This window comes from Aedes albopictus, chromosome 1 (assembly GCF_035046485.1).
Source record: "Aedes albopictus strain Foshan chromosome 1, AalbF5, whole genome shotgun sequence".
NCBI lineage: Eukaryota > Metazoa > Arthropoda > Insecta > Diptera > Culicidae > Aedes > Aedes albopictus.
Window position 1 is genome coordinate 95774034 of NC_085136.1, and position 72089 is coordinate 95846122.

General features: G+C 41.9%; 3 protein-coding genes across 3 annotated transcripts; 2 read left to right on the forward strand and 1 right to left on the reverse strand.

Moving 5' to 3' along the window:
- The first annotated feature begins 5062 nt into the window (after window positions 1-5062).
- On the forward strand, window positions 5063-7474 carry LOC109405071 (probable 4-coumarate--CoA ligase 1). The gene is made up of 3 exons (XM_019678063.4): window positions 5063-5712; window positions 5823-5948; window positions 6010-7474. The coding sequence occupies exons 1-3, from the start codon at window positions 5063-5065 to the stop codon at window positions 6989-6991; spliced, it is 1758 nt and encodes a 585-aa protein (XP_019533608.3). The 3' UTR covers window positions 6992-7474.
- A 1641-nt stretch (window positions 7475-9115) lies between these two features.
- Window positions 9116-10110, reverse strand: LOC109405086 (nuclear nucleic acid-binding protein C1D). The gene is made up of 3 exons (XM_019678084.4): window positions 9980-10110; window positions 9635-9907; window positions 9116-9576 (listed from the first exon to the last, which is right to left on the reverse strand). The coding sequence occupies exons 2-3, from the start codon at window positions 9884-9886 to the stop codon at window positions 9370-9372; spliced, it is 459 nt and encodes a 152-aa protein (XP_019533629.2). The 5' UTR covers window positions 9887-9907; window positions 9980-10110; the 3' UTR covers window positions 9116-9369.
- Window positions 10111-10140: 30 nt separating this feature from the next.
- On the forward strand, window positions 10141-30604 carry LOC109405085 (nucleic acid dioxygenase ALKBH1). Its single transcript, XM_019678083.3, has 3 exons — window positions 10141-10387; window positions 29461-30017; window positions 30085-30604. The coding sequence occupies exons 1-3, from the start codon at window positions 10277-10279 to the stop codon at window positions 30476-30478; spliced, it is 1062 nt and encodes a 353-aa protein (XP_019533628.2). The 5' UTR covers window positions 10141-10276; the 3' UTR covers window positions 30479-30604.
- Window positions 30605-72089: the final 41485 nt, after the last annotated feature.

Sequence of the window (72089 nt, forward strand, 5' to 3'; positions counted from 1 at the left end):
AACAGGTAAGCAAGGAAAAATCATATTTTTATTCAGTTTTAAACGATTTACACAACAGACGATGTCGTGGAGAAGATGTTCTTAGGGATATGAAAATTGTCAAGTCAAGGTTAATGGAGATAGAAAACGAGAGAATGAAATATTTTTGCAGTACAGTTCCAGACTACTCAATGGCTCAAAAGGAAAACATAAGCATTTTCCAAGTTTCTTCCCAAATACAGAGATACTCTAAAGCAGGAAATATAAGGCTTGTGGATAGGAATGTGATCACAGGTGATGTAGTTAGATTAAAACAGATTATTTTTGATTATTTTTCAACGCAGTTCGAAACAGAAAACATTGTCAATACACCCCTTAACTTAGAAGATGACCCCTTAAACCATGTTAGGAAAAGTTTAACAGCTGAGCAGCAAAGGCTTTTGATTCGACCCATAACAGAAGAGGAAATATTCAATACACTAAAATCATGTAAGAAAAAGAAAAGTCCAGGACCAGACGGGTTGAACTATGAATTTTATATAAAAAATTTCGAAATCGTTAAAGAAGAATTGATTAAAATATTCAATGATTATCTTGTTGGAGCTGAACGCCCTCCCAGAGAGTTTTCAGCCGGTGTAATCACTCTTATTCACAAAAGAGGCAGTAAACATCATTTAGAAAACTACAGGCCTATTAGTCTTTTGAATTGTGACTATAAATTGTTTACCAAGATCATAGCTAATCGCATATCACCCTTCTTGGAGGATTTATTAAGTGCAGGTCAGACAGCGTGCTTACCACAGAAATCATGTACAGACAATCTTAAAGATATTCGTAGGATTCTGCTTCGCTCAAATGACACATTAAGGTTTAAAGGTGCCTTGGTTAGCGTAGATTTACAGAAAGCTTTTGACAAAGTTGATCATAATTATCTTTGGAAAGTGTTGAGAAAATTTAATTTACCGGAAATGTTGATCGAGTGTATTCAAAATTTGTACAGAAATGCATATTCAAAAATTCAATTTAATGGGTTTTTAACTAACGACATTAAAATTAATTGCTCAGTCAGGCAAGGATGCCCGCTAAGCATGTTATTATTTGTATTATACGTTGAACCACTTCTTTGTAAAATTAACAATAGCATTTCAGGTGTCCTTATCTACGATAAGTTCATCAAAACAATTGCTTATGCAGATGACATAAATATTTTTATCAAAAACGATGAAGAGTTCGATTTGCTTATACAAATTTTACACTCCTTCGAATCGTTTGGGAAAATTAAAGTAAATGTTGATAAATCCGCGTACATGAGATTTAACAGATGCGTTTTAGGCCCACAACAGATTCCAGAGGTAAATTGCCTTATAATATTAGGAGTTCAGTTTTCATCTAAAGTAGCCAGCGTTATCAATAATAATTATGATAGGATAATACAAAATGTGAAGCGAATATTGCAGGTACACAGTATTCGAAACCTAAATTTATGGGAAAAAAGTTGGTTTATCAATGCCTTTGTGTTGTCTAAATTTTGGTACTTAGCGCAGGTGTTTCCGCCCACAAAAAGGCACATTGCAGAAATTAAGTCCTGTATCGGAAAATTTTTCTGGTCAGGTTTTATATTTAAAACCAACAGAGAACAACTTTACTTAGACTATGACCAGGGTGGACTACGGCTAGTAGATCCAGAATTAAAAACAAGAGCTCTGTTTATTAAAAATGCATTAGACTGGGGAATTCCCAATTCATCCGAAGAATACATAATTAAAAACTTGAAAACACAAAATTTACCACTCGCGTTTAAAGAATTGATCGTTGAAACAAAAAAGATAAAAGAAATGTCTGATATAAGTACTACAGCTTCAATTTACAGATACTACCTTTCACAGAAAAACATTATTCCAGCAGTAAGATTAGATTACCCTACCATTCAATGGGGCATTGTTTGGAAAAACCTTAACTATAATTTCATTTGCTCTGAAGACAAATCTACATGCTTTGCATTTTGGAATAATATAATATCCAACAAGGAGAAACTCGTGGCATACAATATTGGAAGGATTGATAATAGCGTCTGTGACCAGTGTTCTCTTTCTGATAGTAATCAACATAGATTAGAACTATGCGCTTCAGCTCAGATTATCTCAAACTGGACAAAAACCATCATATTAAAACAGTATAAAATTAAATTGAGTAACCTAGAAGATATTCTACATTACGAGATAGACGATTCTAAAGAAAATGAAAAAGCGGCTTTATGGTTAGCAGTTCGGACAATTTCTTTCAATTTAAAACGGTATCCATTACCAAGTTTGTATGTATTTAAAAAAGAAATCCGTGAAATGAGGTGGGAAAATAGAAGTTTTTTCAACCATTATTTTGGTAGTTACCTTAATATTTGCTAAGAAGTAGGCTAAACATTTGAACTGTAATTGTAAAAATGTAAAACTGTTTTTGTTTTGTTAATAAATATATAAAAAAAAAAAAAAAAAAAAAAAAAAAAAAAAAAAAAAAAAAAAAATGGACTTCTGCGCATCAGTCGACATTTGAGGAAATTAAAGAAGCAGTGTCGAATATTGGCTATCTGGGGTTTTTCAATCCAAAAGATAAAACAATCTTGGTGGCCGATGCAAGTCCCGGTGGATTAGGAGCCGTATTGATGCAGGAGAATAGCAGTAAACAGGGACGGATCATTGCGTACGCCAGTAAGGCGCTAACAGAGCTTGAACGCAAATACTTCCAAACGGAAAGAGAAGCACTAGCGTTGGTGTGGGCGGTGGATCGTTTTAAGCTGTATTTGCAGGGCACTACGTTTGTGTTGATCACGGATTGCAAACCGCTACAGTTCCTGTTCAGTCCAAGGTCGAAACCGTGTGCCAGGTTGGAACGCTGGGTATTGCGTTTGCAATCCTATAGCTATCGAATTGTTTATCAGCCTGGACCAACAAATTTGGCAGATGCGCTATCACGGCTATCAGTTTCGGATGAGGCTAGGGAAAGTTTCGATCCTGAAAATGAGAAGTACGTTCAAATTTTGACTACGCTGTCAGCACCTGTGGCAATTACGGTAGCGGAAATCCAAAAAGAGTCGACCAGCGATGAAGAAATACGAGGCGTCATTGAGGCTCTTGGTCATGGAGACTGGACAGGAAAGGCCAAACCGTACAAGCCGTATGAGACAGAACTTTGTGTTTCTTCTGAAATACTGTTGCGTGGAGAGAGGATCATCATCCCCATAAGGCTGCGTCGTCGAACATTGGAACTGGCACATGAAGGGCATCCAGGGATGGTCGTCATGAAACGACGACTCCGCCAGAAAGTTTGGTGGCCGGGTTTGGACGTGGAGGTCGAGAAATTCGTCAAATCTTGCAGGGATTGTACGCTGGTGTCGAACGCTACTGCTCCGGAACCCTTGATTCGCTCTGAAATGCCCGACAGACCATGGGTTCACGTTGCGGTAGACTTTATGGGTCCACTGCCGTCAGGTCACAATCTGTTGGTTATAGTGGACTACTACAGCCGTTTTGTAGAAGTGGTTGTGATGAAGGAAATATCCGCAAAAAGTACAATCCAAGCGTTACATGAAACGTTTTGCCGTTATGGAATTCCGGAGAGTATGAAGTCCGACAATGGACCTCAATTTGTGAGCGATGCTTTACAAGAATTCTGTAAGGAATATGGAATCCAACTGCGAAAAGTCACACCCTATTGGCCACAGGCCAATGGGGAGGTGGAAAGGGCAAACAGGGCGCTCAAGAAACGGTTGCAGATCAGCCAGACGACAAAATCTGATTGGAAATGGGACCTACGTATGTACTTGTTGATGTACAATTCAACGCCGCATTCGACGACTGGAGTAGCTCCGTCCGCGCTCATGTTTGGAAGAGTGCTTCGAGATAAGCTACCTGGGTTTCCATCGGCTGGAATGAAAACAGTTGAAGAAGTTCGAGATAAAGATCGGGAGAAGAAACTTAAAGAAAAGGAGTACGCGGACAACAAACGCAAGGCCAAGCTAAACCCGTTGAAGGAAGGAGACATAGTAGTGGCAAAGCGAATGACGAAGGAGAATAAGTTGGCGTCGAACTTCAGTCCAGAAGAACTGATTATACTTAGTCGAGGGGGATCAGATGTCACGCTAAAATCTATGGAATCTGGAAAAATATTTCATAGAAACGTGGCACATTTGAAGCTAGTCGTTCCAAGAACTCAAGTGGATGTGGAGAACAGAGAAGGCATGCATTTGGACGTACATGATTCCGGAGATCCAGAAGCACAACAAAGCATCGTACCAACACGTAACCCGGAGATTGTTCCAGAGTCGATCAACAAGGAACGACCGCGACGAGAAACAAAAAGACCGGAATATCTGGGGGACTATCTTTTGCGGGCAGAACAACACTATTGAGAAAAGGGGGAGTGTAGTGTCGGTGTAATGACCAGGGGTTTAAAGTAGGGCGATGCTACGAACATATCACACATACATTCAAGATTGTAAAAGAGGTACAGATAATAAAGAAGCCAAGAGGGCAGTTGAGTACAGACTATCAATCGAGTCGGACGTGGTTCTGTGTGTATCCGAGTTCTTATACGTTTAGTTGTCCGGGGGCCGATATCACACATTCCAAGTTCCAATTCTTGTCCGTCGTTTCGCGCTAAAAGTCGTTGCCGTTGAATCAGTTCGTGATCTTTCATTTTCAGTTTCTCTAATTGTTTTTGAGTTTCGAGAACAGTAGGTTGTTTGCCTAAGGTCCCCTATCCACCGTGAAGGGGCTGCCACCTTAGGTATAGCTTCCGGTGGAGGAGTATGTCATACTCAACCGCTGGATGCCAGAACAGACGCTCGACAGTGAAGAAATTGTTCCCTTATGCATCAAATGAGTACATTCCTATAGCTATTCGCATAAACTTATAGTGGTGATGTTTATGATAATGTACGGTGCCAATCAAGACTTATACCAATTAGTACAATTGGCAAGTATTCAGATAGGACTTGCACTAGTCTGAAATGGCAATTGAATCTTTGAAACATATCAGTTTCGAATATGAGTATAATCTAGGCCCTAAATGCGTGATAAGATAAATTCAAATGCGTAACTTCCACTATAGACAATGCGTGTGGGTAGTGTCCCCTCAACTAGTCGCAATCGTCTCAGTTTCCGCGAACAGAACGCATCTCATCCAGAGCACAGCCATCATGTTCACCACCTACGACTCCAGGACAAAGATATGGTCGGGCGTCAAAATGCCAGGTCCATTCAATCCGCAAGCAAACCTAGGACATCTGATCCTCAACGTGCTGGAACGGAACCCGTCCATGGTGGCACAGGTCAGCGTGGAGTCCGGAGTGGAGCTAACCTGTGAAGAGTTACGCCTCCGCTCGATACGAGCCGCTCAGAACTTGACCAAGCTGGGCTACCAGCAGGGTGACATGATTGGTTTTGCCGTGAGGAATCGGGAAAACGTGGCACCGTTGGTGTACGGGTGCTTTCTGATTGGGGCGCCGGTTAACTGTGTAGATCCGGATTTCACGGTCGATGACATGGCGCACATGTTTCGCATCAGCAAACCGACGCTGGTGATGGCCGATGGAGACAATGTGGAAACCGTGAAAAGGGCTTGCCGTGATGCTGAGATAAACGCTAAGATCGTTGTAGTAGCGGATGATGCGGATTGTGATGGTGGAGATATATCTGTGAAAGATGTGCTCCAAAAAACGGAGAACGAGCAGTTTTTCTTGTAAGTAGATTTTGGATCGGATTGTCATGTCTTCCGTCAAGGTTGGCATGATATGCCTGTCACCGTACCATTCGAAGGAGATGATTGATAAGATTGGCATATCATTTTAGCCCACCCTATCTCGGTGACTCGGAAAAGCTTATCGCTGCAGTTGTTTGCTCATCTGGAACTACCGGTATGCCAAAGGGGATATGCTTATCGCATGCACATATCATACACCAAAGCGCTTTGATATGGTAAGTGTTACCTTTACGAGTACGATTCACCAGCAGGGACAAACCTTTCCCGTCTTTCCAGCAATATCCACATGTACAGGACGCCGTTCGCGTTCAGCTCGCTCTACTGGGTATCGGGATTCTACCAGTTGATTCAAAGCCCGTTCAATAACTGCCCGCGCTACATCTCGACTCGCCGTTTCAGTCCAGAGGCACTGTTCGAAATCGTTGAAAAGTACTCGATCACCCACGTGTTCTGCCCACCTGCTCAAATAGCGATGATCCTTCAAAGCCCCCAATTGGGCGAAGCCAACCTTTCCAGTATCAAAACTTTCTATTCTGCCGGTGGACCTGTTTCGCCTGGACTTCGTCAGTCACTGGAGAAGCAGATACCCTCATGTCGAACTGCAGTCGGATACGGGACTTCGGAGATCGGTTATATTGCTACGGATGCTTTTGGATTCATGCGGGAAGGATCCGTGGGGATGCTAGCTACGAATATAGAAGCGAAGTTGTTGGATGACGACGGAAACCAGGTGGACATGAAAGAACATGGCGTTCTCTGGTTTAGATACCCTATCAAACCACTGGGCTACCTGCATAACGAGGCTGCAACTGATGAACTATTGACTGACGATGGTTGGGTTAGCACCGGAGACGTGGGATATTTTGACGACGATAGTTTTCTGTTTCTGGTGGACAGGAAAAAGGAAATCATCAAATACAAAAGCTACCAAATATCACCGGCGGAGATCGAAGCCGTAATTGAGCAACTTCCGGAAGTGGCTCAAGCCTGCGTCGTAGGACTGTTTGATCCGGTGATGCACGTAGACTTGCCCACTGCAGTGGTGCAAATCCGGCCACATTGTACGCTTGTTGAGGAACGTGTGGTCGAGCATGTGGCCAACAAACTAGCTGAATTCAAACATCTTCGTGGTGGAGTGTTCTTCATGGATGAACTGCCCACGACAAAATCTGGGAAACTTCAAAGATATGAAATTAGGAAGTACGCGGAGATGAGGGTCGGCAAAAACGCCAGCAAAATACATCCAACTGGAGGTTAAATATACAATACATTTCAATAACTTTGTCTGCATGTACCACCCTGAATGCAAAATGAAAAATGTATAACCAGGAAATATTTGATTTGTTTTATTTGATTTACTATATTGGCATTCGGTCAGCATACGCGAAAGTGGGGTTTTCCGGTTTGGGAGGTTATGTTATCTTACTGCGATCGCTACGCTGACAGGTTATGGGCCCAGGGAAGTTTGTTTAGGGTTGAGTTCGAGAAGCGAGGAGACTAAAATGTGAAACAATGAGTAGGCCGATATCCGATGAGCTGTTAACAGGCGATTTGACTGGGTGTCAGCAGTTGTTGTGGCCTCTCGAATCTCGAAACCTCCAACACTCGTTGGAAATCGAGGATCGTGAGTGAGCTGCCACTAGAATCAAGTGATCGAGGCGGTATGGTGCTGGTTGACTAACTGACGGTAGAAGCTTGATGGTAAGTGTGGCTATACTGATTAAAGACGATGTGCTGAGCCTGTAGCGATTGATGTCAGTGTCTGCGGAATGGAAAACAAGTTCCAAAGCTCAACGCTAGAACTTGGCATCACCACGTGTTACAGGATAGAGTGTTACCGAGGGTCGAAAGCAGAACGTTTCCTAGGATGGAAAAAAATCACTTCTAACGATAAATCTGTGGATAAATGATACACCATACGAACAATCAAAGATAGCCGTTGCTCTTACGGTAGCATGATACGACACCCTCGTGCTGTGCTCGTATCACAGAGCAATCAAACATCTGATGCACGCTTTATCGCGGGATCTACCGTTATCGGATCATGTTACAAGTCGCGATAAACTTTATTCATAACGATTATGGCCACTTTTGCACCCGAAACCAAAATTCATGATCTAGAATATTACATTCATATGCAGATCGTGAAGCTTTAGCAATAAGAATGCACAAAAAGTGATCGAAAATCGAAATTTATCATTTCGACTTCTTGATAACGATCGCATCGCGGTCGCACATGCCGAGCGATTCATTATTCGCGGAGCATGGTTTGTTATGAATGCTTGACGACAAAATTCTATCGTTGTTGCTATGATCGCGCGATGCCTTCTAACCGCGACACATTTGGGATCCTATCATGATCACTAGATTTCCATCCTTGGGAAAGATATTATCTTCGCACCATCAAATCGAAGTCGCGACTTGCTTGAGAGTTGCGAAGTTATCTCAAGCGAAGCTAATGTCAAAGCTAAAACAATAGACTGACGGCGGCGTCGTCATAGCGACGTCCTTAAACCGTAAACAAACAGATCAACGGGACGCCTTACACACAAATCTAAAAAGGGCAATTTTCACGAAAATATTGTTCAACAAGGAATTTAGACATTTAATTTGCACAATTTGCAATCTATACTGGTTCAATTTTGTTTATTATGAACATTACTGCTTTAAATTAAAAAGAAAAGTATCTCAACAATGTATATGCGCTTAAAGTTCCTTGTTTTCTGGTGTAAAACATTTCGACATTCTTTTACTTAGATTTGGGTGCTTTATCGTCAAAGTGCATATAAGTTCGCAGCTTCCAAAGTGAGCTGCGATCCTACTTTGATTTTTATCAAAATTGATAATCGAGTTTAAAGTAACAGTACTCCCTTACTATTCTCAATGTGCACAATTTAAGAACTCCCATTATCAAAAGGGACAATGGCGTCGGCTACGTCCTTACAGGAATGGGTGGAGCAAGGGAATATTCGTCAACCGTTGTTATGGAAATCGATAATCTGTGTATCTCCACAGCTGTCTCGGATAGAAGTTTTTTGTACTTGCGTAAAAGTGCGGTAGTGAGAGCCACTTTTGCGGTACAAAAGCGCATTTTACCGCCTCTTTGTTAGCATTCAGCCCACTCGCAACGAAAGAGCACCATCCAACTCGTTTCTTTGATGTCGTGGTTTGCACAGTGTGTTCGAGTTGAGCAGAATATGTGTTTTTATGTTATTAGTTTCTCAAAGCGTCCTAAAGCGTGATGTGCTGCACAGGCCACGTCCAAGCTACTGGTGCGGATGGGAAGCATAATCGACATTGAGACAACAATTAATAAACCTCATAGGTAGAATAATTTCCGGCCATCTCAGACTTATCCCCTCCAAGAAACAAAAACATGTAATTGAGTTTTAAGATTATATATTTACCATAAAGATCTCTTTATAGGAGTCAATTCTCAGTAAATCTCGCGTAACACGCGGAATCGTTTCCATTTTTTTTGGCGCAAAGTAGACGAATTACATCTAAACAGCCTACTGTATGGATAGGCGTTACAAGAAATTACATTTACAAAAAAAAATAATAGAATATTTGTACCCCCCAGGAAGCGTGTTTTCTAAGCAAAAGAAGTGTTTAGTGGCCCCTCTCTCTCTCCATCTAGTCTTCGAAGCGGATCTTCTTGTTTGGCGGTGTGTCTGCCGTGTCCATTGGTTTAGGACGATTCTTATGATCGAACAGCCCGGCCCGGACGAACCGCTTGGCGGCTCCCTGGTCCAGCGTTGGCCGGTTGTACCGGTGGTCGTAGATTTCCTTCTCCCGCATCATGGCCGCCTTGATTCGCGTCAGTTCATCTTTGATGCCGTGCTGCAATGGAAGGTAAAACTTAACAATCCTCCCCATCCAAGAGCAATATAACACCCACCTTGTTCGGATCCAATCCGATGATTTTGTAGTACATCCAGTACAGCGAGTTGATGCTGTACGACAGATGCAGATCGTACTTGACCTTCTCCTCCAGCGTGAACGCCTCGTAGTTTTTGTAGTCCTCCCGTGCAATGGCCAGATTCTGTCGGATCCGCTCGATACACTGCGACAGGGTTTCGTTCTTGTTGATGAAAGCCGTGTCGTTCTTCAGCTCGCCGTAGTCGAAATCCTCCACCTCCAGGGTGTCCATTTTTGTGTGATGTCGCGAACGCTGATTTAGCATGTTTCGATGTTAATAAAACCGGTTATTTTAACAAAATTAATGTAAAAGCACACTACTTACCCGTGAATTTTCGCAAAATCACAACAAAAGTTTGACAGTTGTTTGTTTTGGTTCGGCTTTCGTGCCTTTGCATGTTCTAGTACTTCTCTCGGATTGGTGCTCTGCTGCGCGTGCTCGTGGACGAAAGCACCGATGGGACGGTAAGTGAAGTACTAGAAGTAAACAAAACATAAATGTGCAAAGTTATTCGGTTTTGATTTTTGGAAGATTTTCCTGAAATAATGTTTGCAAAATTATTAAAATCTATTCATTCAGTGTTGAAGTGATCAGTTTTAAATGTCATAAATAAGATAAAATATGTTCCAAGAAGCATTCAAGTATTATAAGGCGAGAAACCCGCCGCCGAGTTTTGAGAACGTAATAGATGTGTGCAAGAGCTCGCCGGCTGGACTAGATCAGCGATTGAAGGTAATAGAATAATAAAAGTCATCTTCTGAGGGGTCGCCCACAGATTATGTAACACTGTAGCACGTACAAATTTGACGATTAAATTGTTTTTATTTCACCATTTTGGTCGGCAGGGTACCCCAGGGACGCCAGGTGAAATTTTCGAACGTCTTCGCAAGGCACGCTGAAAATTTGTCTTCACACACCATATTGTGGCTTTGGTATAAAACTAATGTTAAAAATCAAAATTTATGATAAGTTCTCACTGCGCTCTATACTAAGTAATAATGCGTGATGACCTTAATGATGACATCTTATATCAAGAAAGGCGTTGTAATTCCTCCAAGAGTCTGAAATCCCTTCAATAGTTTCTTCTGGAATTCCTCCAGTTTTTTTGTGATTCCTGGCAAAGCTTCCTAAAAATTTATTAAGTTCACCGGGAAGTCTCTTCAGATTTTCCTACAGAAGTACCTTGGGAATAACTTTCCAAGTTTCCAGATAAACTTCTCCAGGAGTCTTCGAGAAATTCTCCAGGAGTTTCTCGGGAATTCGTCCATGGCTTCCCTAAGGATACTATGCAATTTCCTTAACAAGCTTTCGAAGAATTTTTGCAGCATTAAAGGTAGATTTCCTCCAGGATTACTCAAGGAATTTCTCCATGATTTTAATGAAAATAATAACATAAATTATTCGAAATTTACTTCAAATTCCTCAAGAAGTTCTCCAGCAATGATGCATGGTTTTCTCAGGATTTCCCTCGAATATTTCACAGTTTTTCCCAAAATTCCTCAAGAAGTTCCTCGGAATAATATCCACAAAAAAACTTTCAGAAGATCCTCGCAAATTCATCCAGGAATCCCTTGGAAATTTCTCCAAGAGTTCTTTAAAAATTCCTGCCAAAAATTCCAGGCAATTTCTACTAAAGTCCCAGAGAGTGTAGTGTACCTTGGAGCTCCAAGGAAATTTCTTTATGAGTTTCAATTTCTCCACTAGTCCCAGAGAATTTCTCCGGGAATTTCTCGGGAATGCCTCCATGGATTCTACAAGAATATCACGGGAATCCCCTTAGAAGCAACCGAAGTATTGCTGCAGTAATTGTGGTAGAATCCCTCCAGGATTTCCCAGGGAATTTCCCAACGATTTTTTTAATTAACTACATAAATTATCTGGGAATGTCATCTACAATTTCCACGAAATTTACTTCAGAAGTCTTCCGAAAACTCCTCCAGCAATAATGCATGGTTCCTCGGACTTATTTCCAAGAGTTTCCCAAAAAATTTGAAAATTTTTCCAGAAGATCCTCGGGAATTCATCCTTGGGCTCATAAGGAAATCCTCAAAGAGTTTTTCGGGAATTCCTCCAAAAGATAACTGGGAATTTCTACAGTAGGTTCTCGGAAATTCCTTTAGAAGTTCCTCGGGAATTCCTTCAGAAGTATCTCGGAAAATCTTCAGAAAATTTTCGGGAATTATTTCATAAGTTCTTCTTGAATTCTCCCAGGAGTTTTACGGGAACTCTTCCAGAAGTATCTCGGGAATTTCTCCAGGAGATCCGCGGGAATTCTTAGTAGAGATCATCGGGTATACCTCCAGCAGTTCTTCGGGAATTCCTCCAGAAGTTCCTCGGACTTTCCTCCTGGAGTTCTTCGGGAATTCCGCCATGAGTTCTTCGGAAAATATATCCAGGAAATCCACGGGAATTCCTTCTGGAGATCATCGGAAATTCCTCCAGGAGATCCATGGGATTTCCTCGAAGATCCTAAGAAATTCCTTCATCAGTTCTTCATGAATTCCTACAGGAGTTTCCATGCAATTTCTATAGAAGTTCTCGAGAGTAAATATTGAAGCTACCATGAAATTTCTTCAGGAGTTTCATGGAAATTTCTCTAAGAGTGCCCGAGAATTTCTCCAGGAATTTCCCGGGAAATTCCCTCCAGACTTTCCATAAAACTGACTTCAGAAGTTCACAAAGAACTCCCCCAGCAATAATGCATGGCTCTCTCCAGGTGTTCCCTATAGTACTTTTCATGGTTTTTCTCTCGAAAATTCCTAAAGAAGTTCCTCGTATTTATTTCCACGAATTCCACAAAGAAATCCGAAAAGTCATCCAGGAGTTCCACGGGTATTCCTCCCGGAATGTCTCGGAAATTCCTCCAGTATATCCTCGGAAATACCTCCAGAAAATCCTCGGGAATTTGTCCTGGAGTTCATCGGGAATTCCTCCAGGAGTTATTCAAGAATTCCTCCAGGAGGTCCTCGGGAATCCCTTCAGGGGTTCCTCGAGAATTATTCAAGAAGATCTTCTTCATTAAGATGTTCGGCTAATTCTCCAGAAGATCTTTAGGGATTCCTCCTGGAAATCGTCAGGAGTTCCTTCAGGAGTTCCTCAGAAATTCCTCCAGGAATTCCTCGGGAACTCCACCAGGAGTTCCTCGGAATTCCTCCATAAGTTTCCAAAAATTGCTCCCGGAATTCCTCAGAAATTTCGTCAGGAGTTCCTGGAGGTATCCGTAGGAACATCCAGTTGAACTTCTGATAAACTCCTGAAAATCCTCCTCCATGGAAGTTTTCCCGAAAAAATGCTAGAGGGATTCTCGAGGATCTCCTGGACAAATTCCCAAGGTGCTCCTGAAGAAATTCCCAATGAGCTCTTGGAAAAATTCTCAAGGATCTTCTTTAGGAATTATCGAGAAACTCCTGGAGGTCTACCCGTGAATCCCCTGGAGAGATTCCTGAGGAACTCCTGGTAGAAATCGCGAGGAACTCGTGGAGGATTTTCTGTAAAACTCTTGGAAGAATTTCCTAGGTACTCCTGGAGGAATTCCCGAGTATCTCGTAAAGGAGATCTTAGTGGAATTCCCAGGTAATCTCTGAAGGAATTCCCGAAGAACTTCGGAAGAAATTCTCGGCAAACTCCTGAAGCAATTCCTGAGTAACTTCTGGAGGATTTTTTGGGAAATTTATGGAGGAATTCCCGAGGAATTCCTGAAAGAATTCCTGAGGAACTCCTAGAAGAATTTCGATGAATCCCTAGAGGAATTCCTGAGGAACTCCTAAAGGAATTTTCGATGGCATTCTGAAGGGGTTGCTGTGGATCTCCTTGAGGAATTCCTGAAGAACTCCTAGAGGAATTCTCGAGGAACTCCTGGAGGAATTCCCGAGGGACTTCTAGAGGTATAGCCGAGAATCGCTTGAAGAGGCTATCGAGGAACTCCTGGAATAATATCCATGGAACTAGTGGAGAAATTCCCGAGGAACTCCTGGAGGAATACCTGAGGAACTCCTGGATGAATTCTTGAGAAACTCCTGGAGGAATTCCACGGAATACATGGAACAATTTCCGAGGAACTCCTGAAGAAGTTGTCGGTAAACTCCTGAATGAAATCCCGAAGAATTCTTGGAGGAATTTTCGAGGAGCTCCTAGAGGTACAGTAATGTTCCGATTTTATCACGCCCTCCACGCGTCAGTCATTTATTTTTCATTAATTTGCTGTTACATTTGAGAATAAGTGTTTCCCCTCTTCTTCAAGATGAATGTTGAAGGCGTGTTTTGCAACGTTAAAAATATTGAAAATGCGTATAGATTTTGTAGAATATTTAAAAACATTTTTGAAAAAGGGCGTGATAAAATCGGAACAATACTGTATTCGCGAGAAGTTCATGAAGGGATTTACAAGGAACTCCTGAGGTACTTCTCCTCCTCCTTCCGAGGAATACATGAAGGAATTTCCTAGGAACTAATAAAGGAGTTCCCAAGGCACTTGTGAAGAAATTCTCGGCAAACTCCTGGAGGAATGGATCATTGAATGGCGCTACATACGGTTTCGACTACGGTGGCGCCATCTGTTCATTTCATAGCGGCCGTTTTAGTTATTTTAGTAATCCATTCCCGAGAAACTGTTAAAACGCATTTCAACTGAAATTGTTCCAAGATTTGAATTATTGGGTTGGATCAAAAATATATACAGTCGACTCTCTACATGTCGATGTTCTACATCTCGATATCTCTCCCTATCTCGATGGTTTGATCGGTCCCTTCAATCTGCATACATCTTACCTCTCTGTATGTCGATATCTTCTGATCTCGATATCTCCCTATCTCGATGCGATCTCATTCGTTTTTGTTCTAGATTTTCTCTCCATATGTCGATATGCCCATATTCGCAGGTTGCTAGATTTCGTTTCGTGTGTGCAAACATTTCGGGGAATGCGAAGTGACATCTGTTTGTTGACGGTTTTTCCTAGTTACGGAGGGTTTTTCAATCTAGTGTGCATTACAAATTGGTTCTGCATTTCAATCTCTCCCTATCTCGATGGTCCCTTCAATATCGAGATGTAGAAAGTCGACTGTATACTATTTTTAAGCTTCCAAAAGCCTTCAAATGTCTTCACATTGAAGACATGTCTTCACATCTGGCATCCCTGCCACCCGAGTACCTTTTTCGATTTTAACCTCAGTAAGGTCTTGGGGTCTTTTTTTACCTTTTCCGAATTTCAATTCGCTATAGCTTTTGTTTCGAAAGGCCTAGAAATCTGAAATTTTCAGACAATTATTTTTTTGTGGAAAACTATCATTTCCATTCATCCAAAACATTGGACGACCCCTAGGGGAGCTTACATAAAAAAAGTTACAAATAAGACCCTGGGGTCATTTTTGGCCCCAAACTTTGAACGGCTCTCAAAAATCAGTGGCTGGGCCGATTTTGATTTTCTTTGGCCCAAATGAAAGTCACACATGTCTAGTTTTCAAAACCCCCAGAGAGTTCCGGATTTGGTCACTGTGGCCATCGTTGGGAAGGTATCCACGTGGACTTTGATTAAAGACATTAATATTGACTAATTCTTAAGAACCGGTTCCGGAAATCCGGAACATCCGGAAAGTAATGTTTTTCACGATAATGTGCTAGAAAGCACATTCATATTATTTACAGGATAGAAGTTTTTGCATCAAACTTCTTTAGGTGATAATACAATCTGTCGAGAACTATTTCTGTATGTTTCTGGTTACGTCCCGTCCTTCTGGAACCGGTTCCAGGGATCCCACAAGATGGCCAACGAGTTGACTGTAACGAAATTGAACGGTTTTCCGCGTTAAACACATCTGCGTTGGTTAACTCATGATGAAATCTCAAAAATTTTACATGCTCCATATTATTGTGATATGTAAAAATATTGTTGGACATTGGGGTCTTATGTGGCCACCGGAGTGACCACCGGAGAAACCCGTGTTGAGGGACTTCCATGTTTTTGCAACAAAGATAGGCATTCGACGGCTCTAACTTCATGATTTTTCATGGCCATGTGGCTTCTGGCATTAAATAGAAGAATTGACCATTCTGGTCTGTTTTGGCCACCGGAATGACCACCGGAGAAATCCGTATTGAGGGAGTTTCATGTTTTTGCAACAAAGATAGGCATTCGACGGTTCTAACTTCATGATTTTTCATGGCCATGTGGGTTCTGGCATTGAAAAGAAGAATTAACCATTCTGGTCTGTTTTGACCACCGGAGTGACCACCGGAGAAACCCGTATTGAGGGAGTTTCATGTTTTTGCAACAAAGGTAGGCATTCGACGGCTCTAACTTCATGATTTTTCATAGCCATGTGGCTTCTGGTATTGAAAAGAAGAATTGACCACAATGGCCTATTTTGGCCACCGGAGTGACCACCGGAGAAACTCGTATTGAGGGAGTTTCATGTTTTTGCAACAAAGATAGGCATTCGAAGGCTCTAACTTCATGGTTTTTCATGGACATGTTGCTTCTGGTATTAAAAAAACAATTGATATTCTGGTTCGCTTTGGCCACCGGAGTGACCATGTTTTTGCAACAAATATAGGCATTCGACGGCTCTAACTTCATGATTTTTCATGGTCATGTGGCTTCTGGCATTAAAAAGAAGAATTGACCATTCTGGTCCGTTTTGGCCACCGGAGTGACCACCGGAAAAAAATCGCATTGAGGGACTTCCATGTTTTTGCAACAAAGATGGGCATTCGACGGCTATAACTTCATGATTGTGTACTATTTTGACTATTCTGGTCTGCTTTGGCCATCGGAGTGACCACCTGGAGAAACACATACTAGGGAACTCCTATGTTTATTTTTAAACGCTCATATTATCTAGATTTATCAGCAGAAGCAGTCTTTCGACGGCTCAATTTTCATGCTTCGACACGCGACATATCTGGAGCTCGATTTGAATAGGTCGTATGTGCTTTTGTCGATTAAAAATTCGATCAGTTGGATGCGCTTATTATAGCGAAAACCATTGAAATTGAACAAAGTTGATACATACAGCAGTATCCTCACAACACAGACTTTCTGTTCCATCATTAAAAGTTTACAAAATATCTTCCATATTGCTATAATGACTAAAATAAACTGATCGAATTTTATATCGACAAAAGCACATACGACCTATTCAAATCGAGCTCCAGATATTATCTTTATGCTCAGTTGTTATTCTTATTGTTCAACAAGGTTATTCTGTAGTAGAGGCAATTCATGTTAAAATATACTGCGATTCTTGTAGTCTGATACTGCACTGTCAATGGTAATATGGTTAGTTCGAGAATTGGGGATAGTTTTACTTTGGTTCACAAACAAACCTTTCATCGTATATTTTGGTTAACACCACTTAACGTTTTGGTCGTCTATGTTCACTGTTCTTGAAAATCACATCGTTTCTTTTCATTATCTTTTTAGATATGTCCACATTATTTGTTAGTACTTGATATGCTTTCTCCTTTCTTGCTGGCTCTATTTTCTTATACTTACGTGAAGTCAGCTTTTTCAGAATGAAAAGTTGTCTTAGTTGGTAGGATAAGGGCTTTCTTGAGGAAGACAAACAATGTTTCACTTGAATTAGGGAATTATCAAGTTCTGCAATCGAGGAATTCAGTCACAAATATTTAGTGAGTTTTATGAACACTTCGCAATTCTTTAATTTTTTTAATAAAATTAATTCGTCTAGTAGTTTCAACTGGCATACTCTTAAAGTTCCACGGAGGATTCCTTTCGAGTCCGACTGACATCAAGGTATACAATTAATAAAATGTGCATGCTGCCCAGGGGCAGAATTTCAAACCAATTGATGAGATAATGAAGAATACAGTCTCTCCAAGATTGCAGAATTCTGAGCTATGAGATTTTTAAAATTTGCGTGTTTACTGGTGCCACCTAGAGGCAGAATTCTGTCACAAGTGTCCCATTTTGTGCAAGTCTATGTCATACTGATCAACTTTGCCGAAGACACCATCTTTCTAAGTTATCAGGATTCTGAGCTATGAGTTTTCTAAAATTTGCATGTTCACTAGCGCCGCCTAGTGGCAGAATTGCGAAACAAGTGTTTATTTTTATGTAAGTTTATGTCATACTGATCAACTTTGCCGAAGACACCAACTTTCTAAGTTATCAGGATTCTGAGCTATGAGTTTTCTAAAATTTGCATGTTCACTAGCGCCGCCTAGTGGCAGAATTGTGAAACAAGTGTTTATTGTTATGAAAGTTTACGTCATTCTGATTAACTTTACCAAAGACACCAACTTAATAATTTATCGGGGGGAGCGACACTAGTTTTTCCAAGCCAAAAAATTACAAAAAAGTCGGAAAAAGACGAAAAAACCGGTAAACGCCACCTAGTGTCAGAATTTTGAAACATGTGTTTTTGTTGTAAGTTTATGTCATACTGCTCAACTTTGCCGAAGACATCAACTTTCTAAGTTATCAGGATTCTGAGCTATAAGTTTTCTAAAATTTGCATGTTCACTAGCGCCGCCTAGTTGCAGAATTGCGAAACAAGTGTTAATTTTTATGTAAGTTTATGTCATACTGATCAACTTTGCCGAAGACACCAACTTCGTAAGTTATCAGGATTCTGAGCTATGAAATTTCTAAAATTTGCATATTCACTAGCGCCGCCCAGTGGAGGAATTTTGAACTCGCAACTCATCGTCAGTAAGTTATTGGCGTACCCAACAACTTTTCCGAAGACACTATCCTTCCAAATTATCAAGGTCTTGAGCTGTCGCATATCGTAACGTTTGCTTGACAATTTGATATGGTTTCTGTAGTGCAATTTAGCATCAAACTGTTGATGGTCCCTCTAGCGGCCAAGTTGCCAACTAATCCTATGAACCAAAGTTCTAAATGGTAGATCTTATCAAGCCCTAAAACTTTGCCGAAGAAAGTATTGCGCTAACTCTTAACACACCCGATATAATAGGCCATACCCCCAAAAGGACGAAAACCCATAAGCTCTTAGTCTCCTATTAAGCGGATTCCTATTGCGCCCCCCCGACCAGTGATCTTATAAGTGTCTCGACTGTATATACAAAGTTATAAAATATGTTGAAAGAGACTGGCCAGGGTCAGGGATAAAACCCAGTGCCCAGGAGTAATCAGGAACATTAAACATCAAACCACAAAATCCGTCAAATGAATCAGAGCCTTAATTCAATAAAGCTTTCAACAACAGTATAGTAAAATTTCCACAACTGTCGTATACACAATATTTGCGCCGATAAATAAATAACGTATGATGAACATCCAGCTACGCCTCTGACAACATCACGATTGGTAACCCCTAAAAAATTTCTTGCCCCCCGTTGTTGATCCTCATCATCATATGCTCAATCATTATCCTCGTTTCGTTCCAACTACTTTGCGTGGTCTCCCAAAAACCAAACTGTCGTTAATTTATTCTTCATCATCACTTCGTCGTCGTCGTCGTCGCCGTCGCCGTGGACCGAGCCAGTGCCAAAACGGACCAGAATGATCAATCCTTCTTTTTAATGCCAGAAGCCACATGGCCATGAAAAATCATGAAGTTAGAGCCGTCGAATGCCTATATTTGTTGCAAAAACATGAAACTCCCTCAATACGGATTTCACCGGTGGTCATTCCGGTGGCCAAAGCGAACCAACCAGAATATTCAATTGTTCTTTTCAATACCAGAAGCAACATGTCCATGAAAAATCATGAAGTTAGAGCCTTCGAATGCCTATCTTTGTTGCAAAAACATGAAACTCCCTCAATACGAGTTTCTCCGGTGGTCACTCCGGTGGCCAAAATAAGCCATTGTGGTCAATTCTTCTTTTCAATGCCAGAAGCCACATAACCATGACAAATCATGAAGTTAAAGCCGTCGAATGCCTATCTTTGTTGCAAAAACATGAAACTCCCTCAATACGGATTTCTCCTGTGGTCACTCCGGTAGCCAAAACAGACAAGAATGGTAAATTCTTCTATTTAATGCCAGAAGCCACATGGCCATGAAAAAACATGAAGTTAGAGCCGTCGAATGCCTATCTTTGTTGCAAAAACATGGAAGTCCCTCAATACGGGTTTCTCCGGTGGTCAATCCGGTGGCCAAAACAGACTATTGTGGTCAATTATTCTTTTCAATGCCAGAACCCGCATGGCCATGAAAAATCATGAAGTTAGAACCGTCGAATGCCTATCTTTGTTGCAAAAACATGAAACTCCCTCAATACGGATTTCTCCGGTGGTCACTCCGGTGGTCAAAACAGACAAGAATGGTCAATTCTTCTATTTAATGCCAGAAGCCACATGGCCATGAAAAATCATGAAGTTAGAGCCGTCGAATGCCTATCTTTGTTGCAAAAACATGGAAGTCCCTCAACACGGGTTTCTCCGGTGGTCACTCCGGTGGCCACATAAGACCACAATGTCCAACAATATTTTTACATATCACAACAATATGGAGCATGTAAAATTTTTGAGATTTCATCATGAGTTAACCAACGCAGATGTGTTTAGCGCGGAAAACCGTTCAATTTCGTTACAGTCAACTCGTTGGCCAGCTTGTGGGATCCCTGGAACCGGTTCCAGAAGGACGGGACATAACCAGAAACATACAAAAATAGTTCTCGACAGATTGTATTATGGCCTAAAGAAGTTTGATGCAAAACTTCTATCCTGTAAATAATATGAATGTGCTTTCTAGCACATTATCGTGAAAAACATTACTTTCCGGATGTTCCGGATTTCCGGAACCGGTTCCTAAGAATTAGTCAATATTAATGTCTTTAATCAAAGTCCACGTGAATACCTTTCCAACGATTCTTGAACGGTCCTGATTACTTGTTTGGTTGCAAAGTTATAGCTTGCCAAAGTTAGGGTCTCTAAAGCGGCATTTTTCAGTTGAAGCAGGTTCCCGGTGGCCACAGTGACCAAATCCGGAACTCTCTGGGGGTTTTGAAAACTAGACATATGTGACTTTCATTTGGGCCAAAGAAAATCAAAATCGGCCCAGCCACTGATTTTTGAGAGCCGTTCAAAGTTTGGGGTCAAAAATGACCCCAGGGTCTTATTTGTAACTTTTTTTTAGGGTCTAAGGAAGGTTAAATCACGATAATTGATTTATTATCGAGAGTAGGAATTTGAAACTCTGCTAGATCTAAGGACTCGTGAATATATATCTAGTTGGGGTTGACCGAATTTTGAAGTGAGAAGGGGCAGGGGGAGCCAAGGGGAATGACATCCTTTTCTAACAGGAAAATCCGCATTTATTCGTTCCTAACCGTCGCTAACCGCTGCTAATTGAGCAGCAGTTAGACCAGGAGTTAGACGCAATTAACGACGGTTAGCAACAGATAAATGTTGATTTTTTTCCGGTTAGCGAAAGTGTCATTCCCCCTAAGTTCTTCAACGTCGGTCACGCTCAACGCTCGTCAGATCACGCTTCACCTGGTCCGCCCATCGTGCTCTCTGCACTCCACGCCTTCTTGTACCAACCGGATGGTTAGCAAACACAGTTGTTGTCCGGCATTCTTGCAACATGCCCTGCCCACCGTATCCGTCCAGCTTTAGCCACCTTCAGGATGTTGGGTTCACCGTAGAGTGCAACGAGCTCGTGGTTCATCCTTCGCCGCCATACACCGTTTTCCTGCACGCCGCCAGAGATCGTCCCTTGGACGTGTCACTCGAAAATTCTGAGTGCTTGCAGGTCTTCCTTAAGCATGTCTCGTGTCCGTAGAGGACCACCGGTCTTATTAGCGTCTTGTACATGGCGAGGTACATGCAAGGGCGTAGCCAGAGGGGGGCAGGGGGGGGCCGTGCCCCCCCCCCCTGACCGAGCAACTATATTTTAACTTAACCGAAAAACTTTGATGATCAGAGCTGTTTTTGACTAGTAAAAATAAAATCCTCCTGCATCCTCGTATTTTTTTTATGTATGCAGGAATTCCTTCGGAAATTCTTGAAGGAATATCTTCGAAAACTCCTGAGGGTATTCCTTCGGTCGGGAGGAATTCCTTTGGAAATTCCTGAAGGAATTCCATCCAAAATTCCTGGAGGAATCCCTTCGCAAATTCCTGGAAGAATTGCATCGGAAATTCCTGAAGGAATTCCTTCGGAAATTCTTGAAGAAATTCCTTCGGAAATTCCTGAAGGATTCCTTCGGAAATTCCTGAAGCAATTCCTGCGGAAATTCCTTGGGCAGTTCCTTGAAAAAATCTTGGATGAATACCTTCGGAGATTCCTGCAGGAATTCTTTCAGAAATCCGTAGAGAAATTCTTGAGGAAATCCTTAGGTGAATTCCTGGACAAAATAATTCCAAACTTCCTGGAGGAATGCTTTTGGAAATTCCTGGAGAAATTCCTTCGGAAATTGCTGGACGAATGTCATTGAAAATTCCTGGAGGAATTCCTTCGGAATGTCCTGAAGGATTCCTTCGGAAATTCCTGGAGGAATTCCTTCGGAAATTCCAGGAGGAATTCCTTCGGAAATTTCAAGAGGAATTCCTTCGGAAATTTCTGGAGGAATTCTTATGGAAACTCCGGGAGGAACTCCTTCGGAAATTGCTGGACGAATTTCATTGGAAATTCCAGGAGGAATTCCTTCGGAAATTCCTGCAATAATTTCTTCGGCAATTACTGGAGGAATTCCTTCGGAAATTGCTGGACGAATTTCATTGGAAATTCCAGGAGGAATTCCAACGGAAATTCCTGCAATAATTTCTTCGGCAATTACTGGAGGAATTCCTTCGGAAATTGCTGGACGAATTCCTTTGGAGCTTCCCGGAGGAATTCATTCGGAAATTCCAGGAGAAATTCCTTTAGGAATTCCTGGAGGAATTCTTTCGGAAATTCCTGAAGGAATTCCATCGGAAATTGCTGGATGAATTCCATTGGAAATTCCTGGAGGAATTCCTTCTAAAATTCTTGGAGGTATCCCTTCGCAAAATCCTAGAAGAATTCCTTCGGAAATTTCTAGAGAAATTCCATCGCAAATTCCTGAAGGACTTCGTTCGGAAATTACTGGAGGAATTCCATCGAAAATTCCTTGGCGAGGTCCTTCGAAAAATCTTGGATGAATACTTTCGGAAATTTCTGGAGGAATCCTTCCAGAAATTCCGGGAGGAATTCCTTCGGAAATTGCTGGACGAATTCTTTTGGAGATTCCTGGAGGAATTCATTCGGAAATTCCAGAAGGAATTTCTTTAAGAATTCCTGGAGGAACTCTTTCGGAAATTCCGGGAGGAATTGCTTCGGAAATTCCTTCAAAAAATCCTGGAGGAATTCCTTAAAAAAATCCAGAAGGAATTGCTTCCAAACTTCTTGGAGGAATCCCTTCGCAAATTCATGGAAGAATTCCTCGGAAATTCCTGAAGGAATTCGTTCGGAAATTCCTGAAGGAATTCCTCCGGAAATTTCTGGAGGAATTCCTTCGGAAATTTCTGGAGGAATTCCTTCGGAAATTCCTTGGGGAGTTCCCTCGAAAAATCTTGGATGAATACTTCCCAAAAATTTCTGGAAGCATTCTTTCAGAAATCTATAGAGAAATTCCTGAGAAAATCCTTGGATGAATTGCTTAGGACATTCCTGGAAAAAAACATCATTCTAAACTTCTTAGAGGAATGCTTTTTATGATTCCTGGAATAATTTCTTCGGAAATTACTGGAAGAATTCCTTTGGAAATTCCTGGAGGTATTCTTTCGGAAATTCCTGGAGGAATTTCTTCAGAAATTCCTGGAGGTATTCCTTCGGAAATTCCTGGAGATTTTTTTCGGAAAGTCTTTTTGGATTTTATTTTTGGAAATTCCAAGAGGAATTCCCTCGAAAATTCATGGAGGAATTCCTTTACAAATTCCGTTAGGAATTCCTTCAGAAATTCCTGGAGGATTTCTTTCGGAAATTCCAGGAGGAATTCCTGGAGGATTTCTTTCGGAAATTCCAGGAGGAATTCCTTCGGAAATTGCTGGACGAATTCGTTTAAAGATTCATGGTGGAATTCCTTTGGAAATTCCAGCAGGAATTCTTTCGGAAATTCTTAGCGGAATTTCTTCGGAAATTCCTGGAGAAATCCGTCCGGAATCTCTTGGATGCATTCCTTCTGAAATTCGTGGAGCAATTATTTCGGAAATTCCTGGAGGAATTCGTTCAGAAATTTTTGGATGAATTTCTTTAAAAAATCCCGGAGGAATTCCATTGGAAATTCCTGGAGGAATTCCTTTGGAAATTCCTTCGGAAATTCCTGGAAAAACTCTTTTGGAAATTCCTGAAGGATTTTTTTTTGAAATTCCAGGAAGAATTCCTTCAGAAATCCCAGGAGAAATTCTGTCCGAAATTTCTGAAGAAATACCTTTCGAAATTTCCAAAGGAATTTCTCCATGAATTTCCGATGTAATTCCACCAAGAATTTTGCGAAGGAATTCCTCCAGGATTTTCCGAATGAATTCCTCAATGTTTTTCCGAGCGAATTCCTCCAGGAATTTCCGTGGCAATTTCCCCAGAAATTTCCGAGGGAAATCCTCCAGGAACTTCCGGAGAAATTCCTCCAGGAAGTTTCGGAAAAAATCCTCACACAAATTTCTGGAGGAATTACTCTAGGAATTTCCGGAGGAATTCCTCCAGGAATTTCCGAAGGAATTCTTCCAGGAATTTTCAAGGGAATTCCTCTTGGAATTTGCAAAGGATTTCCTTCTGGAATTTCCGAAGGAATTCCTTCATGAATGTCGAAGAAATCCCTCCATGAATTTTTGAAGGAATTCCTCCATGAATTGCCTTACAAGTTACTCCAGGAATTTTGCCAAGGAATTTCTAAAGGATTTTCCGAAAGAATGCCTCCATGAATTTCCGAAGAAATTCCTCGAGAAATTTCCGGAGGAATTCCTCCAAGAATTTCCGAAGAAATTCTTCTAGGAATTTTCAAAGGAATTCCTCCTGGATTTTTTAAAGGATGTCCTCCTGGAATTTCCGAAGGAATTCCTCCATGAATGTCCGGAGGAATTCCTCCATGAATTTCCGAATGAATTCCTCCAGGAGTTTTGCGAAGGAATTTCTAAAGAATTTTCCGAAGGAATTCCTACATGAATTTCCAAAGGAATCCCTCCAGAAATTTTCCGACGGAATCCCTCCACGAATTTTCGAAGAAATTCCTCGAGGAATTTTCGGAGGAATTCCTCCAGGAAATACCGAAGAAATTCCTCGAGGAATTTCCGGAGGAATTCCTCCAGGAAATACTGAAGAAATTCCTCCATGAATTTCCGAAGGAATTTCTCCAGGAATTTTGCGAAGGAAATCCTAAAGCATTTTCCGAAGGAGTTCCTCCATGAATTTCCGAAGGAATTGCTCCAGAAATTTTCCGAAAGAATTCATTCATGAATTTCTGAAGAAATTCCTCCTTCAAAGGAATTCCTCAAGGAATTTCCTGAGAAATTCCTCCATGAATTTCCAGATGAATTTCTTCAGAAATTTCCGGAGAAAATCCTCCAGGAACTTTTTCAAAGAAATTCCTTCTGCAATTTCCGAAAGCATTCCTCCTGGAATTATCGAAAGAATTCCTTTATAAATTTCCGAAGGAATTCCTTCAGGAATTTTCGAAGGAAATCATCCAGCAATTTCAGAAGGAATTCCTCCTGAAATTTACTAGGGAATTCCTGCAGTAATTTCCGGTGGAATTTTTCCAGGGATTTTCAAAGGAATTTCACCTGGAATTTTCAAAGGATTTCCTGCCGGAATTTCCGAAGGAATTCTTTCATGAATGTCCGAAGGAATTCTACCACGAATTTCCGAAAGAATTTCTTCAGGAATACCTTCACGAATTTCCATAAATTTCAGAAGGAATTCCTCCAGGACTTTTGCGAAGGAATCGCTCAACGATTTTCTGTAGGAATTCCTCCATAAATTTCCGAAGGAATTCCTCCAGAAATTTCAGAAAGGAATTTCTCCAGGAATTCCCGAAGGAAATCCTCCACGAATTCTCGAAGGAATTCCTCCAAGAATTTCGGAGGGAATTCCTCCAGGATTTACCCGAAGAATTCCTCCATGAGTTTCCGGAGAAGTTTGTCCAGAAATTTCCGTAGGAATTCCTCCAGGAATTTTCAAAGGAATTTATCCTGGGATTTTCAAAGGATTTTCTCTTGAATTTCCAAAGGAATTCCTCTTCGAATTTCCAAAGAAATCCCTTCCGGAATTTCCAAAGAAATTTCTGATGGATTTGCCTTGTAATACCTCCAAAAATTTCCGAATGAATTCCTCCAAAAATTTTTGACGGTTGTCCTCAAAAAATTTCCTTAGGATTTTCTCACATAATCCCCAAACGTGTTTCAGAAGGAATGTTTGAAGAAGTTTGTCAAGTTTTCGTAGGAGTTCCGCAATACATTTTTGAAGGAATTTCCGAAGAAACTTCTCAAGGATCTTTCGCTGGAATTCCTTGAGGAATTTCGTAAAGATTTATAAAAAAATCGAAAAAATTCCTCAACGAACTTATCAAACAATTTCTCACGAAATTTCCGAAAGTATTCCATAAGACATTTCAGACATATGTCAAAAAAATTTCCAAACGAACTCCTTTAACAATTTCCGAACTTTCCTTATCAAGGCATTTTTAAAGGAATTCTTCAAAGAATTTCCGAATGAGTTCCCCTAGGAAATAAAAAAAATCACAAAAAGCATTTCTTCAGGAATTTCCGAAATATTTTTCAAGGAAGTTTGAAAGATTTTTAAAGAAATTCCTTATGGAATTTCAGAAGGGATATCTCATGAGATTTTTAGTGGATCTTTTTTCAATATTTTCGAAAGAATTGCTTCAGGAATTTGGGAAGGAATTCTCACAGAAATTTCCGGATGAATTCCTCCAAGAATTTTTGAAGGTATTCCTCAAGGAATTTTCGGAATCTATTTCAAAGAAATTCCTCAAGGAATTCCCGAAGAATCTTCTAAAGGAAATCGTAGAAGAACTTTCGATGGAATGTCTTATGGAATTTCTCAAGGAGCTTTAGAAATGAAGGAATTCCTCAAGACATTTCTGAAGAATTGGTCAAAGAATTTCCTGTGGAATTCCTTAAGGATTTTCGAAATAAATTCCTGACATTATTTTTTAATTGATTCCTTTAAAAATTTCCGAATGCATTCCTCTTGCAACTTCCAAAGATATTCCTCCAGGAATTTCCGAAGAAATTCCTTTAGAAATTTTCAAAGATTTTTTTCCGGTCATTCCGAAGGAATTCATCAAAGGATTTTTCGAAGAAATTTCTCCAAAAATTTCTTAGGGTATTCCTCAAGGAAAGGAATCTTAGTTTGATTGGAATTTTTGAAAGAATTCCCGGAGAAATTCTTAAAGTATTTTCTGGAGCTTCTCGAACGGATTTCTGGTGGAATTAAGAATGATATTTGTAAAGAATAACTGAGGAAATTCTCAAAAGAATGCATGGTGAAATTCGTAAAAAAAGGTATTCCCAACGGAATTACTGCAAGTTTTCCGAAGGTAATTTCTTCTGGAATATCTACATTAAAAAACCTGGAAAAATATTAAAGAAATTTCTGGAGAAACTGCTGGATAAATTCATATTCATAATGGCATTTGTTAAGAAATTCCTGAAGCAATATCTTGAGGAATTCCTCAGGATTGTAATCATATATAATTCTTCCATTGCTGTAATCACCCATATTTCATACTTCACTTTTATTTTTTTTTTAAATGATGAAGTATTTGAACTCCTTGTTACTGCAAAGCGGTTTTCAGTGTAAGGGTGCTCGCCCCCCCCTGATCGAAAAGCTGGCTACGCCCTTGGGTACATGGTACATTTGTTGCGGGGGTGAATCTTTTTTGACCACAGTTTCTTCTGGAGCCCGTAGTAGGCACGACTTCCACTGATGATGCGCCTTCGTATTTCACGGCTCATGTTATTGTCCGCCATTCGCAAGGAACCAAGGTAGATGATTTTTTCTACCACCTCGAAAGTATCATCGTCTATCGTAACATAGCTGCCAAGACTTGTTCTGTCTCGCTCAGTCCCACATACCAACATGTACTTTGTCTTAGCCGCATCCACCGCCAGTCCGACCTTTGCTGTTTCACGTTTTAGGCGGGTGTACAGTTCTGCCTGGAACGGTGGCATATTCTAGCAATGATATCCATATTATTCGCCAAACAGACAAATTGGCCGGATTTCGTGAAGATCTTACCCCGGCTCGTCACATAACAGGTTTTAGGGCGATGTTCAATAGAAGACAGGAGAGCCCATCACCTAGTCGCAGTCCCCGTCGAGATTCGAATGAACCGCATAGTTCGCCCGAATTCCTTACGCTGTTTTGCATACCGTCCATCGTTGCTCTTATCAGTCTGGTAAGCTTCCCGGGAAAGCTCTTTTCGCCCATGATTTTCCGTAGCTCTGTGCGGTCGATACTGTCGTATGCCACCTTGCAGTCGATGAACAGGTGGTGCATTAGGACCTGGCTGGTAGTCACGGCATTTCTGGAGGATTTGCCGTATGGTGAAGATCTGGTCCGTTGTCGACCGGCCGTCGATGAAACCGGCTTGGTAACTTCCCACGAACTCATTTACGTTGTGAAAGACGACGGAAGATGATCTGGTATAGACTTTGTAGGCGGCATTCAAAAGTTCTCACACATTAACTTTTCGCCTTTCTGGTGAATGGAACAGATTATCCCTTACTCCCACTCTTCCGGTAGCTGTTCGGTTTCCCAGATCTTGCCTACTACGCGGTGCAGATAGGTGGCCAACTTTTCTGGGCCCATGTTGGTGAGTTCGGCTGCGATACCATCCTTACCAGCTGCTTTGTTGGTTTTAGGCTGGTGAATGGCATCCTTAACTTCCCTCAGCGTGGGAGTTGGTTCATTTCCGTCCTCCGCTGCACTGGCGTCGACGTTTCCTCCGTTGCCGTGGGCTCCCGTGCCTACGTTCTCCACGCCTTTCAGATGCTGATTAAAGTGCTGCTTCCACCTTTCGATCACCTCACGTCCGTCCGTCAAGAGGCCTCCGTCTCTATCCCGGCATATTTCGGCTCGCGGCACGAAGCCGTTGCGGGATGCGTTGAGCTTCTGATAGAACTTCCGTGTTTCTTGGGAACGCAACAGCAGTTCCATTTCTTCGCACTCTGCTTCTTCCAGGCGGCGCTTTTTCTCCCGAAAGACGCGGGTCTGGTGTTTGCGGTTCTGTTTGCAACGTTCCACGTTCTGTCGGGTTCCATGCTGCAGCATTACCGCCCGCGCTGAGTCCCTCTCCCCCAAAACCGTACTGCACTCTTCGTTGAACCATTCGTTCCGTCGATTCGTCGATTCCGTGCCACGTACCCGATGGTGCTCTCGGCTGCGTCGTTGATGGCTGCTTTAATTGTACTCCAGCAGTCCTCTAGAGAAGCCTCATCGAGCTCGCCCTCGTCTGGCAACGCGGCCTCGAGATTCTGCGCGTATGCTGAGTCGACATCCGGTTGCTTCAGTCGCTCTAGGTTGTACCGTGGCGGTCGCCGGTACTGAACATTGTTGATGACGGAGAGTTTTGGGCGCAGTTTTACCATCACCGGTAGTAGTCGGAGTCGATGTAGGCACCACGATAGGCCCTGACGTCGATAATGTCGGAGAAGTGCCGTCCGTCAATCAGAACGTGGTCGATTTGAGATTCCGTCTGCTGTGGTGATCTCCAGGTGTAACGATAAGAGAGGCTGTGTTGGAAGAAGGTGCTACGAATTGCCATGTTCTTGGAGGCGGCGAAATCGATGAGGCGTAGGCCATTAAGGTTAAATGATTAAGAATAAAAAAGCTGCTGTTCATGATCAATGTGGAAGGTAATAATTTACTATTGCAAAATGCTTTTATCACTTTCAGACAATAGCTTCTGCTATTACTAAAGACGCCCATCATCCTGGCCTTATACCCGCCCAGGAATGGAAAATTTACGAAATACTTGACCGGCCAGGTCTTATCCTGATCGCAAATCCTTTCACCAAACCTGCTCAACGTTACTGGATGACACGTTGTCTTCTAGACTATCCGAAACATCCGAATCGAACCAACCTCCCGGAAACTGTTATCGACCAATTTGGAGCATATTCCGGTACGGATGATCCACGTGAACATTTCGATTGGTGGTTCATAGCACACTCGATCGAAGATCCTCAACAACGCACCAAGTTGTGGAAAGCCCTCCGGTGGACCACCCTGGGCTACCATTACGATTGGACCAATAAAGTTTACGACGAAGCAGCAAGGAACGACTTTCCTGCGGATTTGGGAGAACTTTGCAGGCATTTTGCTGAAACTTTAGGATTTCACGGCTTCCGACCGGAAGCGGCTATCGTCAATTACTATCCCACGGGAAGCACACTCGCCGGTCACACGGACCACTCGGAGAAAAACCTAGAGGCACCTTTGTTTTCCTTTAGGTGGGAGCCCGCCTATATGGTCTTGCTTTATCGAAAACTTTACTTACATTTACTTTTCTCTCATTAGCTTCGGTCAACCGGCGGTTTTCCTGATTGGCGGTCCCACACGGGACGAGAAACCGGATGCCCTGTTGCTGCGGAGTGGAGACGTTATCGTTATGACCCGGGCCAGTCGGCTGTGCTATCATGCGGTGCCGAAAGTTTTCCCTTGCGCGGAATCTGGCCGGCAACGATGGGCGGAACCGGAAGCCGAGGAATCCGAAACGATGGCGACGACGGCGGAAGAGGCTCCGGTTGCTCCGGCTGCTTACGCTGCCAACGTTTGGAACGATAGTCATCGTAACAGGGGCTGGCAGCAGCAGAGCACCAGCAACGGTAACGGCTTCGCTGATTACATTAGTAATAGTCGAATCAACATCAATATTAGACAAGTTCTAAATGAGGGGGAAAATCATTTGTAAATGGGTGAGATGGTGCGATGCGCCCATCGGAAGCGCAGTTGAGATGGTACTTTTTCGAGCTTTTGTACGGTGGCATTAAATTTTAAGGTTTCCGCTTGCAGTCGGGATGAAAGTTCGGCAGTGTACTCGTTAGTGGTCCGAAATGTTCCCTGAATTATGCAGAGAGCGCAGGAGTTTGCAGAATCTAATCTGATAAGGATGACCGTTATTTGCCTTGCGATAATTTTGAATGGCAGTTAATGAGGTGGCATCGAGCAAGCTATAGACATTTTCCACTCATACTTGCAGTCAATTAGAGCGATCCATATTCAGAAGTTGCTGTATTTGCAACATACAATATGTTGCAACTTAAGGCGCAACAGATATGGTTTTCAATCGACCAAGAAAACCAGTACCACCAGAATCAACACCAGATGACCAGAAAAACAGAAGACTAGAAAACCAAACCAAAAACCAAAAACCAAAAGACACAAGATCAGAAAACCAAAAGACCAGAAAAACAAATGACCAGAAGACCAGAAGACCAAAAGACCAGCAGACAAGAAGAGCAGAAGCCCAGAAAAACTAAAGACGGGAAAATCAGAAGACCAGAAGACTAGAAGACTAGAAGACTAAAAGACTAGAAGACCAGAAGACCAGCAGAATAGAAGATCAGAAGACCAGAAGACTAAAAGACTAGAAGACCAGAAGACTAGAAGACTAGAAGATCAGAAGACCAGAAGACCAGAAGATCAGAAGACCAGAAGACCAGAAGATCAAAAGACCAAAAGACCAAAAGACCAAAAGACCAAAAGACCAAAAGACCAAAAAACCAAAAGACCAAAAGACCAAAAGACCAAAAGACCAAAAGACCAAAAGACCAAAAGACCAAAAGACCAAAAGACCAAAAGACCAAAAGACCAAAAGACCAAAAGACCAAAAGACCAAAAGACCAAAAGACCAAAAGACCAAAAGACCAAAAGACCAAAAGACCAAAAGACCAAAAGACCAAAAGACCAAAAGACCAAAAGACCAGAAGACCAGAAGACCAGAAGACCAGAAGACCAGAAGACCAGAAGATCAGAAGACCAGAAGACCTGAAGACCAGAAGACCAGAAGACCAGAAGACCAGAAGACCAGAAGACCAGAAGATCAAAAGACCAAAAGACCAAAAGACCAAGAGGCCAAAAGACCAGAAGACCAGAAGACCAAAAGACCAGAAGACCAGAAGACTAGAAGACCAGAAGACCAGAAAAACAAAAGACCTGAAGACCAGAAGACCAGAAGACCAGAAGACCAGAAGACCAGAAGACCAGAAGACTAGAAGACTAGAAGACTAGAAGACTAGAAAACTAGAAGACCAGAAGACCAAAAGACTAGAAGACTAGAAGACCAAAAGATCAGAAGACCAGAAAACAAAAGGCCAGAAGACCAGAAGACCAAAAGACCAGAAGACCAGAAGACCAGAAGACCAGAAGACCAGAAGACTAGAAGACTAGAAGACTAGAAGACCAGAAGACCAGATGACTAGAAGACCAGAAGACCAAAAGACCAAAAGATCAGAAAAACAAAATACCAGAAGACCAGAAGACCAAAAGACCAGAAAACCCAAAGACCATAAGACCACAAAAACAAAAGACCAGAAGACCAGAAGACCAAAAGAACAGAAGACCAGAAGAACAGAAGAACAGAAGACCAGAAGACCAGAAGACTAGAAGACCAGAAGACTAGAAGGCCAGAAGACCAGAAGGCCAGAAGACCAGAAGACTAGAAGACCAGAAAACCAGAAGACTAGAAGACCAGAAGACCAGAAGACTAGAAGGCCCGAAGACCAGAAGACCAGAAGACTAGAAGACCAAAAGACCAGAAGACCAGAAGATCAGAAGACCAGAAGACTAGAAGATCAGAAGACCAGAAGACGCAAGACCAGAAAACCCAAAGACCAGAAGACCAGAAAAACAAAAGACCTGAAGACCAGAAGACCAAAAGAACAGAAGACCTGAAGACCAGAAGACCAGAAGACTAGAAGACCATTAGACCAGAAGACCAGAAGACTAGAAGACCAAAAGACCAGAAGACCGAAAGACCAGAAGACCAGAATACCAGAAGACCAGAAGACTAGAAGATCAGAAGACCAGAAGACCAGAAGGCCAGAAGACCAGCAAACACAGAAATGGAAGACAGAAGACTAGAAGACCAGAAGACCAACTAACACAGAAATGGAAGACAGAAGACCAGAATACCAAAAGACCAGGAGACCACTAGATCAGAAGACTAGAAGACTAGAAAACTAGAAGATCAGAAAACCAGACGACCAGAGGATCAGCAGACCAGAAGACCAACAAACATAGAAATGGACGACAGAAAACCAAATGACCAGAAAAGCAGACGACCAGAAGATCAGCAGACCAGAAGAATAGAAGACTAGATGAACAAGAGATCAGAAGAAAAGGAGATTAGAAGACTCTATAATCACGAGATCAGAATACAAGAAGCCTAGAAGACCACAAGACCAGAAGACAAGAAGACCAGAAGACCAGAAGACTAGATGACCAAGTGATCAAAAGCCAAAAAGACCAGAAGACCAGAAACCAGAGAAACAGTCTAGAACTAGACTAGAAGTTTAGAAGACCAGAAGATTAGAAAACCAGAAGATTATAAAACCAGAAGTCCAGAAGACCAAAAGAACAGAAGACCAGAGGACCAGAGGATCGGAAGACCAGAAGACCAGAATTCTCGCCTTCTGGTCCAGACCAGACGACCAGAAGACCAGAAGACTAGAAGACCAAAAGACCAGAAGACCAGAAGACTAGAAGACCAGAAAACCAGAAGACACAAGACCAGAAAACCCAAAGACCATAAGACCAGAAAAACAAAAGACCTGAAGACCAGAAGACCAAAAGAACAGAAGAAGACCAGAATACCAGAATACCAGAAGACCAGAAGAACAGAAGACCAGAAGACCACAAGACAAGAAGACCAGAAGACCACAAGACTAGATGACCAAGTGATCAAAAGCCAAAAATACCAGAAGACCAGAAACCAGAGAAACAGTCTAGAACTAGACTAGACGTTTAGAAGACTAGAAGATTAGAAAACCAGAAGAAGAAAACCAGAAGACCAGAAGACCAAGAAAAAGATTAGAAGACTAGAAGAAAGACCAGAATACCAGAATACCAGAATACCAGAAGACCAGAAGACCAGATGACCAGAAGACCGGAAGACCAGGGGACCAGAAGACCAGAAGGCGGGAAGACCAGAAGATTAGAAGACTAAAAGATCAGAAGATCAGACGACCAGAAGACCAGAAGACCAGAAGACCAGAAGCTCAGAAGACCAAAAGACCAGAAGACCAGAAGCCCAGAAGACCAGCAGCTCAGAAGCTCAGAATACCAGAATACCTGAAGACCAGAAGATCAAAAGACCAGAAGACCAGAAGATCAGAAGACCAGAAAATCAGAAGACCAGAAGACCAAAAGACCAGAAGACTAGAAGTCCAGAAGACCAGAAGCTCAGAATACCAGAATACCAGAGGCTCAGAATAACAGAATATAAGAAGACCAGAAAACTAGAAGCGCGGAATATCAGATGACTAGAAGACCAAAAGACCAGTAGACCAGAAGATCAAAAGACCAAAAGACCAAAAGACCAGAAGACCAGAAGATCAGGAGACTAGAAGACCAGAAGACCAGAAGATCTGAAGACCAGAAACCCAGAAGCTCAGAAGCTCAGAATACTGAACACCAGAAGACCAGTAGACCAGAAGCTCAGAAGCTCAGAATACCAGAAGACCAGAATACCAGAGAACAAGAAGACCAGAATACCAGAAGAACAGAAGACCAGGAGATCAGAAGACTAGAAGGCAAGAAGACCAGAAGACCAGAAGACTAGAAGACCAGAAGACCAGAAGCTCAGAAGCCAGAAGATCAGAATACCAGAAGACAAGAAGATCAGAAGATCAGAAATCCATAAGACCAGAAGACCGGAGGATAAAAATGCTAGACGTCCAGTGGACAACAAAATCAGAAGAAGAAAAATCAAAAAACATGACAAAAAGGGTAGAGCACTAGAAGATAAGGAGAGGACATGAGGACAGAAGAATTATAAACAGAAAAAGATAGACTTGAGCAGAAAGCTAGAAGGAAAGCATTTAAAGAAAAGATTATAATCCGAAAAGCGACTTGAAGGACTTGCTATTGTTCTGAAGCAATCAGTGGCGATGACGGCGGGGCATTGTTGATTACAAAATCCGAAATAGTTTACTCAACATCAATATTAGACGAGTTCTAAATGAGGAGGAAAATCGCTGGTAAATGAATACCGAACGAGATGCTTCCCGGAGAGGTTATGTGCTCTGGGTACTTGTGCTGGGTATTAAAATTTTAAATTTCCGTTTGTTGGTGGAAAGTTTGCACCGCCGAGTCGAAGCTTCTGGGAGCGGACAATTCCAACCCGGCCGAGCTCACGGCTGCACGTTGAACTTTTGCCGGAATCTACATAGCAGTGTAATAAGCCAATGACGACGACGAGGAGACGCGACTCCAAGGCAATGATGCTGGGCTAGAGAGAATGAGACGACTTTTGTTCGGACGAACGGTGGATAAGTGAAACTTTTGGGGGTTAGATATGAAAAAGCGAGCCTGATGCAATCCGGAAGCAGAGTCGGTAGATTAATTTCATATGCAGAGAGCACCAACCAACAAACGAGTGCAACTCGGGCGTCCCACCACTACTGCACTGGGCAGATGATTATTATTAGGGAAGCAGAAAGTTTTGTGGAGTTTTTTTTGATTCGCCATCGACGACGGTTCAACTTGGTTCTGTGCCGAGTCGGAATTCTGGAGATGGGTAAATGTGGCTCTGGTGGGTGATGATTACCCTATTTTCATCGCCATCATCAAGCGGAACGGAAGGCGAAATGAGTGTGTGTTGCTAGAACTGATGTTTGATGTTTGGCTCACCGAGAAACATCAATAAAACAAATAAATATTTAGTCGAAGTTGTATATTTGCGAGAAACAAGTTTGCATTACCAGCTCGTTAAACCTTAGCATGAATGGATGATTTTGGATGCCGATTTTATGGGAATATTCAATGTAGTACATACATAGGGTAAATCGGGGTAGTTTAGCCACCCTAAGCGAAAGATGTTTTAAAATGCAGAAAACAACGATAAATCACTCGTTCATTGTATGATCATAATGATTCTGATAATACTAAGCAAGATACATGAAAAGTCAAATCGTGTTTATATGCCAAAAAAAGATTTTTGAAAAAAGTATGATTTTTGCGTCGATTTTAAACCTTCGGGGTAATTTGAGCACCCTATTTTTAATGAAGTTTTTATTCGCCTAATGTATCAAAAACTTAATATGCACCGATCGACATTGAATTGTAGTGTGTCAACTTGATGTATACAGAAATAGAGTTCCTTCGAAGATTCTTTTAAGAATTTCTCCAGGGAATGCTACATGTTCTGCTTCAAGGATTCCCTCTAAATTTTCATCAGCAATTTATGCAAGAATTTCTTCTGGAATCATTCCATGATTTTTAACGATTCCTTTAGAACTTCTGTTAAGAACACATTTAAGAATCCTTCGAGAATTCTACAAATAATCCATTGCGGAGTTCAGTCCGTAATAGTTGCTTTAGGAATTCCTGATAAGATTTTTTTTGGAATTCCTCCATTAATTTTGGTTATTTCGTTCTGATCTAGAAAGCATTCGTAAGAGATTAAGTGGTAAATGAAACGAACAATAGACTTATTTCCTGTTGAGGTTTCCAACAAACATATCAATTGTGATAGTGGTGGTTAGTTTAGAGACGAGTGTAGCAACGATTACGATGTTGGCAAGCACACATGCTCGAGGCATGACATGCAAATGTTAACATCAGTAGCAAACACCGGGTTTACCAGTACACGTAAATGTTAAAAAAGAATTCCCATACGAAAATAAGCTTCTTGGACTAAAGCCACTTGGGCTGTATCATTTTGTATAAGCACAGAGAACAGACATCCAAGTCCAGTTCCAAAGCTGTGTAACGTGTAAGAAATTTAACGATCATTTGAAATGGCAACACATGTGGCAACTTCGTGGTAGCGCTGCTGTCGCAAAGTTCCCACGCTGTTGTCGGTGGTGAATACAAAACTTATCTAGATATGCGTACTCACCACTGACTGTGGTAATTTGCCGCATAGGTGGCGCTAGTGTTGTCAACACTAAAAAAAATAATTACATAACATTCGAGAAAATTTCTATAGGCTTGGATGTCTGTTCTCGGTGGTATAAGATTGCAAAGGTTGATCACTTATACTTTTATGATGAAAATTGATCTGAGCTGTCCTAACGGTAGCCTCCACGCATAATAGACAAAATCAGATGCTTTTTAATTAGGGACAATGGAAATTCGCGGCAAAATTTCTTAAATTTCGCGGACTACTATTGTGAATTTCGCGGCAAATTTGCGGTCTCATATCTTGGACCGTTTTGTTGAAAAAAAAAACTCCAAATTTGCATGTCATATGAATGATTTACTTTGTTTTGTGAGGCGTAACCATGAATTCCCCCCAAAAAGCAACAAATTTGATAAAAAGTATAACCAAGCATACTGTCTAATATGTCATAAACTCGTAACTAACTTTACACTGTCTACAGTTATCAGTCAATTTATGCTAAAATATTTATAATTGATCGAAATTTGCAGGGTATTTTTACAATTTTACCAAATTCCGCGGCAATTCGCGCAATTTCTCAAATTTCGTGGCCATAGTCCAATTTCGCGGATTTCGCGGCTTCCGCGAAATCGCGAATTTCCATTGTCCCTATATAATATTTATCAACTAGGGAAACGTTATATTTTCCGGCACAAAACAATCAACAAAAAGGCGCGGCACGGTGTGTTGTGTAGAACAACTTTATAATAAAAAAATAAGTAAGTCTGAAATTTTACCCAATGATGCTTTGGGTCATTCCCTTCAATTTGCTGGGTCGGAGGAAAACATCCATAGGGGTGTCTAGAATTTTTTTTTTGAAAATTTTTCATGTAAAAACTGTTAAAAGCGTATATTGTAAATTTTTGCATCTCATACAAATGGTCACAACTTTTTTGTCTTTGAAGTTAGAATCATAAAATTTTCAGACATTTCGAAGTAGTATGCGTAGATGACTGTGTGAAATTTCATTAAAATATGTTGAATGGTTTTTAAATAATAGCAAAACTATCAAACGCATAAAATACTAAGCTTAATAGCAAAAGTCCAAAAAATATCGACCGACTCACAGGAATAGTCGCGCGTTTCCCACACTATTGAACTTAAAATACCGTCGTTGGGGGTGACAATGGGTCTGGGGGGTGAGATTGGGTCAAAACGGAGAAACATAAAAATTGAAATAACTCGTCAACTATCGCTAATTTATATTGAAAACTTTATATTATTTCAATGAGGAGATGTTTTTACACGTTATGCTGCAGAATAAAATGTTTAGCAATAATCGTTTTTCGTAAAATTTGTGGCTAAACTTATATGATGAAACTACTAGTAAATCACTCTGAATAAAATTCTCCTTCGTAATGTTATTGAGTGTACATAACCTTAACTAAAAATTGAACTTGTTATACAGTCCCCGTTTGACGTTAGAATAATGCCATGTTAACCGTATCTTCATGAAAGCACTTTTTTCGAAAATATGTCGAAGTGTCAAGCGAGTGCGTTCCTACGTTTAGTGCCTACAATCATTTATAACAATAAACCCATGTGTTTGGACAGCTCCTCTAATCATTAGCTAATCTTTAGTGTACTGCAATATCGTAATCACACAAAACAGACTTAATAGCGTTCTTTTTCACAACTTATTTTTGAAATTTTGAGGAAATATCGTGAAACTACCAGACGGTAGTGGGATTCAGGAAATAAAACCAGTAACATAGCACAATGTTGGAAAGATTTTTTTTTTGTTTTTATTCCTGTGTATTTTAACTAATGCTAATTCTACACTTCAATGTCGGAAAGCAAACGAACGTCGAGATGCGACATACGTGATTGCTTATTGAGTATTTAACTTGAACTCTATGAATTAAGAGTGGCATATAAGGATCATTTATAAAATACATAAACATACTAAAAAACGAAAAATAAGTCTACCGTTGTACTAGGACTCATACAAAATTTATAAAAAAAAATCCGTTCAAATTTTATTGCGGGAGAGGGTCTAATAATGTGAAATTCTGTGTAACATAACATTGGAATGACCCTTTATCTTGAGATGGAGTGATTTGTTTTGGCAAGACAGGGGCCGATGATCATGTACATAAGAGTTTATAACGGAAGATTTAGATAAACATTTCTTATGCAGTATACTAAAAATATCATGTTTTTTTTTATCAATCTTTCAATGCGCCCCTCCCTCATTGTAACCCTCTCTCCACTCATGGAAGTTGAAACTTTAAATGAGGATGATTGTGGTATCTAAAAATTGTGATATTTTAAGTTGGTTTACTAGATATGATCCATCAAATTAACTTATATTCTCAGATAGGCGATTACGAATACTTTGACCCATTCTCACCCCCTCTAAGGGGTGAGATTGGGTCAATTTTCAATCATTTGTAGTTTAGTAAGAAATACATATAATGTGATACTTTCTTGCTAAACTATCATTACCACATAGAAGAGTATACATACCAAATAAAAAGTTATTCCGACTTCAACTGCATTTGTTATTTAACAAACAATCTTTGAGTATCCTTTTTTGACCCATTCTCACCCCCAATGACGGTATACGGAGAATAACCCGCACATATCCCGATGTTATGTTCAGCGACAAAACAGAGCTGACAAATATCAGACCTCTCAGTTGACTACTTGACTACCTTAACCTTATTCAAAATCACAGATCATTTACGATCTTCGAGTAAGTTTTTTTCAGCACACTTTAGCTATATTTTATTATTCTTGGTTACACGATTCATGTAAAAGTTGACTTCATCAGGTTAGCCGCAAATTGATGTGTTGAATGCATGGGTTGACATCTGACCAATTCCGCCGGGACACTCGGAACCCGTTTCGGATCACTACCGGTGGTTTTCTAATGTGAGCTGAGGTTATTTTCTTGCTAACCCTTTGATAAGTTATTGAAAAAGCCGCGATTTTATGTGTCGCATGCATGATTTTGCTTCACTTCTCTATTTAATTACTTCTGGTGGAACACTCGCAACCGATTCCGGAATGTACTAGTCTTAGATGTGGCGTGCGACTATTTTCTTGCTGACCGTTCATCAGATTATCAAAAAAGCCGCTATGGTTTGGTTCCCTTCTATATTTTACCACTTCTGGCGGGACACTCGTTATCAGTTCTGGAACACTACCGGTTCTCCCAAATATGGCCTGAGACTTTTTGCTGGCTAACTGTTCATTGGGCTATTGAAAAAGCCTCGATTTGATGTGTCGCATGCATAGGTTCGGACTTTTATATTTGACCACATACGACGGGACACCCAAAATCGGTTCCCGGAATCGACCTGTTATCCCAAATATGGTTTGAGACTAATTTCTTGCCAACTGTTTATCATGTTACCTTAAATTAGATCACTAGTGGTCTTAGCCTACTTCCTTGATTACTGGTCATCAGGTTCACTTTATTAGTTCACTTCTACATGTGGCCTTCCCGAGGGACACAAGGAACCGGTTCAGATATGATCTGAGACTGTTTTCTTGCCAACCGTTATTAAGGTTATCAAAAAAGCTGCTCTTTGATGTGGCGCGTGTATGGGCTTGGTTCACCATCATATTTAGCCACTTCCCGCGGGACATGCGGAACCGGTTCCAGAACACTACTGGTTCAGATATGGTCTGAGACTATTTTCTGGCCAACCGGTTATCAAAAAAGTCGCGCTTTGATGTGTCGCATGCATGACTTTGGTTCACTTTTATATTTGGCCACTTCCGGCGGGTCACCCGAAATTTATTCCGGAATACTACCGACAGACCCCAATTTTGGTCTGATTCTACTTTCTTAATAACCGGTAATCAGCTTATTGGAAAAGCTGTGATTTGATGTGTTGCATGCATGGGTTTGGTTAACTATTATATTTTTTTCCACTTCCGGCAGGACATCCAAAACCGGTTCCGGAACACTACCGGTTCATATATGGTCTGAGTCTTTTTTCTTGCTAACTGTTCATCAAGTTATCGAAAATGCCGCAGTTTGATGTGTTGTATGTATGGATTTGGTGCATTTTCATGTCTGGCCCCTTCCAGGGGTACCAGTTCGGAACACATAAATGACCATAACTCCGGAACGGCTGGACCGATCCAAACCATTTTCAATAGGAAACAATGGGACCAGATTCCGCGTCGAATGAGCGGTCGGTCATTAAAATCGGTTGAGGTTAACTGCCAAAAAGTGATGTGAGTTTTATCTCCACACACATACACACATACACACAGACATCACCTCAATTTGTCGAGCTGAATCGATTGGTATGTGTGACTTGACCCTCCGAGCTTTTTATCAAAAAGTCATTTTTGGAGTGAACATATAGCCTTTCCAGTACACTTAGTGTACGAGAAAGGCAAAAACTCGGAATGATCTCACCCAATTCCATGTCGTCGGATGACCGCAACCACTCCTTCAATTTTCTGCAATACTGTTTGCTACCAAGTGTGCATCCACTTTTATCACTTCACGAGGAAGGACAATGTGCACCTGCGCTAAACACGCGTCACTTTTCGTTTTTTTCCGCCGAACAATGTAACCCGATCGAGATTCCCATCGCAACTGCCCCAAACACGCGTAATTTTTTCAATTTTTCCTTCAAACAATGCCACTCGATCGCGATCTCCATCGCAACTGCACCAAACACGCATTATTTTTTTCATATTTTCCTTCGAACAAATGCCACCTGATCGCGATTCCCATCACGGTGTGTCTGGTAGAACAAAATTAATTGAAAAAAATCGGTATCGCTAAAACACCCACCAAACGAAAGCTGAAGGTCCCCTCTTTCATTTGAGACTAAAAGGAGAAAGTTCTATCGGCGGGTCTAGAACAATTTTTTTTTTCAAATATTTCTATCTTTGAGGCTTGTGTTTTTTCTCAACCTTGATTGTAGCCAAATGGGTTTGTATGAGGTCGCCCATTAGTAACGTGTCCTTTTAAAAGAGTAAACGGGTCAAATCAAAAATCAAAATTTTTGCCTTTCTCGTTCACCTAAGTGAACTGAAAGGCTATATGTTCACTCAAAAAATTTTTTTTCGATAGGAGGCTCGGAGGGTCAAGTCACATATACCAATCAACTCAGTTCGACGAATTGAGATGATGTCTGTATGTGTGTATGTATGTGTGTCTGTGAACAAAATAAGTTCACTCACTTTTAAGGCACTTCCCATTGGCCGATTTTTCGGATTATAGCTCGAATCGAACCGGAATTTTACCGCATTGTTTGCTATTGAAAATGATTCGGATCGGTCAAGGCGTTTCGAAGTTATGGCCAATTAAGTGATCCGGACCAGCATTTTTCACCCGAGGTGTAACAGCCTGCTTAAGTTGGTGCGCGACGACCGCGACGACGGACGCCGCAGCCCGCAGCACACCAGGAGAACGAAAGTAAGAGAGAATGTGAGAGAAAACGACGACGACGAAAGAGCGGTGCTATACATATAAGCAAAAAAAAAAGCCTAGAGTTGTCACCCATCACTAACGAACCACGTATGAGTGTGATGATGGCAACATGTCCTGATATTTCAAAGTTTCCTTTTTAACAAGGGAACCATTAGGGAGATCATCCAGGATCCAGCCCGTCCCAAATTCTCAAAAATCATGTTTTGGGACCGTTCATAAACCACGTGAAGGGGGGGGGGGGTCAAGCCAAAGTCTACGCTCCATACAAATTTCAAAATTTTTGTATGGACAAAAGTCTACGAGGGGGGGAGGGGGTCTGAAATGGTCAAATTTTGGTATACGTGGTTTATGAACAGCCCCTTCGGAATGACGAATCAGTCCGACCAGGGTGCTGATCAAGCCGAGCATAGCACCCCACCTCACTGCCATTCATGGTTCGATAGCGATGGCGATGCTAAGTGACGGACGAGAGGCAGCCGAAGGTTTTCGTTTTAAATTACGTTCCTATAGGATATTTACTATAGTTGATCGCGGATACTGCCTTTCTGCGTTTCGTCGCGAAACTGGGCCTAGTTTTGAAGTGCATCCCACCAAGGTATTTACATATTCTAAGGTAGCCTTAGATGTCAAAACTGGCTGAGCGGCCATTATTTTTTCACCGTGAGAAATTCTGAAAACAAATCCCCCCCCCCCGCCACCACAAATTCCTTTGAAATTTCGCTTCCTCTGCTTTTCTCCACAAACTAAACATCATGTTCAACCTTACAATATATATATAAACCTTGCATCCCACTACCGGCACCAATGCAACATCAATGCTGGGAGAGTGCGAGCGAAAGGGTTGTCACTCGCGAATGATGTTGTTTGCCCACCGAAAGTCTGGTGCGCGCGGGCAGGATCAGGATCACGCACACAGCCAGCACTCAGTGATGCGCGGACCGGACAGCTGACTGGTTGGGTTGGGTTTCGGTTCGGGTGGCTGTGGGTGGTTGTTGGATGGTGCCGCGCCATTCGGATGGACCGAAACGAATAAATTAGATTGATGGATATAAATAAAATACGAGCAAAATAACAAACAAAGATTGTCTTGGTGACCGCGATCGATAGCATTCGCGCAGCTTTCAGTGAGTCGCATACGTTTTAGGAATCAAATATTTATTGTTGCGAATTTTTCAACGACTGTTGCAGAAAGTACATTCCAACTTTCTGCTATGCAGTATGCACTAGACAAACAAAAATGTGTTTTTCAGTTTTTCGGGGTAGGCGTGTTACGGGAAAAATGCGCCACGAAATGTAACACGCCAAGAAATAACGCGGTTTGAGTGTTGCATGCATCACGGCGTTTACTCGACGTTAGTGCTGCAGCTAATAACGCAATTAATGCACATTTGAAAGGTTCTGATTTTCGTCTCTGTGTTACTGTAGTCATAATTCAAACGCCAGCGGCTGTTTTGGAGTTACGGCGAAGGCCGGCGCATTTTGACCCAACACTGAAAATAATCGACACGCCTCATTCATGTTCTTTTACACGTTAATGTATCGTTCAAAACAGCACGCTATATTAACGTGTAATTCTTTTGAATCAGATGTTGAATAGTTGAGGTTCTAAACCACTGTCTTTTACACATGATTTTATCGTGTTTGACAGTATGTTTATGTATCGACAATGGAAATGGTTCGCCTATAATGTAATGTACATCATCGAACTCGCCCGCGGTAAGTATGTCTTGGCATACTTCATTTTTTGGTGAACAGGGACCCGCAGCTGGGTGCCTGGTAGTAATATGGTAGGAATTTGACATTTATGATGCCAAACTAGGGGCCGGATCACAACGTCCGAGGCCATACTGTCCCGGTTGTTAAGTCGCGTTTTTTTGCGAAATAACGTCCAAAAGTTTGGGTGCGTCATAATATCCTATGTGCCTTCTTTCCTTGGGCTTCGTGACATACTTACATGTTTGGACGTTATGCCCCGAAAAAATGCGCCATAAAGTCCTGGAACATTATGGCCTCGGACGTTATGATACTGCGCCGCCAAACTAACGTGTTTTACACATGATTTCGAAAAGTAGATTTATGACTGGTTTGACACGTTAAGTTCAAATGTTTCCCAAGTGGTGAAAACTCATGTTTGAAACATGTGGCTCGAACGTGTAGAATATTTTCAGTGTTCGTTGACATTTTCCGGTGCTAAACAGGGTGTACATGATGGGTGTGATAATTGTTGGAAACCGACGATATAAACAGGTAAAATTACGTTCGGAAATGCCAAAAATTACGTCAGAGGATATTACAAATTTATCTGCTGTGTATATTTTGCATGGAAAATATGTCAAGATTTCAAAAATGATTACTTGAATATCTATATGATGCCTCAATATTAAATACGGCGATTGTTTTCTAGAATTTATTCTCTGAAACCAAGTAAAATGGTTCTCCTTGGATAGTTGGGGAAGATATTCGGAATTATAAAAAAATCCACAATTGGAATTTCGATCATGCTCATATAAAATATATCCATATTGAGTGGACTTCATTTATCACTTGTGTTTTGTTGAAAGGATACTTTATGGCACGAGAAAGGCACCATCACCGCTAGGTGGATTAATTAGGGTTTTTCTTATGTATATGTAGTAAGGCGCCGTCCACAAATTACGTAACGCTCTAGGGGGAGGGGGGGGAGTACCATCGAGCGTTACGGCCCATACAAAATATTTGGTGGTTTCATACAAAAAAGCGTTACGGAGGGGGGAGGGGGGGGTCGAAAAATGCCGATTTTAGCGTTACGTAATAAATGGATGCTGCCTAAGAACAATGTGCTAATCTGTCGGTTATCAATAGTTTGATGTTTTGCTATTTTTTTTTTAATCTGTATTAACGAGATTTTTAGCCCTTGGCTAGTTCATCTCGGGACCCACGCTTCACTTCCCTACCGTAGGAAGAACTCACATTTTGCGAGTTTGTCGGGAGTGGGACTCGATCCCAGGTCCTCGGCGTGATAGTCAAGTGTTCTAACCATCACACCAGGTCCGCTCCACATCTTCTGCTATGTAGCATCATGGCATTATAGACGAGTTAGCAACTTTTCATTCAATTCTACAGCTTTATTGACATATACACATGTTTTACATTAAAGTACATATGTCTGAGCACATACATATTAATCAGAACGGATTGAAAATGTCTTAACTTGTTCTTGTTTCTACTTGCAGGTTGTTGATATTATGAAAACTTTTTTCTGAAAGATATCAGAGATAGCAGTTAGTACTACCCCACAAAAAAGTTCGGACTTGCTCATTTAAATTTATCTCATTCAATGGTGGCGAATATACCCATTAGATTTACTCTCTATGAGCTTACATATTATTTGAAACCTTCTACATGGAGTTGCGGCCCTTGTTTGTGAAATATGTAGTTCTGCAAGACCTACAACTTCCCATAAAGGGCAAACGTGGCAGATCTAGCGCTACTACCGATGACGCAGAAAGAAATTGCTCGTTGCAGTTGTGTTCTAGATGCTACAGGAATATGATCAAAGGCAAGCAGCATGTTTGCACTAAAGCTGAAGTACATTGAAACTTGTTGAACATCATTCAGACTTCTCATAAAGTTGCTGAGGTTGCTGAATATTTGAGGGCAAAACCCAGAGATCAGGCTGATCAGATGAAACTCTCAAATATTCATGAACTACCATCCAGATGGAAACCGGCGTCAACGAGTGACCAGAACAGTAAACCGAATTTGTTCACCGATGATTTGTTTTTGATAACGAAAAGTACCCATAAAGCCACAGCTGCAAAGGCGTGAGTACCCAGCACAACCATGCTGATGATGACGGGTTCGATTCCCGGTCAGTCCAGGACCTTTTCGTGATGGAAATTTCCTCGACTTAAATGAGCATGCAGTGTTTTCGTGCAAGTCACACGCTATACACATACAAAATAGTAATTGGCAAAAGAAGTTTTTAGTTAAAAACTGTGAAAGTGCTTGTAGGAGATAAAATAAGAAAATTTCAAACAAATCAAACAATTTCATTTATTCTTATAACATCTCCTACAGTGCTCATAGAACAAGCTGAGAAGCATGCTTTGTCCCTGTAGGGACGTTTCGCCAAGAAAAAGAAGAAGATGAAGAAGAAGACGGAAGAAAACATGTGTCTTGAGTACCAGACGGGCATTGAAGTTGAGAAGCTGTTTGAGAAGAATATATGACGAAGTCACACCCCGAAATTTCAAGAGCACAAATCTGAAGAACCAAATGACGGTATATGCTGTAAAGGTGGTCGATTGGTGACCTGCTGGTGCCAGTCAAATACGAGACCCTAAAGACGTATACGCATCTGTCATAGGATGCAAACACATTATTGGAATCTAGATTGGAATTCAAAGGAACAGCATATAACTCGATTTTATACTCACTTCGAAAGTACTTTCACCACACTGTCCATAAACACAAAACTGTCATCAGCTGGATTTCCCATTCACATGGGACTATTATGCTTTTATGTGAAGAATAATAAACATAATATACAAAATATATCGTCGGAAAATCATGCTTGCAATGGAAAAACAGTGTTTTGTCATAAATGTGTTCTTCGAAAAAAATAAAAAAATACCATATTTTTTCAAAAAAAAAAAAATTGTTCTAGACCCGCCGATAGAACTTTCTCCTTTTAGTCTCAAATGAAAGGGGGGACCCTTAGCTTTCGCTTGGTGGGTGTCTAAGCGATACCGATTTTTTTAAATTAATGTTCTCCACCAGACACACCGTGCCCATCGCAACTCCTGTAACCACCCATTAACCGAAAATTGTAAAAAGTATTTCGTTTTTTAATCTGTGTTATAACAATTGTTACTGTTTCCTCCTAAACGATGCATGATTAACAAATCCAACACAAAAACGAATCCTACCTTTTGTCATCAGCATCAGCCATGTCTACCTTAAGGTCCCCAATCACACGTTGGAACATAATTATTCATACAAAGTACATCCATTTGTTTCCTCCGGAAAAAGGTCGTTGCCATTATATGGCACTAGCTATACCTACAGCACAGACAAACAGACGTAACACTTGCGAAATTTCTATCGACCACACTTTTAACGATCATTTTAAATTTTCATAGTTGTGGTTTTCACAACCAGAGGCGCGCGCATCGTTTTTCTATGCCTTTGACGTTTCACACTAGCGCCTTCTGTTGACGATATTGCACAACACAGTGATTCGTGCAACTTTTCCACCAGATGATGGTAGTGTGAACTGGGCGATGAATTTCTATGAAAATCGTTCAAGGTGTTACGTCTGTTTGTCTGTGCCTACAGTATAATCACGTATGGCACAAAACTCCTCCCTCTGGTGACTGTTGTTGTTTGTACCGACCCCAATTATTTTCATCCACTTCCAGTCGACAGGATCCGTTTCATTAGCGAAATTGCAGTAGGCAAAGGTAAGGGAAGAAATGGTTGCCACCTGGAGGAATGCCTCGGGAGGTCTCGATCCTGGATTCAAAAAGTAGAAGACGCCATTGACATTCTTCCCGCGCCCAATCCATGCTCGTGTGGGGGAAAATTTGGAGCCAGTAGTGGTAGTTGGTGGAAGCAATTATTTTCGTCTCTGTGAATGAACAAAGAGGAGCCACAGACAAACAGACGTAACACCTTGAACGATTTTTATGGAAATCCATCGTCCAGTTCACACTAGCATCACCTGGTGGAAAAGTTGCACGATTCACTGCACTGAAAAACAAGAGAACCCAAAATTGAGTATTTTTAAACTTACTTTTGAGTTCTTTTTTTCATCCCCTTTCATTCGCTCCCTTTATTGTTGTCAGAGAGTAAATAGCAAAACAACGCAACTTTGAGAGTTCGATGCGGGAAGCCAAAATTGAGTAAGTGACATAGTACCGAAAGTTGAGTAATTTAAACTGACGGTTGAGTAAAAAGAACTTCGACTCTAGGTACTTTGGCCGTATACGCCTAAATGCAAACTACCTACCTCAACATCGACTCCACCAACTCAAAATTGGCTTCCCACACGCAACCTCGAAGTTGGATGGAATGAACTCACTTTTGGGTTCTTTTGTTTCTCCGTGTGTGTTGTGCAGTTTCGTCAACAGAAGGCGCTAGTGTGAAACGTCAAACGCATAGAAAAACGATGCGCGCGCCTCTGGTTGTGAAAGCCACTACTATGAAAATTTAAAATGATCGTTAAAAGTGTGGTCGATGGAAATTTCGCAAGTGTTACGTCTGTTTGTCTGTGGAGGAGCTCTCTACACCGCACCGGTGAAGGTACTCGAAAACTTAGAGCACCAAGTAGGTACCTACTCCAGGAAGAAAGGAGTCTTTTTCGTTTTAAATGACGAGAAATTGGGATGGAAGAACTGAAGCTGACGGTGGCTCACAGGCATGCTTACAGGTCTACACACTTATTTTAGTTTAGAGTCTCTTGTCAACTGTTGTAGAAATTAGAAAAAGCTGCACTCAAAGCTTAATTTCTAGTGTGTAACTAAAACAAAATTCTGTTGAGATCTCTCAGATTGAAATATTTTGTTCAATTTTTGTGCTGAAATTTGAACTGCCAATGTCGAAAGCTAAGATATAATTTTATGAGCATTTCAAATTTTTCAAAAATTAAGCCTTATTAGAATAAAAGTGAATCGAAAGTTGCACCCACACTCGCTGAACCTGTTTCGCTCATTTACTACATAATACGCGTTGAATTCTCGCAGGATTCATAGGTACCTACTTGTTCTTCACCATCACAATCGAGAATGATTAAAAAATGGTTCATTATTCCCGACTGTACACGAGGAGTCCCCATAGTACAAGTACGGAAACGCTACGTTACATACAGTCCCTTATTAGGTCTGAACCAGCACGGTGCAATATAGAAGGGTGACAGTAGTGAGGCCGCCTTCAGCTTCTTTAGAATTTGGAAAAATCCACCATTACTTGTGGTGGATAGGCAGAAACCCACGTTGCCATCAGCTATAACGTACATTTATGAATTGCACCTTCACTGTATATAGGTAAATCCCACCGAAACCGACATGAAAATGGTGGGGTTCCTTCCTGTACGCTGGAGCAAGGATAACACACAAAAGATGTAGCTCCGATGGGACAGCTTATGCGATGCAATTAGCTGCATTTCAAAATACATTGCGTGGCTTATTCTTGTTTCAATGTTTGAAACATGAAACACCGCACCAAGAATTCGCCCCCTTAGTGCTAAAGCTAGGTAACTGTTTTGGTGAAATCTAGAGAACTTTGTTAATATCAAAACATACACAACAATCAACAAAAGATTGTCCATTAAAATTACTAAAACACATAATGTTTCAGCTATAAACGGTCGATTTTTGCGTGACATAATCTATGTATCACTTCTAGGAATAATTCTTGGAGGAATTTCTGAAAGCATACCTGCAAGAATTCCTGGAGGAATCCTTGGAGAAATTTCTGGAAAAATCTCTTGAGGAATTCATAGAGGAATTCATGAAGAAGTTTTTGGAGCAATTTCTGGAAGAATTCCTGAAGGAATGCCTGAAGAAATTCGTGGAGGAAATCCTGGATGAATGCCTGGAGGAACTTCTGGACAAATTCCTGGCGAAATCCTGGAGGAATTCCTGAAGGACCCCTTGTAGGAAACCCAGGAGGAATCACTGGAGGAATTCCTGGAGAAATCCCTAGAGGAATTCTAAAACGTAATTACTAAAGAAATCAATTGAGAGATTCCAGGAGGATTTCCCAGAGAAATTTCTGGAGGAAATCCTGGAGGAATTCTTGGATGAATAACTGGAGAAAACCCTGGAGAAAGCCTTGGAGGAACCCTTGAAGAAATTTCGAATGAATTTCTCTTGAGAAATTTCTAGATGAATTTCTGAAGGAATCTTTGGAAGATTTTCTGGATGACCCCTTTCAGGAAACCCAGGCGGAATCACTGGAATATTTCCTGGAGAAATCCCTAGAGGAATTCTTGGAGGAATATCTGAAGAAATACCAGGAGGAAATTCTGAAGTAATGCTTGGAGAAATTCATGGAACTCCTGGAGAAATCTCTGGATGAAATCCCAGAGGAATTCCTAGAGAAATTCTGAGACGAAATTTCTAAGGAAATCGCTTGAGAGATTCCAGGAGGATTTCCCAGAGGAATTTCTGGAGGAAATCCTGAAGGAATTCTTGGATGAGTTGCTGGATAAAATCCTGCAGAAAGCCCAGGAGGAACCCTTGAAGAAATTCGAATGAATTTCTCTTGAGGAATTTCTAGATGAACTTCTGAAGGAATCCTTGGAGGATTTCCTGGAGGAAGCCGTGGATGAATCCCTGGAGAAATTCGTGGAGCAATCCTTGGAGAAATTCCTGGAGGTATCCCTGATTCAGTTCTCGGAGGAATCTGTGGAGGAAACTTTGGAAGAATCCCTGGAGGAATTTCTGAATAAATTTTTAGAGAAATCTCTGTAGGAATTCCTGGAGGAATTTCTGGTGGTATTTCTGGAGAAATACTGGAGATTACTGAAAGAATTCCAAGAAGAATCTCTAGAGGAATCCCTGGAGGAATCCTAGACAAAAACCCTGGGGAGTCTGTACAGGAAACATTGTAGGAATTCCTGGAGGATACATTGGATGGAAGGTATCGTGTGTCCCATCTACAAAAAGGGCGACAAGTTGGATTGCGGGAACTATCGCGCGATCACACTACTGAGCGCTGCCTACAAGGTACTCTCTCAAATTTTATGACACCGTCTATCACCGATTGCAAGAGAGTTCGTGGAGCAATATCAGGCTGGATTCATCGGTGAACGCGCTACAACGGACCAGATGTTCGCCATCCACCAGGTATTGCAAAAATGCCGCGAATACAACGTGCTCACACATCACTTGTTCATCGATTTCAAATCAGCGTATGATACAATCGATCGAGAACAGCTATGGCAGATTACGCACGAATACGGATTCCCGGATAAACTGATATGATTAATCAAGGCGAAGATGGATCGAGTGATGTGCGTAGTTCGAGTATCAGGGACACTCTCGAGTCCCTTCGAATCTTGCAGAGGTTTACGGTAAGGTGATGGTCTTTCATGCTTGCTGTTCAACATTGCGTTAGAGGATGTAATAAGGAGAGCTGGGATGAGCACAAGTGGGACGATTTTCGCGAAGTCCGTTCAGCTGCTTGGTTTCGGTGATGATGTTGATGTTATAGCTCGTAAATTTGAGACGATGGCGGAAACGTACATCCGACTTAAGAGTGAAGCTAGGCGAATCGGATTAGTCATTAATGTGTCGAAAACAAAGTACATGATGGCAAAGGGCTCCAGGGAGGAATCATTGCGTCCGCCACCCCGAATTTCTATCGACGGTGACGAAATCGAGGCGGTTGAAGAATTCGTAAACTTGGGCTCATTGGTGACCGTCGACAACAACACCAGCCAGCAGGGAAATTCAGAGGCGCATTGTGGCAGGAAATCGTGCTTAATTTGGACTCCGCAGAACTGTACGATCGAACAAAGTTCGCCGTCATACGAAGTTAACTATCTACAAAACGCTGATTAGACCGGTCGTCCTCTATGGGCACGAAACATGTACCCTACGTACAGAGGACCAACGCGCCCTTGGAGTTTTCGATCGGAAGGTGTTGCAGGCGGAGTGCAGATGGAAGACGGTACTTGGAGAAAGTGAATGAATTACGAGCTGCATCAGCTGCTGAGAGAATCAACCATCGTCCACACCGCGAAAATTGGGAGGCTACGGTGGACGCGTCACGTCATCAGGATGTCGGATAGCAACCCGACTAAAATGGTTCTCGAGAGTCATCCGACCGGTACAAAAAGACGTGGAGCGCAGCGAGCTAGGTGGGTCGACCAAGTGGAGGACGATCTGCGGATTCTACGCAGAGTGCGGAACTGGAGACAAACAGCCACGGACCGAATGAAATGGAGACAGCTACAGCAGAGGCCACCCCGGCCTTAGCCTGATCGATGTATGTATGTTTGTATGTACATGTTGGAGAAATTCCTGAAAGAGTTTCTGAAGGAATCCCTTGAGGATTGCCTGAGAAATTCTTGGAGTAAGTCCCACAGGAATCTCCACATGAACTCCTGGAGGAATCCCTGGAGGAATTTCTGGAGGAATCCCAGGAGGAATTCCTGAGAGAATCCCAGGAGGAGTTTCTGAAGAAATCCCAGGCAGTACTGAAGAAATTGCAGAAATAATTTTTGGAGGAATTCTGAAGGAATCCTGAGCAAAGTTTGCGAAGGAACTCCTGGAGGAATTCCTGTAGCATTTCTTGAAAAACAATTTCAGGAGGAAGTCCAGGATAATTTTCTAGAGGAGTTCCAGGAGGAATTCCTGAAGGATTCCTAAGAATAGTTCCTAGAGGAATCCTTGAATGAATTTTTAAAATATGTAATACCTGGACTTGGAATACATGGAGAGATTCCCGAATAAATCCCATGAGGAACCCCAGGAGAGAGGAATGTAATATCTGTGGCCTATGACACAAATGAACAAATTAACCGCAAGACATGCAGCTTTCCCACGTTATTTTGCCATTGCTAATTGTCATGCTTGGCTTTCAACCTGTAAACGGCGGCCATTGGCACTCGCGCGAGGCATTACTGTGTTAGGCATATGCACTTTTCCGACAGCCCGTCTTACTGCTACAACCACATCGTGCTTATTGTTGTCATCATTTTACACGATATGGCGCGGCGGCGCCCAGCTATAATCCTCAACGCCAACAGCCAACAGCAATGCACTTTTCCTGCATACTGTGCACGCCTGGTCGGTGCATACAGGGATGATCCCGAGTGCATTCAGAAGAATGGGGCTTACATTTGCATATACTCTGATGCATCCCCATTGAAGAAGCGTAAAAAAGCCCGCGCGCACAAGAGCATTCTTAAAAGCGGTGCATTTCTCCGTCCAACAGGCGTGCAGCAGCAGCAGTCAGCATCCTCACTCATCGTCATGGCATGGCCTGGCCAGGCTGTACCCTTCCATTGCACATCCTTTGTCAGCCCTCGGGAAAATCACTGGAAAATACCACCCCGTACGACGTCATGTAAGCTCTTGACTACGTTTTTTTTCAGCTACGCACTCGAAAAAAAAGGCGTAGAATACCTACATGTGTGTGAAAGAACCCCGCTGCGGAAAGGAAAACTAAAGTGCATTTACATGGATGCTGGTTGTGCTGCTGTTGTTCATCTCCTCAGTGCTGATGGTGGCTGGGAGGAGGAGCCGGAAGTCTGGGATTCTCGTGTAGGTATCAGAGCATTGTTTTTAGCAGGCACTCAACCAGGATTCCTGAATTCGCGCCATGATGGAAAGGGTTTTCATATGAAAAACCACTCGCTAGCTGTGCATTTTGGTGTGGGTTCGTGTTTCAAGAGATTGACATTATGCACTATGGCTCATGGCTTACAGCAGAACTTAGCAACGGCATTTTTCAGAAATGCGGGGCAATGGGCGAGGGTTGTTGGAAGATTTTCCCGGTAGAGAATGCACTTCATAGAGGAAACGCCATTTTTCGTGTTTTCTCAAACGTGTATGCGTGGACCATTCGGCAAAACCATGTTGAGGGTGACGGGTGCGATTTGCAGTCGACCCAGGAATCTTTCGTTATAGGAATTTCTTTGACTTCCTTGGGTATGGAGTATGTGCTCTCAGAGCAAACACGAAAGACCATCACCTTGCCGTAACCCTCTGCGAGGTTCGAAGGGACTCGAGAGTGTCCCTGATACTGGAACTACGCACATCACTCGATCCATCGCCGCCTTGATCAATCGTATCAGTTTATCTGGGAATTCGTTTTCGTGCATAATCTGCCATAGCTGTTCTCGATCGATTGTATCATACGCCGATTTGAAATCGATGAACAAGTGATGTGTGGGCACGTTGTATTCGCGGCATTTCTGCAACACCTGGCGGATGGCGAACATCTGATCTGTTGTAGCGCGTTCACCCATAAATCCAGACTGATATTGCCCCACGAACTCTCTTGTAATCGGTGATAGACGGCGGCATAAAATTTGAGAGAGTATCTTGTAGGCAGCGCTCAGTAGTGTGATCGCGCGGTAGTTCTCGCAATCCAACTTGTCGCCCTTTTTGTATATGGGACACATGATACCTTCCATCCATTCCTTCGGTAATACTTCCTCCTCCCAAATCTTGGTAATGACCCAGTGTAGTGCTCTCACCAGTGCTTCTCCACCGTATTTTAGAAGCTCGCTTGGTAGTTGATCTGCTCCAGCGGCTTTGTTGTTTTTCAACCGGCCAACCTCCTCCTTAATCTCTTGGAGGTCAGGGGCCGGAAGTCTTTCGTCCTGTGAACATACTCCTAAATCTGTTACCACGCCACCTTCGGTACTTGCAACGTTGCCATTGATGTGCTCATCGTAATGCTTCCGCCACCTGTCGACCACCTCACGCTCGCTCGTGAGAATATTTCCGTAATTATCTCGGCACATGTCGGCTTGTGGCACGAAGCCTCTGCGCGAGCGGTTCAGCTTCTCGTAGAACTTTCGTGTGTCCTTAGCGCGGTACAGCTCTTCCATCGCTTCGCGATCTCGTTCTTCCTGCTGGCGTTTCTTCATCCGGAAGACTGAGTTCTGCCTGTTTCGCGCCTGTCTGTAACGTGCCTCATTCGCTCTCGTACGGTGTTGCAGCACTCTCGCCCATGCTGCATTCTTCTCGTTTTTCAACTGTTCATATTCGCCGTCGTACCAGTCGTTTCTGTGATTCGGAGTCGCGAAGCCTAGTACTGTAGCCGTGGTAATACCTATGGCGGATCGGATGTCCCTCCAGCGATCTTCAAGTGTAGCTGCGCCAAGCTGCTCTTCCATTGGTAGGGCCCCCGCTAACTGCTGCGCGTAGTCTTGAGTCACTTCTACGTTACGCAGCTGCTCGATGTTGAGTCGCGGCATTTGACTTCGACGCGTGGTGATAACTGTCGAAAGTTTTGAGCGCATGCATACAGCTACTAAGTAGTGATCCGAATCTATATTCGCACTGCGGTATGTGCGGACATTGTTGGAAGAAGAATTTACCGTCGATTAGAAAGTGGTCGATTTGGTTTTCTGTCTGATGGTCGGGTGATCTTTGCGGGGGAAGAAGGTGCTTCGCACTACCATACCACGGGAGGCTGGGAAGTTTACGCATCGCTGACCGTTATCATTCGATACGGCGTGCAGGCTGTTTCGTCCGATTACCGGTCTGTACATTTCCTCCCTTCCTACCTGCGCGTTCATGTCGCCGACGACGATTTTCACGTCACGCGGCGAGCAACCATCGTATGTTTGCTCTAACTGCGCGTAGAACGCTTCTTTCTCGTCATCAGGTCACCCTTCGTGTGGGTGGACGTTGATGATGCTGTAGTCGAAGAAACGGGTCTTAACTCGTAACATGTACTTCCTTGCGTTGATTGGCTGCCACCCGATCACACGTTGTCCCATCTTACTCAACACTATAAATCCTTTTCTTAGATCATTGGTAGTACCACTGCTTTGGTAGAAGATAGCCGCTTGATGTTTGCTTTTCCACACTTTCTGGCCAGTCAAACAAAGTTCCTGCAACGCCACGATGTCGAAGCTGCGGGGATGTAATTAATCGTAGATTATCCTGTCACATCCTGCGAAACCAAGTGACTTGCAGTTCCATGTTCTAAGTTTCCCTTCGTAGTCCTTTTTTCGTCGCGTGGGTCTTTGCCGACTGTATCGAGTCGTATTTTTTCCTATGTTATTCGCAATAGGGATTTCTACGGGTGGCTTATTGGACCTACGCCGACACTCCTGCCTCGCCGGAGGGCCAACGTGTCAGTTCTATTTAGCGTCCCAACAAGCACTGGGATGACTACGCTGAAGGGGCTACCACCTTGGATCTAGATGGGTGTGATCCAGCATTTCATACTCAGCCGCTGGATGCCAGAACAGACGCTGTTTGAGCCGCACCTCCTTAGTGAACAGACGCTCGAATCGTACCTCCTCAATCTAACTGAAGTCAGAAGGACAACAGCGCCCAGGCTACACTACCAGCTACCAGGGACTCACGAAAACCCGGCTTATATTTGCCGATGAAGGACTCCGCAATCGGCCTCAGCCTGTTAAACGAAAATCCGGACAAAATCTGTACTGTTATTCCTCTGTAGTTCACGCACTCCAGTCGATGTCTTTTCAGCAAATGAGATCATCCACCCAACTAGCAGGCAGTTCTTCCTCTTCCCATATCTGTAATATATTGCGCTGTAAGAGTTGATACAGCCGCTCACTACCGTGCTTGAGAAGTTCAGCCGAGAGTTCATCCTTCCCCGTAGCCTTGTTGTTCTTCAGCTCTCTAATGGTTGTCTTGACCTCGGCTTACGTTGGAGGTTCTCCTGTCCGACGTCGTCGATTCGAATTCTGTATGTTGCTCTTCCATTCCTGCCGTTCAACAATACCTCGAAGTGCTCTCTCCTCCTGGCAGCCACCATTGTCTTGTCTGCCAGCAAGTTACCATCACGGTCGCTGCATATGATGGGAGAAGGCTCTGTTTTTCATTGCGCACGTCATTACCAGTTTCGTAAAACCTTCGCATATCATTCTATTGCATACACTCTTGCGACTGAGCATTCACATTTTCCTCAAGCTCTGTTTACTATTTGCGATTTTACTCGTGCTTCCCCATATCGCACTCCTCTGGCACTCCTTGTTGAACCACCCATTCCTAGGTCGTCTTTTAGCAGTGCCTAACACCTCTCGCGCTGGCGTACTCATCACACCGTGGATAGACTCCCACAGAGTGTTGAGATTACCGCTCTTGTTGATCTGACTTATCCGCTCGTCCAGCTTCTGATGATAGTGCAGCTACCGTATCGTTTGCTTAACCCTCTAATAGATACCTGGGGTTCATCTGGACCTCAGGAAACTTCGGAGTAATGGCAAACAAGTTGGGTATAACATATTGACTTTATTTTTTCAATACCTTCAAACTAGACCTAGTTCTATTATTTAAGCAAAAATAAAGTTAATTTAATGTCATTCTTTTGTTTTTTCCATGTCAAAGTTGAACCGGGCGATTTTGTATACCTGGGGTCCATTTAGACCCCAAATTGAATTCTCTATATCTTTTGATTCTAATATTTTAGAACATCCATGTCTTCGGCAGATTTGTTCGGTAAGTCATGCGCCTTCTGGTGATGAATTGGTTAATTCTGAACTTCCTCACTAGATGGCGCTATTTGGCATAAACAATTTAGTAATATAATGCCGCCAAACGAAATCATCTGAAGATCTGGAACTTATAGAAGCGTCACGTCTTCGGGAAAGTTTCTCAGTAACTCGAGCGCTTACAGATAACGGACCGATTGATTCGAAATTCCACCACTAGGTGGTGCTAGTGACCATGTAAATTTCGTATCTCATATATCACTGGATCCTTATCACTTAGAAAGATGACGCCTTCGAGAAAGTTGTTGTGTTTGTCAATTACTTCCAGATGATGGGCGATTTGATTGAAAACTCCACACATGGTGGCGCTAGTGAGCATGCAAATTTTATATCTTATACAGGGGATGGCCAAAATGTTTGGGATAGGCAACTTTTTTTTCTCTCACAAAAAAGTTCATCATGCTATAACTTTTTATAGAGTGCATAAAAAAATCTCAAATTTTGACTGCTTGTCAACCTATTATATGTGCATCATTGGTACAAATTTGGGCTCGATTGATTAATGTTTCGCAAAGTTAGAACCGTTCGGGTAAAACACTATTTTTTAGACAACTCATTTTTGAGCTGTCATATCTCGGAAACCAGTGAACTGAATTGAATGAAATTTTGAACGTACACTAACAATATGCAAAAGCTTCACAAACTATTTAAATATAGGTACTTTTTAAACGTTGAAAAAAGTTATCATGGATTGACAATTTTTGGATTTTTCTCGAAAAAATGAAATTTTTTTACATCAATGTCAATAAATTTTATTATTGATATCCAAAGATTTTCCACTTCTGTTCTCAAGCTATCTCTAATCAGATATATTGGAGCCTATTTAGATTGAAGTAAGAACCCATTTCGTAATTTTTGTTTGGCATTGTAAATTTGACCTATTTTCCTCTATATGGGTCAAAATTCCAACCCGGTATAACTTAATTCGCCGTGAGAAAATATTATATTTTATAACGTCGTATTAAGTATCAATATATTGTTGATAAACGTTGAAAAATTCATTCAATTCGGTTCACTGGTCTCCGAGATATGACAGCTCAAAAATGAGTTGTCTCAAAAATAGTGTTTTACTCGAACGGTTCTTACTTTGCGAAACATTAATCAATCGAGCCAATGATGCACATATAATAGGTTGATAAGCAGTCAAAATTTGAGATTTTTTTATGCACTCTATAAAAAGTTATAGCATGATGAACTTTATTGTGGGAGAAAAAAAGTTGCCTCTCCCAAACATTTTGGCCATCCCCTGTATATCTCAAGATTCTGATCACATAGAAAGATGGTGTGTTTGGCAAAGTTATTTAAAAGTTCAAGAACTTATAGATGATACAAATTTTGATTCGGAAATCCACACATTGGTGGCGCCACTGAGTATGAAAATTTTATACTTCAAATATCCCAGGGTCCTAATAACTCTCTTACCGTCTCTACTATCTTCAGCAAAGATGTTTTGTAAGTTAAGAATTTACAGATAATGGACCGTTTGATTCGAAACTCTGTCACTAGATGACGCTAGTGAGCATAGAAATTTTGAATCATTTTCACATCAGGATTCAGATTATTTAGTAAAATTGAAGATTCGGAAAATAAGTTGCAAGAACTTATAAATGATGAGTCGTTTTACTCTGAATTTTGCTCATAGGTGGCGTCAGTGGGTATGCAATTTGTATATCTCATATAGCACAAGAGCCTGCAAGTCATAATTCTAGTGCACAGTTTGTGCGCGCACTCAGAAATAAAAACACCACTCAGTGCACACGCAGAGTGTTCACAAACATTTTGATGAATCAAACGCATACCAATGGATCCCAAAAAAAGCCAAGAGACATAACATCTTGTGATATTAGAGACAAACAGACACAACAGTAACACAATTTCTCAACCATATATCTCAGGGTTTTAATTACTTGGAGTGTTGGTGTGATCGGCGATACTGTTAAGCGGGTGGAGGAATAACAGTTGATGTGCCGTTTGATTCCAAATTTCACTAATAGGTGGTGCTAAAGAGCCTATATATTTTTTAATCTCAGGACGCTGGTTAGAAAGAAAGGCGCGGACACTGTCTTCAGCCACAGGCTGCACAGACTGAATGAAACTTAGCACTAGACAAGGGACACACGGAGCATGCACCAGTGGATACGGAGAAGAAACTATTCTCATGAAAAGTTTCATCGGCCGGAGCGGGAATCGAACCCTCACCCCACAGCATGGTGCGATTAGAAGCTTGGTGACCCTAACGGCACGCTACGAGGCTCCACAAGGTTACTTTGAAAGATGGTTTCCACAGCAAAACTGTTTGGTAAGTTACTGTTTGATTATGCAAAATTTCATCTCTAGGCGGTGCTAGTTGCAAATTTAGTTACAAATAGGTTACAAATAGGTTGCAAATGATCAGAATTTGTTAAAATGTATTCAACAAGCGTAACTTTTTTCTCCTCAGACAAATTTGAGTCAAGTCAAATGGTAAACAAAGACCAATTTATTAGTTATACATTTTCAAAATTTCATTAAATTTGTTTAACGTAACCCTAAGATATTGTAGTTAATTGGACTGCAGTGAAATTAGAAGAATTTTACTAGAAACACTTCAACTTCACGTAGAGTAAATCAATCGTCCGAAATTTGTACCAATTATAGCTAACTAGTTGGGTTTCTTGCAGTCAAAATTTGGTGCTAAGAAGTTATAGCTTGTTTAAAATTTTCTGGCTAATAATTAAAATTTCTATGTTTTTGTAAATTTGCTACTAGTGCCACCTTATGACAGAAACTCGAACCAAATAATAATTCACTTTGATCTTCTTAACTGCTTTGCCGAAGATACCATATTGCTAAATAATCAAGATCCTGAGATATGTAAAATTTAAAATTTGCTTTTACTCTAGCTACGCCTAGTGGTAGAATTTTCAATCGTACGGCTCATCGTCGAAAAGTTCTTGAGCAGCTGAATAACTTTGCTGAAACATCAACTCTTTAGAGATATGGGATAGAAATGTTGTCAGTGTTACATCTACTTGTTTTTGACATCACAGAAATCACAGACAAACAGATGTAATAGTAACAACATTTAAATCTCTTATATCTCAGGACCAGGGTGCAAAATCGTCTGCTCGAAAATTTTGCGCCCTGCTCAGGACCCTGACTACATGAAGCTTTGGTGTCTTCGGGCAAAGTTGTTTAGTTGGTAAAGGACTTATAGATAATGGTACGCATGATTCGAAATTTCACCCCTAGACGGCACTAGAGTGCAAACAAATTTCAAGCTGTACACATCTCACGCAAAAAGTAACTTGTTCAACAAAATGGGTAGACCTAAAAGTTATGGCAAAGAATCCTGAGATAAATGAGAAATTTAATTTGCATGCTCGGTACCGCCACCTACATGTGGAGTTCCAACGGTCGATTAACTGTAAGTCGTTGATCTACCCAACAACTTTGCCGAAGAATCCATGTTTCATGAGCTCAGAATCCTGAAATATATGACATATACAATTTGCATGCTGACCAATGCCATCTGCGTATGGCGAATTTCGTAATTGAACGGCCCATGGTCAGTAAGTACTTGGCCTACGCAACAACTTTTCCAAAGACTCCATCTTTCTAAATGATCAGAAGTCCGCGATATATGAGATATATGAAATATGCGTGCTCAGTAATGCCACCTATACTTGGAGTTCCAAATCAAACGCTACATCACCTGTATGTCCTTGACGTATCCGACAACTATGCCGGAGATATCATCTTTCTAGGTGCTCAAGATCCTTATATATGAAATATAAAATTTGAACGATTAGTTGCGTCATCTATGTTTGAAATTTTCAAACAAACGGTCCTTCATTAGTAAACACATGACCCTATAAACTACTTTGTCAAAGACACCAAATTTCTATGTGGTCAGGATCTTGATATAAATATGATCATATACTTAATACTTACTTGCTCACTAGCACCGCCTATGTTCTTCTTCTTCTTCTTCGTATTCTTCTTCTTTATGACTCAACGTTCGCATTGGAGCTAGGCCTGCTTCTCTTCAACTTAGTGTTCTTAGAGCACTTCCACAGTTTTTAATTGAAGGGCTTTCTTTGCCTGCCATTGCATGAATTTATACAATGTGTGGCAAGTACAATGATACATTATGCCCAGGGAATCGAGAAAATTTTCCCGACCGGAACGAGAATCGAACCCGCTGTCTCCGGATTGGCGATTCACAGCCTTAACCTAGGCTAACTGGAGACCCCTAGTGCCGCCTATGTGTGAAGTGCCGAATAAGCATCTGCCAGTCCTTGAGCAACTCAACAACTTTGCCGAAGATAGCATCATTCTAGGTGGTCAGGATCCTGAGATATATTAATATAAAATTTGCACGCTCAGTAGCGCCATCTGTGTGTGTAATTTTCAAACAGACGGTCCATCATTAGTAAACACTTTTCCTAATAAACAACTTTGCTGAAGACACCAGAATTTTATGTGGTCAGGATCTTGATATATATGTGCTCAAATACTGAATACTTATATGCTCACTAGCGCCACCTATATATGACATTCCGAATTAAACGGTCCAGCATCTGTTAGTCCTTGACCAACCCAACAACTTTACTGAATACACAGATATTCTAATAAATCAGGATCATGCGATACAGAAGAACGAAATTGGGGTTCAAAGGGACCCCAGGTTTCCGAAATGGGCTATCATTTAAGGTTTCCTGTAGATCCACGGCTCCCAACCTTGGCTCTTGCGACCCCCCAGTCTGTCGTCACTGCGCTTTTCGTAAAACAATCGAAGCGTGCTTGCAAGCGGTTGGGGGGTCGCGAAACGAAGGTTGGGAAGCTTTGCTGTAGAGGGTTAAAACGGGTGGATGTTGAAACGCATCGATCGCCGATTCATTGAGTGCTACACGGTTGATGACCGAGTTCGAATTTTATTAACTACGAAATGATGCTACAAAAGTTCAGCACAAAAGACGCAGTGGTTTAATTTCCCCAACAGGGGAGGAAAAAAACGTATACGAGATAGTTATCTGAGTCGTTTTAAGGACCTCTTGTTCTACCATCAACGATGTCCGAGAAGTTACGGCCATCACAGTAAAACCACTCAGCACTAAAATGTGTAAGCCCTACTCATAAGTGCATAATTTCCAGACCACACAAAAATGTGTTACAGTTACACAGTCTCAAAAACAGCTCGTACACTCGTCTAGATGCAAAATGTCGATATTTTTTTTTGTTTTCCAAGGTCACTAGTAAACCTAGCTAGATTGCTGTACACAATTTTTTGCGAATTTAACGATTTTGCGGACGCAGGAGCTGATTTTGTGAATGTGCAAGGGTTACACATTTTTGGTGTAGTCTGGAAATTATGCACTTTTGCGCTGAGCGGCGTTAGCGTGATCTACCAGCACATGATCGCTCTGGTTACAAATTTCGCCGTATAACTTTCAAATATCTTTAAGCAACTCAATGCTACATAGTGTGGTAAATAATGTCTTCATACTTCAGACAATACTTTTCGAAAGTTCTTAGCAGTTTAATCAATAATCTAAAGCCTCAATGGAATTCCACTCATTAATCCTTCCAGAAAATAATTACACAGATATTATCAACAAAGTTTTTTACTTCGGCAACAGCTTCAGCCAGCATCTTATCGCACAGTTGGGTGTCGGTCGTGCCACAATCAGATAAAATCTCTATTGCTTTCTTTTCTCTCGCAAATCATCAGGGCAGGGTAAACGCCGTCAGTTGCACTCCCCTTACCCACTCCCAACCAACGTCCAGCAAGTTACTGAGCAGAAGAAAGCTATCGACTGGGAAAGTTTTCTTTCTGGTAAAGCCGGGGAAAAACTTATAAATAACAAAACTTCGTTCCCCGGAACCAACCGAGAAGAGCAGCACAACCGACGCTATGCCAGTTCAGCGGTCAAAGCTTAATGGCGGCTAAAGTAGAACTGCAGTGTTTTATGGCGGCTGCTTGGACGCCTTCATCATTTCGTTAAAATGAATGCTAAGCATAGCATACGTTGAAGTAGAATGAAATTTCTCCGACAGAGTAAATTTTCGTAGAGCAAAATCTTCCTACAAATTTCACAAAGGTATATTTTTCGTAGATTGTAATAACTGCCCAAATTTCTAACTTCAATCCAGAAAAGCATCACTCATGTTTATTTTGACATAGCGGCAGCCCTTTTTATGAGTATCAGAAACTCACCCTTTTCTTACATCTTCTCAATACAGCAAATGCGGTTTTTATTACATCCGTCCGAGTGGTACCAATTAAAACGATCGTTTGTCCCTCCCCATTTCATGATGATTCCCAGTTCGAAAAGGGGAAATTTATAAAGATCAAAGTAGAAATGCCGCGACCGAACAATGACCAGAAGAACGATTGCCATGCTGCAAATTCGGTAGTGCCAAACAAACGATTCAACTTTTAAACTGTTTTGAGAAATTTCTGGGGATTCGCCTTTTCCTCGACGCTAGATTCTAACTCGTAAGATGTTTTCCCTATTCACAAACAAGCAGAATTTTGATGACGAGTTCCTTCAAAGCTGAGCCGCTCTTGAGTCTTAACATGATTCTGCACAACGGCGGAGCAGCTAAAAGGCTGCGGCTCTAAATTATGTGTAAGTTTACTGAACTAACATAAACTCAAGTATCTGCACAACAACCCAGTAGCGGGAATTGCAGTTAGTTGAGGCTGAGAATAGTGAACGGAAGCTTGTTGTAGAGGCTCTTGCCACCAACATCGACATGAGTATGGAGCACCTCTAGAACTAACAGTTCGTCAACGCCACCGACGACGTGACGAAGAAAAACCTGTGGGGAGAGTTGGTATAAACGAATCCTTAGCTTCATCGGCAACATTGCATTTTATTGGCATTTCTAATGGGCTTGGTGACCTGGTGGCTAACGCTTTTGATTCGCATGCAGAAAGTCCTCGGTTCAATTCCTGCATGTTACGCCTACATGACGGCGAGCAGAGTCCGGAGGCCAACGCAGTAGAATACAACGTACTCGGAAATTCGGAGACGATAATATACGGGGAAAAATAACGGAACTCGCGAAATCGCGTTATAAAAACACGGACTCTTTCTTGAACAGTAAAAATAGAACGCTTTTACATTACTCGCGGTTCTACCCCATTACCCCGAATGCCACTACCCCGAACGCCATTACCCCGAACGCCACTACCCCGAAAGCCATTACCCCGAATGGGCCATTACCCCGAATGGGCCATTACCCCGAAAGCCGTTACCCCGAATGGGCCATTACCCCGAACGCCACTACCCCGAATGGGCCACTACCCCGAACGCCATTACCCCGAAAGCTAAAAATATGCTTTCGGGGTAATGGCGTTCGGGGTAGTGGGTGGGTGGGTTATTCTGATGATGGGTATTTTATATTTTTATTATTTTTAATAACATTACTGACAGCTTTAATACCAGAAGATATCATTGTAAAGAATAACCTTAAAACAAATAATGGAATAAAACGTATTAGAGATGATCTTGTATGAGATAGAGCTGTCAGCAAAGGTCCTTCAAATACTGGCTATCGATATTGGCTCATTATTCCGAAAAGACATTTCGCCAAAGTATCACTAATAAGTCTACTGATCATTAGGCGAGATCAAATAATACAAATTGCAAAATAGGCCCGGGAAGAACATTTTATAGTTAGAAAAAAAATATTTTAAGGAAGAATAGACGATTTGGTAATAAAACTCAATAACAGTGTAACTTAAAAAAAAATTCCTTAAATGTGAAAAAATGTGATTGATAGGTTGGCCGCCAATAAGGTCTGCAAGGATATAACTAGAAAGAACAGCATATAAATTAAAGAAGGGCAAATCTCCTATGGGACCACTCATAAACTACGTAGACCGAATTTTGGTCACCTTGGTCCTCTCCCCCTCCTCATAACAATTACACCGTCTTCGGCCAGAGGCCGCACAGACTGTGCATTACTAACATTAGACAATGGACAACACGTATAACACCCAGTGGCCCAGTGGAGTATTTTCTGTTTTGACGAAAAGTTTTCCTTGACCGGAGCAAGAATCGAACCCACACTCCGAGGCATGCGGGATACCTAAACGACTAACGCCGCTAACCGCTCGGCCACGAAGTCCACGATTTGTTCATACAAACATTTGTAAATTTGTATAGAGCTTAGAATTTGGATAGACCCTCTCCTACTTACATAGTTTATGCACGGTCCCTATACATAAATCTGCAAAGGGCAACATGGCTACCAAACAACTCTGTAACAATATAAGTCGATAGAACAGCCCAACTTTAAAAGAAGGAAAAACACCAGATGGAATTAATAGAGATATGTCGCCAATCAACACGGTAACGACGTAACTAGAAAGAACAGCCTATAAATTAAAGTTTAATCACCAGAAAAAAAATAGTTAATTTGGTCCAACGATGCTGGATCTACCTTGCTAAGTGAACTGAACTGAGTATCTAAAATCCAGTCCAGTACTACCTTGAAAAAAATATTCAGAAAACATTTTTAGGGCTTGACATTCTGGAAACTGATCAACAAAATCAAAAGAAAATCAAAAGAAATCTAGTTGCCAGTTTGGCCGCAAGTCAATTCTGAAAAAAATTACTTCAAAGAACAGCCTATTATTCAAAGAAGAACAAATCCGCTATGGAGTTAGTTATTCGTCTGCAAATAAACTACGTAACACTCAAACTCGAAAGAACAGCTTCTGATGAAAAGAAGGAAACATTTCTATAAAGAAATTAACAGTTTGGCTACCAAACAACTCTGGAATAGTACACGGTTGGAAACTGCAAACTCAAAAGAACAGCCTATTTTTAAAAGAAGGCAAATATTTGAAGAAGTGTAGTTTGATAACCAGCACAATCGTTTGCCACCAGTTACAATCGTGCTTGAGGCCAACCAACTTTTAAAAGAAGGGAAAATGTCAGTTTGAAATACTTGTAGTTTTTATATCCATAGCCTTAAGTTCAAAAGAGCAGCTAGTTTAAAATATGGAAAATTTGTCTTTACTTGTCTTCTGAATTTCATTGCATTTGCTGCTTTCGTTTTCACGAACCTTACTTTTGCATGAAGAACAACATACGGAAACCTAAGGGAAACGGAACCTATCTTAAACAACGTGCTCCCATTGTCATGCTATCTAAAACGAAGTAAATAAGAGCTATTTGATTTGTGTTTTATTTTTATATTTTTTTTTACTCGTTACAAAAAGAAAACGGAAAATAATCGGTACCTAAATCGTCTGTTTAAGAATAGAATTAACATAGGGGCATAGGATGGAGAAGAGTATTCATACCTACACTAGTTACTGATTACCCTTTTCTAACTTATAACCACCTTCATCAACTTCTAACCGGTCACCACTTTTTTGGTGATCTCCTGAACGATTCGGGGTAATGACCCTTTCGGGGTAGTGGCTTTCGGGGTAATGGCTTTCGGGGAAATGGCTTTCGGGGTAATGACCCATTCGGGGTAATGGCTTTCGGGGTAGTGGCCTATTCGGGGTAATGGCATTCGGGGCAGTGGCGTTCGGGGTAATGGCGTTCGGGGTAATGGGGTGGAGCCGCGTACGGCAGATACGCATATGCGGGGTAGGACTGTAGAACAGCGCAAGGTACAGTGAAGAGGTACACAATGCACCCTTCCACACTCCCCCATAATGTGGAATCTCTTCAGGAGTCCTCCTTGAGCCCTAGCAGTTCGCAGAACTCACGGTGCTTCAGCGGACTCAGGGGGTTCGTCATGATATCGGCAGCCATACGATCGGTTGAGCAGACTGCAAAACAATCTTCTTCTCGACGCTTAGCTCCTGCACAAAGCGCTCACGGGTGTCTATGTGCTTGGAGCGCATATTCGTCCTATCCGATCGTACGAATGCTAAATAACTCTGGCTCCATCACTACCGTCGGTTGATCCTGGGGTTCGCCGAAGTCTCTAAGTAACTGTCGCAGCCATAGCGCTTCTTGAGACGTTTCTCTGAGCGCGACGTATTCGGCTTCCATGGACGAAAGCGTCACGGATGATTAGCGACGACTTGCCTACGAGATGGTACCGCCGCCGAACTGAAATACCATTCCGGAAGTAGAACGGCGACTTTCAGCATCGCTAGCTCAGTCCGCATCGAAGAACCAAACCAGCGACTGATCAGCGATTCCTCCTAACTGCAGGTAGCAGCTTCTAGTCTTCTTCAGGAACAGCAGCACACCCCAAGTAACAATCAGCATGCCTTGAAGGTTTATTCATGTTTTATCCTGGTTTTATACGAGCATGTCAAAAAGCTAGTTGTTCTAAATTAGTTTTATGTGGTAGTTTTTTAATTTGAACCTTTGGCGTTCCATAAAACTATCATATAACTTCTGCTATAAACATCTTTAGTTAAAGACTTGCAAGTAAACATGAATTGGTTTTATCACTTATTATATACCATTTCAATAAAACTTGCATTTGCGGTTGTTGTCGGAGAGATTTTTTTGTTAACAAATACACAAAACTGTGAGGCAATGCATAAGACCAATGAAAGATTTCGTGGCCGTAACATAAACCAAAAAAATGCTGTGATAAAACCGCTAGTTCTATCATGAGCTCAGTTATGACTACCTCAGGAGGGTTAGCCCTATTGGAGAAATCATCAGGAATACAGAGTTTTATCAGAAAAATATGTCGCCTAGCCGGGATAATTCATGTAAATACAGAAAATTTATTACTCAATTTTATGCTTTCACGTACAGCTTAAGATCAAATTAAACCATACAACACGTTTCCGTCATTTTATTTTGTCAAAAAAATTACATAATGTCTTTTAAACTCCGCTGTGTTGAAAAAAACCATTTTTGCACCCAATTCCACCGAGAAAATTAAATGCATTTAACTTCCAAATTATGCATAGTTTGTGTGGCGCACTTAGTTTTTATCATTATCACAGTCACATTCACCACAAATTTTCCGTGGCATGTCTCCTGACACGTATTAAATAGGAAAACAAATCTGAATTCCATATCTGCATCTTTCCAATTGATGGCTGGATAAACAACCAAGCATAATTTATTCTGACGATCGAACATTGAGAGTGAAAAATAATCAAAACAATTATTTGACAAGTCAGAAGATGGTTTTATTTAGAAGATTGATAAAACTATGATACAACCCGAAATCCTAAGCCGGTTTGTGTACGAAGTCCTGTAGACCCTAATAAGACTGGGCCAACTAGCCAGAACGTGGGCTTATTGAGGCATACAAGAACTCGAGAGCATTATTCAAGTCAGCATCAATGGTTTTATGTTTAGGATTTTTGCATCGCTAAAAAACTTTGATAAAATTAAAATTGTTACTTGGGAGCCGTCCAATCTGCTTCACTTGGTGCGCTAAACCTCCTTCCCAAAATCGCAGCAGAAGCAGCAATATCCGGTCTCGCTACGACGGCCAAGTAGAGTAACGCACCGACAAGACTGCGGTAATTCGTCGGATCGTCAAACGGTTTCTCGGATTCGGCCTGTTTATGGTATCCGAGGTTCATGGGCGACTTGGCAGGCTTTGCCTCTTCCATACCGTGGAACTTCAGTCTGTCGATGTTGTTGCCCAAGCTGATCTTAAACACGCCGACGCGACGCCGGACTTCAACCCCTAGAAAGTGACGCACTTCCCCGAGATTGGACAGTTCAAACTCTACATTGAGACGCTTCTCGATAATCTCGATTTCGGTCATATCGATTGATGCAAGCAGAAGATCGTCAACATACACCAGGAGAAGAACTTTTGTCTTGCCATTGTCCCGAATGTAGAGGCAAGGATCTGCTACTGTGGCCTTGAATCCATACTGCACGAGCAGTTCATCCAGCTTCCTGTTCCAGCAGCGAGCAGACTGGCGCAATGCGTAGATGCTGCGCTGGAGCCTGCACACCATCTGTTCCTTCCCTATCTTCACGAATCCCGGCGGTTGTCGCATGTAAACCTCTTCCTCAGAAATGCCTTCTTAATATCCAGACGCTGAACAATTATGTCGTGCTTCGCCGCCACTGTCAAGAACGTTCGGAACGTCGCTTGGCTAGTAACGGGGGCAAACACCTAACCAACGTCGACTCCGAATCGCTGCGCATATCCTTGGGCTACCAGCCTCGCCTTGAATTCCACTACATGGTTTTGTTCATTTTTCTTCACCTTTGTACACCCATCTCGATCCAATGACCTTCCGTCCCTCCGGCAGCTCGGGCACCAGTCTCCACGTTCCATTGACACGATGCGCTTCCATTTCTTCTTCCATGGCATTGCGCCACACAGGTTCTTGAATAGTTTCCTTTACAGTCACAGGTTCTTCCGCTGCGCACGATGCAACGTAGTCCAGGTCGTTATCGTCGAGATGCTTTGGCCGTATTCCTCGATTGGACCGCTCCGATCTACGGACAGTTGAGCTTGCTTCGGGCTCTCCATCGTCGGCTTCATAAAAATTTCCCTGATCTGACTCGTTTTTTTCATTCACTTCGTTATTGGGAACCTTCTTCAACGGCTTTTTTGGAGCCGACCTACTGATTCTTCAACGGCAGCACAGCAACCTGTTGCTCTGGTTTCTTGCTTGTTGCTGAGATCGTTACTTCCACCGACGACGTTCCGTTGCCCATATCGATGAAGCGGGCATTGCGGCTAATGGTCACCTGATCCGTCTCAAGATCAACGAATCAGTAACCCTTTTGTTCCATCTCGTACCCGATAGACGTCAGTTTGATCGCTTTGTTGTCTAGCTTCTTCCGCTTTAAGTCGGAAGAAGTAGGGAGTAGGGGGTTGTAAACTGTGGCTGAATTTTGTAGAACGCCCGAAGCTCCTCATTGTCAAACTCTCCCCCGCCATCGAAGTGTACAACGCGAGGTTTTCGCCCGAAGATGTTGCTCACCCACCGCACGTAATCTCTGATGTTACTAGCCGCCTCGTTCTTGTTCTTCAACAGGTACGCAACCGTGAATCGGCTATAGTCATCGGTAATCGTCATGGCATACCGATTGCCACTCGGCGTAACGTTGTCCATGGGACCACATAAATCAGTGTGGACAATGTCCAACACTCGGGTCGACTTACGGTCAACAACGGGGGGAATGAAAGCCTAGCTGCCTTACCTTCCATGCAGCATTCGCAAACCAAACGCAGTCCACAGTCGCTCACTTTGATCCCGGAAGCCAGTTGTTCATTGATGATCGGCTCAGCAGCAGCCCAACCGCGATGCTCGAGCCGCCTGTGCCGTGCTGACAGTTCACCCCTTCCGATGCAGCCATGGTCGCTTCCGCTATTCTCAGGTAGTATAATCCACCCTGTCGACTTCCCGTAACCACTACATTGTCTTCCGCGTCGATAATCTCACAACCGTTCTCGTCAAAGTTCACTCGGAAGTTCTTCTATGCCGATTTCGTAACACTGAGCAAGTTCGTCGCGGTACAAATTTAACATCGTTCATCCCGATTTTCATCACTTTACCGGTACCGTCGACACCGTGCATTCCTCCACAACCTTCACCCTCTATTTGGGTCTTCTTCCCGTCGGCCAGGGTGATAAAACCACCAGCAAATTCACTTAACGACCCGAAAAACGACTTGTCCTTAGAGACACATGCGCACTGGCACTACTATCTATCACCCAGCTCGACGAACTTTCACCACCGACATTGAAAGCCACGCCTCTGACGTCATTCTGTGCTGCTTTGACACTCGGAGGCTCATTCGAGTCTTGTCTGGAATGCGGATGATTTCCGTCTTTCTTCTGCGCCGACAAAAACTTTCGGCAGTTTCGCTTAATGTGGCCGGACTTCTTGCAGTAGTGGCAAGTTCTGCGAATCAAGAACTCCGCTGCCGTAATTCTGCAAAGTGACGTAAGCGCCATTCAAAATTTCGACATTTTTTGGTATATTATATATAATATCTGGTGCAAAAATAACACTGTGGTATGCCTGCTGAATAAGAATGCAAGATCTAGTCGTAATCAATCATCTATGGAAAGAAACTTAGAGGATGAGTAAGAGTTTTATGCATAATAACCAAAAATTGGGCCAAAACTCTCAATGTCGCTTACGTCACTTTGCAGAATTACGTCAGTCCGGCTTGCCATCACCAAATCGCACATCTGGATCTGACCTCATCACTCGTTCCACCTTCGCTGATCCACCTATTCGTTCCAATTTCCGAATGTATTCGTCCACCAGCTTCGATTTCACCACATTCAGTGGCAGTGTCTTATAGAAGACCCGACCGTACCTCATTGGTTACTTATCTGACCTAACAATACTGGAATCTTGCAGAAATTTTTCGATTATTTTTTCAAGCAAATTACCTATTAACCTTCACGTACCCGACCCCCGACAACTCATTTTCAAAATGCTGGCATTTCGTCAATTTTTATCCAATTTAACTGAAGTCGCCCTCAATCGTCCATAAAATGGTGCATGTTTATTATACTCAAGTGGCCATGTAATATCCGGAACCATTCCGGAGATATTCCGGATTGTACTGGGGTCAGGGGTTGGGGTAGGAATCTCTTTTGCCAAAAGACTAATGATTATTTCGTGTGTTATTGTGTTTGAGAGGCCCCCACGGAGCCTGTTCCAGGTGTTCCGGAGCGGCCACATCTCACACTGTTTCCAAAGGGCCAATTTCGTGATCGAAATTGTTTTGGGCATGAAAAATTGATTTTAGAGGTTGTTTGGTATATCAGAGCCCCTATCACTAATGTGATTAAAACACCTAAAAGTGAGATAGAAATTCGATTTTTTTTCATAAGTGAAGATAGCATGTTTATGTCTTCAGCAAAGTTGTAGAAAATGTCAATATGAGAAA

Coding starts and splice junctions, on each gene's coding strand:
- LOC109405071 (XM_019678063.4), top strand. CDS start 5,063: ATGCGTAACTTCCACTATAGACAATGCGTGTGGGTAGTGTCCCCTCAA. Junction 5,713..5,822: donor GAGAACGAGCAGTTTTTCTT/GTAAGTAGATTT, acceptor ATATCATTTTAG/CCCACCCTATCTCGGTGACT. Junction 5,949..6,009: donor CACCAAAGCGCTTTGATATG/GTAAGTGTTACC, acceptor CCGTCTTTCCAG/CAATATCCACATGTACAGGA.
- LOC109405086 (XM_019678084.4), bottom strand. CDS start 9,886: ATGGACACCCTGGAGGTGGAGGATTTCGACTACGGCGAGCTGAAGAAC. Junction 9,577..9,634: donor TCGGATTGGATCCGAACAAG/GTGGGTGTTATA, acceptor CTTCCATTGCAG/CACGGCATCAAAGATGAACT.
- LOC109405085 (XM_019678083.3), top strand. CDS start 10,277: ATGTTCCAAGAAGCATTCAAGTATTATAAGGCGAGAAACCCGCCGCCG. Junction 10,388..29,460: donor GACTAGATCAGCGATTGAAG/GTAATAGAATAA, acceptor TATCACTTTCAG/ACAATAGCTTCTGCTATTAC. Junction 30,018..30,084: donor GCACCTTTGTTTTCCTTTAG/GTGGGAGCCCGC, acceptor TTCTCTCATTAG/CTTCGGTCAACCGGCGGTTT.